Source organism: Anolis sagrei, chromosome 7 (assembly GCF_037176765.1).
Source record: "Anolis sagrei isolate rAnoSag1 chromosome 7, rAnoSag1.mat, whole genome shotgun sequence".
NCBI lineage: Eukaryota > Metazoa > Chordata > Lepidosauria > Squamata > Dactyloidae > Anolis > Anolis sagrei.
In genome coordinates this window covers 27,065,753-27,137,841 of record NC_090027.1, presented here as the reverse complement: position 1 = coordinate 27,137,841, position 72,089 = coordinate 27,065,753, and the positions used below count along the sequence as shown (strand labels likewise).

At 41.1% G+C, this 72,089-nt stretch overlaps 1 pseudogene; it reads right to left on the bottom strand.

The window, feature by feature from the left end:
* Positions 1-24,976: 24,976 nt before the first annotated feature.
* On the bottom strand, positions 24,977-53,027 carry LOC132782307 (ubiquitin-conjugating enzyme E2 L3 pseudogene; annotated as a pseudogene).
* Between the last annotated feature and the right edge of the window lie 19,062 nt (positions 53,028-72,089).

The window sequence follows — 72,089 nt, the reverse complement described above, 5'->3', positions numbered from 1 at the left end:
CGTTTTTTGGGGGGTTTTGCGTTTTGATATTTAAAAGAATTCCGAATTTTTTCTTTTAAAAAGTTTGATATTTACGAAATTTCGTAAATGTTAAAAAAATTATGAAACATTAACGAAACAAATACGAAACAATAACGAATCGATTCGTTAATGGCGGACGCGACCGCGCAATACGCTAAAAAACCTCCAAATGGGACCGGGGAACTTCTGAAGCTTCCCTCTCCCTCTGTTGTTGACTGTTGGTGTGATATTATAATTTTTTTTCACTAATTAAACAAAAAACAACTATAAAACTTGCCCCAGACATGCGGAAATAATAACGAAACGACCTCAAACCGATAACGAAACGAATACATAACAAATCCGAAGCATTTACGAAATGAATTTAAAAATTCATTTCGTTTTTAAGTTGCTCCAGAATGGTTTGTTATCGCTTCGTTATAAAAAAAATTAACGAATTTTTAACGAATTACGAATTAACGAAACGAAACCGCCCAGCCCTAATATATATATATATATATATATATATATATATATATATAGTAAGCCACTCTGAGTCCCCTTCAGGGTGAGAAGGGCAGCATATAAATGTCACAAATAAATAAATAAATAAATAGTAGGGGCATCGTGTGGTCCCTCTAGTTAGCTCCAGTTAGTAGCCTGCAGGCTCTGAGTGTAGACTCTGAGCATCACCTTCAGTCCAACTAATGGCCAATCCAACATGTTCCTTGTTCCTTTGCTATGGAAATATTTATATTTTGTCATATATCCAAGATCTCAAGATGGTATTACAATTTTAAAAAACCCAAATTTAGCCATTTGATTTTTGTTGAATTGGTAAAAGTAATGTAAATAGACTAAAAGCATATTAAGTTCTCTAACAAGTTGAAACGAGACAGTTTAAAGCAAATTAAAATAATTTAAGACACCAATTTACATACAGATTTGGATTAAATCAATTAGCTCCAAAGGTTTTAGCAAGGCAAAGCAAACAAACAAAGGTTTTCCTTGGCAATAGAATGACAACAGATGTTAATTGGGCTTTTAATGGCTACCGTTCTGTTGGTTACTCCCAACTAGAATAAATCCATTATATTCATTTTTGAATGGTGACTCAACATTGCTTCAACTGTCTACTTTAAGCAGGACTAACTGCAAAAACTAGTCCAATGGAAAAAATATCCCACCGAAGGGGTTTTCTCTCAAATATTTACACAGCACATTGTCTTCTCAGCCCATAGAACAGACCTCAGTTCTCAAGGAGACATATGACAGAAAACACACTCTTTCAATTATTGAGGTCCAGAGTTGTTTAGTAAATTCTTGACATTCTGAAAATTCTGCATAGATATGAAGTGGATTGTTGCCTCTTTAGAGTTCAGACTAGAATTTTAGAGATGCTCATCTCTTGCATTTCATCGTCTTCAGTGTGCTGTCTCTTTAGCTGAAGAATGTAAGGGCTGGACCTCAAGTATAAAAAAATATATTGAATGCATTCAAATCCAAGCATGAGCCAATCAGACAATGCAGGGGCTGTTGTCTTCATAAGACAGAAGAAGGAAACAGAAAAATCACTTTTCATTGGTACCTGTCATAGAAAATAAGCCAGAAAAACTCAGAAGAGGCTACATAAGTAGGTTTCATCTGCTATTCAAAGATAATCAACACAAAATATACTGATTTGCATCTTTTAAAAGATAGACCTGCTTTTCTTGATCTCTTTTGTGCTAAGAATTTTTCCTTCGCAAATTTCCTTTTTCGTTGTTCCCCTTCCACTAATTAATTGAAGAATCAATAGTGTATAAGCACTAATCTCCGAGCTCTCTCCTCTGGAAATGCCCACACAGCGTGTGTGCAAAGCAGGGTTGTTGGGTGGAGAGGGTATGCTTGGCTGGCAAGCTCCATCTCTCCCTCCAAATTTAGTTGTGATCTATATTCAAATGACAGTTTAATGAGCCCTTTCCTATTTCCAGAAACCTTATCACATCATTAAAGCGTAGAAATGAATAATACATCTAGCAGTTGGATTAAGCTGAACTCCAGACCTGATGCATCTTCAAAAGGATTGGAGAGGAAGGGAAAATTGAAGGAGGGACAGGAGGAATGAAACAGCAGAGAGGCTAAAGAATCTGCTTAATCAAACTGCATGAATGTCTGTGGAGGGTTTGGGATTCTTATGCTGTATATTTGGGACTGGTGGAGAATGGGGAGGACCTTAGCACATCTCCCTTCTGGGAAAGGCAATGAGCCAGGACTTGTACTTCACCGCAAAAGATGGATGATACAACCTGACACCTCCTCAATTACCTGGCCAAGGGGGAGCAAAAGCTTTTATATTCTCCTTCACAATTCTTGTCCTCGTCCTTCTCCTTTGACTCTTCCTCAACTACTTAGAGGAAACAATATTGCTGTCTTCTTTCTTACAATTTTGTGGGAAGGAGGACAGTTATGTGTTGAGACTAAAATGTTTTCAAAGGTAAACAAGTCTATACAGTAGGCATGAAAAACCAAGCCTTTTTTTCAAGGAGGGGTGGTTAATGCTCATTGGGGATGGAGGTTTTGTTGTTTATTCGTTCAGTCGCATCCGACTCTTTGAGATGTCATGGACCAGCCCATGGCAGAGCTCCCTGTCAGCCGTGGCAACCCCCAGCTCCTTCAAAGTCAAGTCAATCACTTCAAGGATACCATCCATTTATCTTGCCCTTGGTCGGCCCCTCTTCCTTTTTCCTTCCTTTTTCCTCAGCATCATTGTCTTCTCCAAGCTTTCCTGTCTTCTCATTATGTGGTCAATGTTCTTCATCTTTGCCACTAATATTTTTCCCTCCAGTGAGCAGTCGAGCTTTATTTCCTGAAATATGAACTGGTTGGATCTCCTCGCGGTCCAAGGCATTCTCAGAATTTTCCTCTAATACCATAGTTCAAATGCGACTATCTTCCTTTGCTCAGCCTTCCTTATGCTCCAGTTCTCACATCGATAGGTGACTATGGGGAATACCATTGCTTTAACTATGTGGATCTTTGTTGCCAGTGTGATGTCTCTACTCTTCACTACTTTATTGAGATTGGTCATTGCTCTCCTCCCAAGAAGTAAACATCTTCTGATTTCCTGGCTGCAATCTGCATCTGCAGTCATATTTGCACCTAGAAATGCAAAGTCTGTCACTTCCTCCATGTTAGATATCATAGATAAGTATCAGCAGTCAACAGAGGTGGGGGTGAACTATTTGCTGCTTCATAGCCTTGCTTACAGATGGGCTTTGGTGCTTTTAGAGTATGTATGTCAGTATGGTATGAAACCCATGCACATATACATGCTTGTATGTTGTTGTTTCCTCTTGGAATCACGTTTCATCCATCATTCTGTTCTTCTTGTTCTGAAATTCCTAGGTACAAGTGGAATCAGCTTCCATACAAATTTTGAAAATGGAAAGCAAAGTGCATGAAGAGAAAGTGTCAAAGCTGCCTGCCCCATGCTAGCTTGTACTACACAGAATAAGAAAATATTTTAAAATACAATGAGCCACCTCTCATTGGTCTCAGCAGATTACCAGAAGAGGGGTGGAGCCCCCGGTGGCAGAATGGGTTAAACCCCTGTGCCGGCAGGACTGAAGACCAACAGGTTGCAGGTTCGAATCCGGGGAGAGGTGGATGAGCTCCGTCTATCAGCTCCAGCTTCTCATGCGGGGACATGAGAGAAGCCTCCCACAAGGATAATAAAAACATCAAATCATCCGGGCATCCCCTGGGCAACGTCCTTGTAGATGGCCAATTCTCTCATACCAGAAGCGACTTGCAGTTTCTCAAGTCGCTCCTGACACGATAAAAAAAAAAACAGAAGAGAGGCACAGAAAGGGACACAAATGTTGGATTTAATTAATTTGCATGGGAATTTATTTACACACACACTAATTTAAAAAGTGGAAAGAAAAAATATATCCACGGAAGGTGAATCATGGGAAATCTCAGGTTCTTCATCAATTTCAGCGAAACCAAGCCTTGAATATCCCCCAAACTTCTTTGATTCTTGCTTGCTCTTCAACGTAACCCAGGGAGTCAAACACCTTGATTTTAAATGTCACTTTTATTTTGTGATGAAGAAGTGATACCTTTGGCAGCTGACCAGATTAAATTAACCGCCTTGTAGACTGGCAGTGAAGTACAAGGGCCAACATTCCCATAGGGCCACCCTGAATGCCGCAGCAAGTGGAATGCCTGCCTATAAGATCAGTTTCATTTCACTTTATTTGCTACTAAATTGAAGTCCTGAAAACAAATATCAATGCTAGGTTAGTGGGAAATACAGCATTGTTTACAGATTTGACTATGGCAAATTCTACACAGATACATAATGGGGGTTGGAACCAACATGAAAATGCCTTTTCTGGCCCACATTGTGGCTCTTTGTTACAGCTCAGTTTTTTACTCCAAGGAGACAGTATACCCTCTCAATTCATCCTATCAGTCTGCAAACTCCTGCTTGTGTAGCCTTTTTACTTAGACTAGATGTATATTGTGTTGTTGTTCATTCGTTCAGTCATCTCCGACTCTTCGTGACCTCATGGACTAGCCCACGCCAGAGCTTCCTGTCAGCCGTCACCACCCCCAGCTCCTTCAAGGTCAGTCCAGTCACTTCAAGGATGCCATCCATCCATCTTGCCCTTGGTCGGCCCCTCTTCCTTTTGCCTTCCACTTTCCCCAGCATCATTGTCTTCTCTAGGCTTTGCTGTCTCCTCATGATGTGGCCAAAGTACTTCAACTTTGTCTCTACTATCCTTCCCTCCAATGAGCAGTCAGGCTTTATTTCCTGGAGGATGGACTGGTTGGATCTTCTCGCAGTCCAAGGCACTCTCAGAACTTTTCTCCAACACCACAGCTCAAAAGCATCTATCTTCCTTTGCTCAGCCTTCCCTAAGGTCCAGCTCTCACATCCGTAGGTTACTACAGGGAATACCATGGCGTTGACTAGGCGGATCTTTGTTGCCAGTGTGATGTCTCTACTCTTTACTATTTTATCGAGACTGGACATTGCTCTCCTCCCAAGAAGTAAGTGTCTTCTGATTTCCTGGCCACAGTCTGCATCTGCAGTAATCTTTGCACCTAGAAATATAAAGTCTGTCATGGCCTCCACATTTTCTCCCTCTATTTTCCAGTTGTCAATCGTTCTTGTTGCCATAATCTTGGTTTTTTTTTTATGTTTAGCTGCAATGTATATTGTACATTGTGTTTATAAAGCGTGTTTTGATAAGACCAATTGGCTGATCAATAAAAATCATTTTGTGTTTTTCATTCTTGTGCACCCCTCAGCAGGGAGTCCACTACTATCACGACATGTTTTCTTGAAGGTTAGGCAGGGGCCCTTCCATGTGCTGACTCTTCCAGGGCCCCTGAAGACAAGCCCTGTTGCACTTTTTGTTGTTCTGCATCAACACCGATGCTGGAGAGAGCTTGGAATCCATTCTGCAGCTCCAAACTCACAGAATGATTCCTGCTCCTTCTCTTTCTATGTGTCACTTTCCTCCAAGTGTCTACCTTATTTGTTTGGGAAGTAACATCCTACTCAGAGGCATCCCCAGTGTGATTCTCCAAGACTGTGCCGTCGCGCCTGGGGGCTATTATTCTTAATGAAGGAGGGATGGACGTGTCATCTTTCTTGCCCTCCTATAGGAAACTGGAACTCTCAAAAACCCAAAACGCTGTAAATAACTCAAAATAAGTTTTATTGATCACAAAGAGTTATTTCTTTAAAGCAGTGAGCTGGAAACTTCAGAGGGGTAAAGGAAAATATATGTTACAGTCTCATTTAGTCCTGGGTCCAAGGTGTTTGAAGCTGAGTAGCTTTTCCAAGTTTCCTCTTTCCTCAATGGCTGCGAATGCTGGAGCAAACCACAACCCCAGTTCAGATGGCCTTTGCTTGAAGACTCAGGATCTTCCTTTGGTGCCAAAAGAACCGATTTGAAGGCGCTTGAGACTTCCAACGTCGTTCAGGTTGGTCTGAACATGAAGCATAAGTCTCAAGGGTAAAAACCTCAGAACTGGTGCTGAGAGGTAATTTAAATCAGGGTCTTTTAGAGTCAAGTCTCTTACTCACATCCATCTGGTAGAAAACTCTGATGGCAGAATGAAAAGAAAGGAAGCACTTCCCTCCTGCAGGAAGAGGTGGAGCCAAACAGTACTGATTGACAGCTAAAAGTAACCAATCCATACAACTATACATAAGCAGGGTAAAAGGGCAGGATTAAGCATGATACAACAGTTTAAATCTTGCAACTAATAGTTCTACACATACGTGGCCCCCCTTGCACCGTCACAAAGACAGTATTTTGTTCTGTGTCCAAGACAACCTCTTGTTTCTTAATATGTTGGAGTGTAGATTCAAGTGCCTCATGGTGTTGAACCTTCACTTCCAAGAGTGACACCTGCTTGCACTTGCTGATAATATCATCCTCATTAGATCTTATTATCCTACTCATTAACTCTTATTACTTTGTTATATATGTTTTGTTACTGGTATTTGTAACACTTTTTCAAAATAAATTTTTAACTATGTTGATCGGGCTCATCCCCATGTAAGCAGCCCCAAGTCCCTCCGGGGAAATGGAGGCAAGGTACAAGAATAAAGTTATTATTATTTGATACACAACAAGATTAGTACACAGCAAACAAGATCACTATGTTGGCTTTTGTATTTCATCACACATCAGACACTTCCCAAGTGTCTAGGACTGTGTGATGTATCAATGAATAATGCATGCAGATATAAGTAGGGTGGCCTTTTGTGTTTGACAGATGGTAATTTTGTCAGCGCCAATTGTTTAAGTGCAGGCCAAGGTCTTTAGGCACTGCACCCAGTGTGCTAATCACCGCTTTGAGTCCCCCTGTCCCCCCCCCCCCCGTAAATAAATAAATAATACTGGGACTACCTTTACTGGCCTGTGTCAAAGTCTTTGCAGCTCGATCTTTAAATCCTCATATCATGTCAGTTTTTCTAGTTGTTTCTCTTCAATCCTGCTGTTGACTGTTGTTGTTGTTGTTGTTGTTATCCTCCTGGATAGCATTCTCCAACTATACCTGAGGGCAACAAACTGGTTTAATGATTTCTAAGCCTTGTCTGAACGTATCTTCTGCTTTGAACCATCACAAAGCTTAAGATTGTCAGGAGAGGCCCTGCTCTTGATCCCACCACCCTCACAAAGGTGGTTAGTGGGAATGAGAGACAGGGCCTTCTCAGCAGTGGCCCTCCATCTGTGGAACTCCCTCCCTAAGAACATCAGGTTGGCCACCTCCCTCCTGTCCTTTAGAAGACAACTGAAGACCTGGCTCTGGGGCCAGGTGTTTGATTAGATGATAGTGACAATAGGACAAGGAATTTGGGTTTGCGACATTGGATTTCCCAACTTGATTCTTGGTTTTACTACCATTCTAATATTATTGTTAAATGAACTTATTGGCTGATTTGTATGATGTTTTAAGATGCTTTAATTGTATTGTTATGATGTATATGTTGCAAGCATCATGGATGCCTATGTGAGGCCGCCCTGGGTCCCCCTTGTGAGGAGAAGGGCGGGATAGAAGTGTACGAAGAAATAATAATAATAATAATAATAATAATAATAATAAGCCAGCCTATCTTCACTGTGCACTGTGTTCCCCAACATTTCTCCACTACTCTGTACCTTCCATTGTCTTCTGTCTAAGGTGGCAGATTCATTTTGCCTAATGGCAGGGTTGGCTCTGCAGATGACATAAGGCCTCCGTGTGTCTTTAGTTGAACAAATGGATGAGGAAAGCTTCCTGCAATTAAAATACTCCTCAGATGAGCAAGAAGAACAGTAACCATTGTTATATTGGATTCTGCTCCCACTCTGTATGCTGTTATATTACTAGTAGTTTAAATACCAAAATAATACATTACCGTCATGAATGCAATTAATGAATCCATGAATTATGTATTTAAAATTGTGAGGTCATGATGTAGCAACCTGTGAATGATAAATTAAGTGAATTATTTGAATCAGTCAAAGTTCACTGAAACTCTCGAAAAGGGGGCTGATTTAAATCCAAACAGGAGTCATGCATGAGAACCGGGAAGAATATTCAAATTCAGTTCATCAATTTGGGAAAAAAAATGCTTTTGTTTTAGCAGCTGTGGCAATAAAAATCTAATTGAACAGTCAGACCAAGATGCTACAAAATGAGTTAACCTTAAGTTCTCAAAGATTACTTTCATACTTTTTAAATTGGATATGCATTCAAGGGAATCTTTAATCTCTCTCACACCCACAACTCTTGACTCCCACAAAATTGCCTGCTGCTCAGCTTTGAGTCCAGGAATTTTGAAGGATGTAGTGTTCGTATAACTCAGGTAAAGTGATGGCAATTAATTAAACATGGGAAGGTGAAAAAAATCCCACTCTTGACTTCATTCTTTCTCTGAATCCTTCCTCCATTTTCTACTCCATCTTAACTTGACATTTGTTTGTGAGACTTTGAACCAATTTTCCAAATGTCTTTTCCATAACATGTGCATTTATTCCTGTGTTTTTTTAACACATGCATTTCTATACAATTGCTGACTGGAAGGTTGGTGGTTCAAATCCATGGGATGGAGTGAGCTCTTACTGTTAGACCCAGCTTCTGCCAACCTAGCAGTTCAAAAGCATGCAAAGGGGAGTAAATCAATAGGTACTGCCTCAGCAGGAACGTAAATGGCACTCCATGCAGTCAGGCTGGCCACATGACTGCATGGAGTCCTCAGAGGCTGGCAGGACTGAAGACAGGTCACAGCTTTGAATCTGGGGAGAGGGTGAATGAGCTCCCTCTGTCAGCTCCAGCTCCCTATGCGGGAGAAGCCTCCCATAAGGATGGTAAAACATCAAAACATGAGGGCATCCTCTGGGCAACATCCTTGCAGATGGCCAATTCGCTCACACCAGAAGCAACTTGCAGTTTCTCAAGTCGCTCCTGACACGATCAAAAAATGCTGACCACATGACCTAGTAGGTGTCTACGCAGGTTCTCTCTGGCTTAGAAATGGAAATGAGCACCATCCTCAGAGCTTGCAATAAGCATCACACCTCAGAACTAGAAGGGTGAAGTGTATACCTTTATCTGTGTTTTGTTGATTCTAGACATGGAATGTTTGCCTTTGTGTTTGTGTAGGCTGGAATCTGCCATTAGTTCTCTCAGGGAGCTAGGGTGGAATACAAATGAATTATTATTATTATTATTATTATTATTATTATTATTATTATTATTTGAAACAAAACAAGATGAGTCCACAGCAGACACTCTGCTGGCTGTTGTATTGGATCACACATCGGACACTTCCCAAGTGACTAGGACTGTGTGATGTATGGGCAAATAATGTGTGCAGATCCCAGTAAGGTGGTCTTTTGCAGCTGGCAGATGGTAATCTTGTCAGCGCCGATTGTGTTTATGTGCAGGCCAAGGCCTTTAGAAACTGCACCCAGTGTGCCGATCACCACTGGGACCACCTTTACTGGTTTGTGCCAGAGTCTTTGCAGTTCCATCTTTAAATCCTCATATCGTGTCATCTTTTCCAGCTGTTTCTCTTCAATCCTGCTGTCACCTGGGATTGCAACATCGACAATCCATACTTTGTTTTTTAACACGATCGTGAGGTCAGGAGTATTGTGTTCCAAAACTCTGTCTGTCTGAATTTAGAAGTCCCAGAGGTGTTTGACATTTTCATTTTCTGTAACTTTTTTTCAGCTTGTGATCCCACCAGTTCTTTGTCGCAGGCAGATGGTATTTGTGGCACAAGTTCCAATGGATCATCTGAGCAATGGTGTTGTGCCTCTGCTTGTAGTCTGTCTGTGCAATCTTCTTGCAGCAGCTGGGGATTTGATCTATTGTTTCACCTGCTTCCTTGTATAGTCTACATTTGGGATCTGTCATTGACTTTTCAATTCTGGCTTTGATGGCATTGATTCAAATGGCTTGTTCTTATGCTGCCAGAATCAGGCCCTACTTTGTCTCCTTTTTCAAAGTTCCATTGTTTTTTCTTTGTCAATTTGGCTCTCAATTTTTCTCAGGAACTGTCCTTGGAGAGCCTTCTTTCACCAGTTTTCTCTTCTGCTCTGGATTGTATTATTATTATTATTATTATTATTATTATTATTATTATTATTATCCTTTTCTCTTACCCTTTGACTTGTCATGAGGTTTGGGTTCCATCTATACGTTCTCAATGTTCATTGAATCATAGAGTTGGAAAAGACCTCAAGACAATTCAGTCCAACCCTCTCCCACGTAGGAACATACAGTCAAAGCATCCTGACAGATGGCTATCCAGCCTCTGCTTAAAAACCTCCAGAGATGGAGACTCCACCACCCTCTGAAGAAGCATATGTTACTAACAGCTCTTACTGTCATTACATTCTTCCTAATGTTTAGGTAGGATCTCTTTTCCTCAAAATTTAATCTACCACTGTTTCCTAGCCTCCCACAGTGTTCAAAACTTAACATACAGCACAAAGATTCCCGCCAATATGAGCCTCCCTAAAGAACAAATATCTGAGACAAGGTGAAATGTATCCTGCAATAGGGCTCCAAAACTGCAAAATTGATAATTGGAGTGAGAATCCCAAAATGCTTTTCCTTCCTTAACAACATAGAATCATAGAATCGTAGAATCATGGAGTTGGAAGAGACCTCATGGGCCATCCAGTCCAACCCCCTGCCAAGAAGAAGGAAAATTGCATCCAAAGCATCCCCGACAGATGGCCATCCAGCCTCTGTTTAAAACCTTCCAAAGAAGGAGCCTCCACCACACTCTGGGGCAGAGAGTTCCACTGCTGAACGGCTCTCACAGTCAGGAAGTTCTTCCTAATGTTCAGATGGAATCTCCTTTCTTGTAGTTGGAAGCCATTGTTCTGAGTCTTAGTCTCCAGGGCAGCAGAAAACAAATTTTCTCCCTCCTCCCAATGACTTCCTCTCACGTATTATACATGGCTATCATGTCTCTTCTCAGCCTTCTCTCCTGCAGACTAAACATGCTCAGCTCTTTAAGCCACTCCTCATAGGGTTTGTTCTCCACATGGGTTGAGTCTTACAAAACCACTGAGTTATCATTTGTTTTATTGATTAATGTTGTGACATAGTTCTAGGATAAGTAAAGGACTTTCATTTCCCCTGACATTAAGTACAGTCGTGTCCGACTCTGGGACTCCGGTGCTCATCTCCATTTCTAAGCCAAAGAGCGAACATTGTCCATAGACATCTCCAAGGTCATGTGGCCAGTATGACTGCATGGAGCACCGTTAGCTTCCCACTGGAGCAGTACTTATTGATGTACTCACATTTGCATATTTTCAAACTGCTAGGTTGGCAGAAGCTGGGGCTAATAGCAAGAGCTGGAGTCAAATCTGCAACCTTTTGGTCAGCAAGTTCAGCAGCTCAGCAGTTTAACCCACTGCACCACCAGGGTTATTCTAGGATATTCACTGTTTATTACCAGGTGCCATTTTAAACACTATGTTGAAAAATCAGAAAACAGACCACAGTAACTCAGAGCAGGTTAAGAATTCAGATGGCATTCTTGAGATTCAACCTAGAGCAACATTTCCTAAGAACAAGAAGCATATCTGGTCAAATTATTGTGCAATTCATAGTCTGTAGCCGAGATTCATGGACATTGTACATCTGCTTAATGCAATGGAATTAGTTTTGATGGGATTAATGTATTTCTCCTCTAATTGCCTTGGCTGGGCACTACCTTGTGGACTGGATTTGAGCATTTGTTTGGGTAAAGCAGGATCCTATTCCAGATGTCCTATTTTTTATTCTGTGATTAGGTTGTGGAATGTTTGAGCAATGTGTTGAAAAGACAGAAAAATTCTGATTTAAATTAATTAAAAGCAATCAAACAAATAACCCAACAGAATGCTAACTCGTTTTCATCTGAAGCCTTTTGACAGTCAGAACAGTGTGTCTTTCCTCCACCACCCTCTCACTAACTTGCCAAATGGTTTGGTTGTGTCAGAATCCATACATTTCCTAAGAAATCTGTTTTCACAGGCAATGCTATAAAATCTGTCAGATAAAAAAGACACTGAATGTGCCATTGGATTTATTTATTTTTAAATGAGGCATTTCAATTTTGAAATGATATGTTCTTAATACATGTTGATGTCTGCACTCCCATTCCTTGTGAATCAGATGAAATGCATAATGTCACCTTTTAATGTCGTGCATATTAATACATTAGCTGATTCCATTTCTCGCAGCATTAAAAAATATTCTTGCTTTTACTACTTTTTTGCATTAAGCAGCTGCAATATAGCATGAAACAAAAAAGGCTGACTTGCAAGTGCCATTTTACAGGCAGAAACACTGAGATTCAATAGTTGTGCTAAATCTACTGAAAATGAGCTAATATTCTTTCCTGCACCCAGTGTGCCGATCACCACTGGGACCACCTTTACTAGCTTGTGCCAGAGCCTTTGCAGTTCCATCTTTAAATCCTCATATTGTGTCAGCTTTTCCAATTGTTTCTCTTCAATCTTGCTGACACCTGGGATTGCAACATCGACAATCCATGCTTTGTTTTTTAACACGATCGTGATGTCAGGAGTATTGTGCACCAAAACTCTGTCTGTCTGAATTCGGAAGTCCCAGAGGAGTTTGACATGTTCATTTTCTGTAACTTTTTCCGACTTGTGATCCCACCAGTTCTTTGTCGCAGTCAGATGGCATTTGTGGCACAAGTTCCATTAAATCATCTGAGCAATGGTGTTGTGCCTCTGCTTGTAGTCTGTCTGCGCAATCTTCTTGCAGCAGCTGAGGATCTATTGTTTCATCTGCTTCCTTGCATAGTCTACATTTGGGATCTGTTATTGACTTTTCAATTCTGGCTTTGGTGGCATTGGTTCTAATGACTTGTTTTTGGGCTGCCAGAATCTGTGTTTTTACAGTATTCACTCTTTGTCTTTTGCACTTTAAGCAGTTTTCCACTATTGACATTATTATTATTTGAAACACAACAAGATGAGTCCGCAGCAGACACTCTGCTGGCTGTTGTATTGGATCACACATCGGTCACTTCCCAAGTGTCTAGGACTGTGTGATGTATCGGCAAATTATTATTATTATCTATATATATAAAAATGCTCTGTGCATAATGAGTACCTTAAAAACAAAAGAACCAATGAACGAAATCACACCAAATTTGGCAACAAAATGTCTCACAACACAAGGAATGACCATCACTCAAAAATTATGATTTTGTCATTTGGGAGTTGTAGTTGCTGGGATTTATAGTTCACCTATAATCAAAAGAACCAATGAACGAAATCACACCAAATTTGGCAACAAAATGTCTCACAACACAAGGAGTGACCATCACTCAAAAATTATGATTTTGTCATTTGGGAGTTGTAGTTGCTGGGATTTATAGTTCACCTATAATCAAAGAGCATTTTGAACTCCATCAATGATGGAATTGAACCAAGACTGGCACACAGGACTCCCATGACCAACAGAAAATACTGGAAGGGTTTGGTGGGCATTGACCTTGAGTTTGGGAGTTCACCTATATCCAGAGAGCACTATGGACTCAAACAATGATGGATGTGGACCAAACTTGACACAAGCACTCAATATGCCCTAATATGAACACAGATGGGGGAAATAGACCTTGACATTTGGGAGTTGTAGTTACTGGGATTCAGTTCACCTACAATCAAAGAGCTTTCTGAACACCATGAACAACAGAATCAGGGCAAACTTCCCACAAAGAACCCCCATGACCATCAGAAAATACTTAAGGCCATCCAGTCACTCTCCACATCAACATTGACAAAGAAACAGCAAGAAATGCTGTTTACCCACAAGCATAAAGAAATTGCATATATTAGAACAACATTTTCTCATTACTTTATTTTCCAGATCAACAGACTGGGCCACAGCAACGCATGGCAGGGGACAGCTAATTATTATTATTATTATTATTATTATTATTGTTGTTATTATTATTATTATTATATCTATCCCAATTCTTTCTATAGCCATCTCAAGTAAGATGCTGCATTTCCCCCTTTCACAAGAACATGCCATATTGAACGTTTGTATCACATCTAAGTACAAAAGAGGACGTTTGCACTTTCCAGTTTCTCTTCTTTTCTTGAGTCTTCAGCCTGGATCCTGTTGTTTAAGTCCCACCAAATTAAACCTATTGAACCTGCTATTTCATGGTGTGTCAACATATAGGAAAATCTCACCAATTCAATTAGATCTGCACTAGCTGGAGCTATCAACAGGATCCGGGCCAATGTTTTTACCATCTCTCCCTCAAAGATACTGCAACTGCAAGTGACTTAAGAGAGAATCATGTTGCTTCTGCCAGCCTAATCCAGGATATAGCCCTGGCAATGGCTTCAGGCACAACTAATCTCCCTGCTTGCTCAGCCAGAGGCAGGATGACAGGCACAGCTGCTAGAGGTAGGATGCCATGAAGAAGAGGAATGAAAGATAAGCAGCAAGGCAAAAGGGATGACCAGCTTGGAATACTGTGAGATGCAAGGAAGACAAGCATGGATACCACTATTCTGACTCCCCCGTTCTTTCAAAGCTAAGACAAGCTAAATATATGTCCGAAAAATGAGACAGAGCCCTGGGAAGGGAGGAAAGAAGAAAAGATCGTTTGCTCCTTCTATTTATCTCCTGGAAGCTGAATGCATTTTAAGTACTCTTCTTCTTGATCTTTACCATGTTGATTCAAAATGGAAGGCCTCAGGAGTTCATCAGAACTCCCTTCAACACCCCCATCCTGCAATTCTGTACTTTTAGGAAAGATTTACAGCCTCAAAAGTCATTGGAATGTGAATGGTAAGCCCGAAGATCCATAATAATCAGAGCTGTCATCCAATTAAAGGAGTTTTAGTTTCTTAATGGCATGAGTTTCAGCTGATTAATTAACTGATTAAATTTGCATGCATTTGCATATAAAAACAATACGTCTGCAGAAAACAACAGACTACTTTTCCTTATTAGAGAGTGTCACATCTGACACAGCACATACCAGCCCAAGAGAGAGAGGAACGTTTTATTTGAACTTTTGATAAATAATTATGTTTAAATCTATTTCTTTCGTTCGTTCTTTTATACAAAAAAAAAATCCCTCAATCTGTTTAGTCATAAATGGGGAGCATCTTATTAATGAATTTGAAAGGTGCTATCCATGGTGCTGATCCTTATCCCCAAATAGATTCTACATGTCATAGAATCATAGAATTGGAAGAGAAATCTAATTCTCTTTCAAGAATCATAGAGTTGGAAGAGACTCATGGGCCATCCAGTCCAACCCCCTGCCAAGAAGCAGGAAAATTGCATTCAAAGCACCCCTGACAGATGGTCATCCAGCCTCTGTTTTAAAGCCTCCAAAGAAGGAGCCTCCACCACACTCCAGAGCAGAGAGTTCCTCTGCTAAACAGCTCTCATAGTCAGGAAGTACTGCCTAATGTTCAGGTGGAATCTCCTTTCCTGTAGTTTGAAGCCATTGTTCCGTTTCCTAGTTTCCATGGCAGCAGAAAACAAGTTCTCTCCCTCCTCCCTATGACTTCCTCTCAAATAATTATAAATGGCCATCACGTTTCCTCTTAGCCTTCTCTTCTGAAGATTAAACATGGCCAGCTCTTTAAGCCACCCTTCATATGGCTTATTCTTCAAACCGTTGACCATTTTAGTCGCCCTCCCCTGGACACATTCCAGCTTGTCAACATCTCCCTTCAATTGTGGTGCCCAGAATTGGATACAATATTCCAAGTGTGGTCTAAACAAGGCAGAATAGAGGGGTAGCATGACTTCCCTGGATTTAGACACTACACTCCTATTGATGCATGCCAAAATCCCCCTGGCTTTTTTTTTTTTTTTTTGGCACTGCATGACATTGCTAGTTCATGTTTAACTTCTTGTCCCTGAGGTCTCTTTTTCACACAAACAGCTGTCGAGCCAGGCATCCCCCATTCTGTATCTTTGCATTTCATTTTTTCTGCCTAAGTGGAGTATCTTGCATTTGTCACTGTTGAACTTCATTTTGTAAGTTTTGGCCAATCATCTCTCTAATCTGTTAAGATCGTTTTGAATTCTGCTCCTGTCCTCTGGAGTATTGGCTATCCACCCCAATTTGGTGTCGTCTGCAAACTTGATGATCCTGCCTTCTAACCCTTCATCTAAGTCATTAATAAAGATGTTGAACAGGATCGGGCCTGGGACAGAACATTGCCGCACTCCACTTGTCATTTCTTTCCAGGATGAAGAGGAAGCATTGGTGAGCACCCTCTGGGTTTGTCAAATATCTCCTTAAAAGTTCAGTCAAAAGCCCAGAGTAGATTCACCAGTCCATGATATGGAAGTAATGGCTATCACTTTTTCTTAGTGTTGATTAGGTCATAATCCAATGATTTAATCAACTTAAAGCTGCAGCTCTGTTCTGAAGGATATTATATTCTGTTCCAATAATCACATCTTTGCAGGCACAGGCTACAACACACATATTAAATAGGCATGATGTGGCAAGCCTGTTATTTTACCTCTTATTTTTTTCCTGTGTAAAGAAGGTAATTTGGTCTCCATGGAGGATGAGCAAAGCTCTAAAGGATTTGGGCGTTATATGATCAGAGTGAATAAATGTCCTAAGGCTCCTTTGCTTTACTTAATACTTATCCTAACTACCCCCCTGCTGCTGCTTTGGGGAAACAATTTGACTACCATTGCATATCTTACCAAGACAGACCTTCACTCTCAAGACATTTTTGACAAGTTTCAGGTTATCATCACACTGGTAATGACGTTATAGTGTAGGTGCTCCTATGGATGTGTGAATGAGATCAGAATGGAGGTGATACAGGTATATGAAATCTTAAAAGTGTGCATGATAAAGTATAATAATGTATGGCATTTTGGAAATATAATCCTAGGGATATTTTGAAGTGCAATACTATTGCCAAAATACTGTTGAGTACTTACTCTTGCTGTTGCACCAGTCTTTGCTCTTCTAGCAGAAGAGCAATATTCAGCGCACATTTTGCAAGTGATTTCACTGTGCCATCCACCCAGATGCTATAAAAAATAAAACTGTGATGTGCTTCTCTCTATGTCTGAGTGAACTGTGGGTGACTTTCTTGAGAAGCTTGAGATACTCAGCAATTGAGGCTATTACTGGTTTTAAACATCAAAAAAGGATATTTATTTATACAAAGTCCTTGCAGACTTGGCACAGTTCATCAAAGTTACAAACAGTCAATTGGTAAAGCATAGAGATAACAGCACTTCGTGCAGTCATGCCAGCCACATGACCTTGGAGGTGTCTACGGACAACGCTGGCTCTTCGGCTTAGAAATGGAGATGAGCACCACACCCCAGAGTCAGACATGACTGGACATAATGTCAGGGGACTACCTTTACCTTTACCTAGAGATGAGTTTTCCCTTCCTCCAAAAAGTAAACGCAATTCTGGAATCCCTTACCCTAACCCTGAGCTCCAATGATAAGAAAAAAGCAGGTTTTTTCTCTATCTATTGTTCAAAGTTAGCTTTGGAGGCAAATGCTCAATACTATCTACCTAACTCAATAGTTCAATAAACTCAAGACGCAATACTTTCTCAATAGCATTTCTATTAATCTATCTATAATTTCTCTATATAGCTCAATACACAATATACTATCTATATTAACTTAATATAGCTTAATATACAATACACAATATAAAATGTATAGCTTAATACTCAATAATGTATAGTTTTTGCAATGGTTTTCCCAGAGCTACCTGCCTAACCATCAGTCTGAAGTCTTTCCTCTAAACTGAAAAGGCAGGGGAGACTCCAAAATGGAGAGAAAGGCGGTCCCTAGACCCAAAGAGATACCTTTCTGAACCAATAGCTGCAAAGGAGGCCTGCAAACTGGCTTTGCAGACTCTGATACTGTTAACTTTTAGGGTTATTGCAAAGCTGCAGCAGCCCTGGGAGAAAATGCAAGAGGGAGCAACCTCAAGCAACTTTAAAGTAAGGCAAATCAGGCTCCTGGGAGATGGAACATTCGCCATTTATGCAAGGGTTAATGACCATGTGATTTTTTCTTCTTCAGTGCACCTACATGTGACTCCTAAGTAGAATTGTAAGTGGTTATGCAATGGGAATAACCAGATTGAGATTTTATTATGCGTTTGTTTATGTAACCCAAAGAAAAAGCACGACAATATCTTTATACTGGGAAAAATATTGAAAAGGATCATCACTTAAGTCACTAACCATTTTCTATACACAAATACATCCTCAACCCACCACATATGAGCCATAGTGGCATAATGGGTTAAGCCCTTGTGCCAGATCAACTGCTGACCTGAAGTCGGTGGTTCGAGTTCGCAAGACAGAGTGCGCTCCCATCTGTCAGCTCCGGCTTTCCATGTGGAAACATGAGAGAAGCCTCCCACAGGATGGTAAAACATCAGGGCATCCCCTGGGCATTGTCCCTGCATACAGCTAATTCTCTCACACTAGAAGTGACTTGTAGTTTCTCAAGTTGCTCCTGTCATGAAAAAAAAACTCACAACATGTTTCCCCTTCCTTCTGAGTTAGTCTGGATATAAATTGGGCTTCTCCACACAGAAGTGGGTGAATCTAATTCATTTTAGTTCATTTTAGTACTCAATTTTGTAATTTCTAATTCATTTTAGTACAATTTACCAAACTTGAAAAAATGTCTTCTTGTTCAAGACAGAAAGCTATGAATGTACATGTGGGAGAATTTGAAAATGCATGACAGAGTCATCTAAGCATGTCCAACACTTTAGGTACTTCGACCAGCATCCTGTTGGGGACTTACATCTCTGTAAGTGGACTTAAATCAGGGAGAATTAGAATTGGATACTTCTGTAATATCTGTATCTAGCAAAGGGCTGCTGCTATGTTATGCTTGAAAGTGATTGATGTACATTGGAGCTGATGGAAATTGGGACCATTGTACATTGCTCCTGTTGTGTGTTGTGACATTAGCTAGATGATAATAGTATCTTAGTATCTTAGAGTTGGAAGGGACCATATGTACTGTTTTTCCAGTGTACTGTTATGCTTCTTTGCAATTTACTAACTTTTTTATGTCAGGAGCGACTTGACAAACTGCAAGTAACTTCTGGTGTGAGAGAATTGACGGTCTGCAAGGATGTTTCCCAGGGGATGCCCAGATGTTTTTTGATGCTTTTTCATACTAGTGGGTGGCTTCTCTTATGCCCCAACATGGGGAGCTTGAGCTGACAAAGGGAACTCAACCCGTTCTCTCTGGATTCAAACCTCTGACCTGTCAGTCAGCAGTCCTGCTGGCACAAGGATTTAGCCCATTACACCACCAGGGGCTTAAATCAAGAAATAGTTTTCTAAGATCCACAGAGACACTCGCTGGAACACCTCGGCAAGCGAGAGTCCAAAAGTGGCAGGCTCAAACCCAGAGCCTCAATCAATGGCTGATACCCAATGAGAGACTCCCCCCTGGGTACACAGAGGACTGGGCGACTTGGAAGGCGCTGAACAGGCTGTGCTCTGGCACCACGAGATGCAGAGCCAACCTTCAGAAATGGGGCTACAAAGTGGAATCCACAACATGCGAGTGCGGAGAAGAGCAAACTACAGACCACCTGCTGCAATGCAACCTGAGCCCTGCCACATGCACAATGGAGGACCTTCTTGTGGCACTCCAAGTGGCCAGATACTGGTCAAAGGACATTTAATCAACTACCAAGCTTGCAAACTCTGTGTCTTTTGTATGTTTGTTTGTTTATTCTGTCAAAAAATGTAATACAACTGTTCGGTTGCCTGACACAATAAATAAATAAACCACCCGGGGCGTCTGCTAACAATATTTCTTAGTGCCTATGAGATATAGCTAAGTATATCTAACGTTGTATATTGTACACTGTGCAGATGATTCTGCCCTTAATTTCTAAGTATGAATGTGAGTCCTTATACATCATACCCTGTTATTGATTATTAGAGTTTTCATACTTTGCTTTAGTAGTAGCAGCAGTAGTGCCAGTACTACTAGCAGAAGTGTTTCATCATAGAAATTCCCTCAGTGCTAACACCAAAAGACAGGAAGGTAAAATATGATCATCTATATACTGAGGATCAGAAGGAATTTTCTTTTATAGAAACATAGTATAGAGTTGGAAGGGACCATATGACCACTCCAACCTCTGCCATACAAAAATATACAAAAGAGCTCTCCTGGAAAGTGTGCATACAACCTCTGTTTAAAAACTCCAAATATTGAAAGTCCACCAATCTCTCAGTACATTCCACTGCTGAACCGCTCTTGCATACAGAGGCGGCCCTAGGTAATTTTCAGTATTTTGCCCCCCCCCCCCCCCCCCAACCAATCACTGATATATATTTTCTGTTTGTTGTGGGAGTTCTGTGTGCCATATTTGGTTCAATTCCATCATTGGTGGAGTTCAGAATGCTCTTTGATTGTAGGTGAACTATACATCCCAGTAACTACAACTCGCATATGTCAAGGTCTATTTCCCCCCAAGAGCGCCTCAAGAGCGCCCCTGGGCAAAATCAACTATACTGCGAATCCTTACTTTGCGTAATGGGTTGAGCCGCCCCTGCTTGCATATTAAAGTTCTTGAGTAGTATCTCTCTATCTCTCTCTTTTTTGTAATTTGAATCCATTTTTCATGTTCTGGTCTCTTGAACAGTAGAAAACAAGTTTGCTGCATCTTCTACAAGGCATCTGTTTAGATATTTTAAGATACTCCTTTACAACCTCTCAATGTTCCCTTTTCCAAGCCAACTTACAGTTTCAGTTGCTCTTAGAAGAACTGATACCAATTAGTCAATTTCTTCATGTTAAGGATATCAAGAAATGTGAGGTTTTTAAGCAAGGCAAGGATTTTAATTGGTTTGCTTACGTGAAACTTAAGGAAAGATTCAATCGAGTTAGCAGAAATGCAGCCATGGAGGTTAAAGAAAATGAGTTCTATTTAGAGTTGTGCAAATCTGACAACAATGTAATTTAAAAAGTGTATAAATGGCTTTTGAAACAAGAGACTGAAGAAAAACCTGTAGTGCATGTATCAGGAAAATGTGTGAGAAAAATATGGTCCAAAGATCTAAAATGTGTGGAGCTATTTAAAATTAAAAAAAAAATGTATAAGATGATGTAAATATGCTATCTAAGCCTAAATAAGTTGTTGAAAATGTCCCAGAAAGTTTTAAAACAATTTGGGGGATTTCAAAATAGAGGGGGCATTTTTTCCTTATTTCTGGTAGATTTATAAGAATCATAGAATCATAGAGTTGGAAGAAACCTCATGGGCCGTCTAGTCCAACCCCCTGCCAAGAAGCAGGAATATTGCATTCAAATCACCCCTGACAGATGGCCATCCAGCCTCTGTTTAAAAGCTTTCAAAGAAGAAGCCTCCACCACACTCTGGGGCAGAGAGTTCCACTGCTGAACAGCTCTCACAGTCAGGAAGTTCTTCTTAATGTTCAGATGGAATCTCCTTTCTTGTAGTTTGAAGCCATTGTTTCGCATCCTAGTCTCCAGGGAAGCAGAAAACAAGCTTGCTCCCCCCTCCCTGTGACTTCCTCTCACATATTTATACATGGATATCATATCTCCACTCAGCCTTCTCTTCTTCAGGATAAACATGCCTAGCTCATTAAGCCGCTCCTCATAGGGCTTGTTCTCCAGACCCTTGATCATTTTAGTTGCCCTCCTCTGGACACATTTCAGCTTGTCAATATCTCTCTTCTCTTGTGGTGTCCAGAATTGGACACAATATTCCAGGTGTGGTCTAACCAAAGCAGAATAGAGGGGTAGCATGACTTCCCAAGATCTAGACACTATACTCCTATTGATGCATGCCAAAATCCCATTGGCTTTTTTTGCTGCCACATCACATTGTTGGCTCTACTGATCCAAACACTACTGGTCCAAAACACAAATGTTAATTAAATCTTTTTTTAAAGATAGTTTGTACAATTTTATCAGAAATAGTTTTATTGGATAGTATAAATAAAGAACAGGAAATAAAGAAATATGGATTACTTCTTTGATATATGATTATAGCATCAAGAATATTGTTTGTTTTTAAACTTGGAAATGGACTGAAGTGCTGATGATGGGAAAATGTATTGATAAATTTGGCCGAAATTGGTTCTTAAAGATTAGCCAACAGAAGAAAGAATAGAAACTGTTTATGGATTTATTTATTTTTTAGGAGTAAGAAATCATAATAATCTGCTATTATGATTATTGGTTTGTAATGAAATCTGTAACTGTAGAATAATACAAGCCCTCAGCAGATCCTTATTGGCAGTGTCACTTCCAGTGATTACATGGCTGGGTGGCCTGTTTTGACCTCACCAGAAGCAAGATTTGCAGCAAGGTTTTGCTGTGGAGTAAAATAGCAGCACCAGTGGTGGACACTAGGAAGATAGGGCCCTGGTGTTGATGTCAGCCCAACTGTCCATCTAGATTCCAATATCAATTTCAGACAATCTAGGGTAGAGCACTGTAGAATTTTTCAGTTAATGTAATCATTAATGTGGTGTAGCTTCTTTGTTTGTGGTTGATCATGGACAGGGTAGGGGATCTTGAAAGGGAGAAATCACCAAAGAAGAATAGCCAATTCCTGAAGGGAAAAGGTTCGCAAGGCTAAAGCACAAAAGGAGCTCAGGCTTGCCAGGGACATTAAAAACAATAAAAAGGGCTTATTTTCTTACATCAGTAGAAAAAGGAAAAACAAGGAGGCGATAGGAGCTCTTCGAGGAGAAGATGGGACAATGCTGATAGGAGATAGGGAAAAGGCAGAACTACTTAATGCCTTCTTTGCCTCAGTCTTCTCACAGAAAGAAAGTCATTTTCAACTTCAGCAAGATGGAGTGGATGAAGGATTAGAGGACATCCAACCCCAAATTGGGAAACAAGTTGTCCAGGAATACCTGGTCGCTCTAAACAAGTTCAAGTCCCCAAGGCCAGATCAACTACACCCAAGAATATTGAAGGAACTAGCAGAAGTCATCTCCGAACCATTGGCAATCATATTTGAGAGTTTGTATTGTCGAAGGCTTTGAGAGTTCTTGGAGACCGGGAGAAGTTCCAGCAGATTGGAGGAGGGCCAATATGGTCCCAATCTTCAAGAAGGAAAAAAGGGATGACCCAAACAATTACCGTCCGGTCAGCCTCATGTCGATACCAGGCAAGATTCTGGAAGAGATTGTTAAGGAAGTGGTCTGCAAACACTTAGAAACAAATGTGGTCATCGCTAATAGTCAACACGGATTTATCAAAAACAAGTCATGCCAGACTAATCTGATCTCTTTTTTCGATAGAGTTACAAGCTGGGTAGATGCGGGGAATGCCGTGGATGTAGCGTACCTGGATTTCAGTAAGGCCTTCAACAAGGTCCCCCATGACCTTCTGCCAAACAAACTAGTCCAATGTGGGCTAGGCAAAACTACAGTTAGGTGGATCTGTAATTGGTTAAGTGGACAAACCCAGAGGGTTTTCATCCTGGAAAGAAGTGACGAGTGGAGTGCCATCAGCAGGGCTCCATCCTGGGATTGGTCCTGTTCAACAGCTTTATAAATGACTTAGATGAAGGCTTAGAAGGTATGATCATCAAGTTTGCAGACGACACCAGATTGGGAGGGATAGCTAATGCTCCAGAAGACAGGAGCAGAATTCAAAATAATCTTAACATGGCTCAAGAGCAGTACGTATGAAAAAGATCTTGGGTTCTTTGTGGACAACGAGTTAAACATGAGCCAACAATGTGATGGGGTGGCAAAAAAGCCAATGGGATTTTGGCCTGCATAAATAGGAGTATAGTGTCGAGATCCAGGGAAGTCATGCTACCCCTCTATTCTGCCTTGGTTAGACCACACCTGGAATACTGTGTCCAATTCTGGGCATCACAATTGAAAGGAGATGTTGACAAGCTGGAAAGTGTCCAGAGGAGAGCGACTAAAATGATCAAGGGTCTTGAGAACAAGCCCTATGAGGAGTTGCTTTAAGAGCTGGGCATGTTTAGGTTGAAGAAGAGGGAGGGCTGAGAGGAGATATGATAGCTATGTATAAATATGTGAGAGGAAGCCACAGGGAGGAGGGAGCAAGCTTGTTTTCTGCTTCCCTGGAGACTAGGACGCAGAACAATGGCTTCAAACTACAAGAAAGGAGATTCCATCTGAACATTAGGAAGAACTTCCTGACTGTGAGAGCCATTCACCTGTGGAACACTCTCTGCCCCAGAGTGTGGTGGAGGTTCCTTCTTTGGATGTGCTTTGAATGCAATTTTCCTGCTTCTTGGCAAGGGGTTGGACTGGAAGGCCCATGAAGTCTCTTCCAACTCTATGATTCTATGGTTTTCACAAAAAAAAAAAAAAAACCATAGTGGGGCACCATCTTTCCACAGAGGCATGGGCAGAAACAATCCCATAACACAATAACACTGCTGCCTGCTATATGTCTTGTCATAAAAAAAACCCCAATAAAATAATTTAAAATATGTCCTTGTAATTGGAAAATTAGAACGGAAGGTTCTCTCTCCTCCCTTTCTGCAGGGTAAATTGATTTTTATCAGCTCAATGAAATTTCGAGACTATTCTCTTTTTCCCCACTCTTTCATCTTCCAAAGGTTCACAGTACTGCTGGTTGATTTACTCATGAACTGTTCTGCGTAATACTAACCAATATATTATATAATGCGATGAGCCAGTATGGTATTTGAGTCTGGAATAATGACTTGAAAGCTTGAATCCAAGTTACCTAGACTACTTTTGATTAAGAAATTGTAGAACGTTTTGCACAAGTGGACACCAAAAAGTGCCATTTATTAATTTTCCAGAGAGTCCTGTTTTTTGTGGTGTGTCTGAAATGCACTGTTCCAGGTCTTCTCAACACACATTGCTGACATCAACTCTGTCAGATTTTTTTATTTTGATGTTTTGTTTTGTTTTTAGTCCACTGGTCACTTCTCACCACATTTCTTTGCAGTCTCTTCCACGTTCTTAAAGAATTTTTTATGATCCTTAGGGTATTCTTCAGCTAGGTCGGCCCGAAGTGAGTGCGTAGAGTGGGGGTCGTTCACCAGTGCTGTGAGGGACTGGATTACTTGATCAGTTTTGGAGGATGACTTCCAGTTTTCAGCACTTATTATCTGCAGACAAACCTGGCTCTTTTCATTGAAAGGGTGATAGATCTTTGTTTTAAATGTAATCTTAGGAGGTTTCAATGGGAAGTTGATTTCAATTCTGAAGTTCCCCTTGTCATATGGAGAGTTGTCTAGGATGATAAGCTCTTGCCAAGTCAATAGTTAGCTTCATCAACTTGGATATTATGGAAATTGCCATATTGGATTTGCTTCCGCTGCCCCACAATGCATCATGGTTTTACTGTGTGTATGGGCAAATGTGTATGTTTTGTATGTTTTGCATGTTTTGATATGGTCAAAATTGACTAATCAATAAAGGTGTTGTTGGTGGCAACTGCTGAAGACCACGTGGTTCCCGAGGCTGGACATATTGCCTTACCACTCAATCTACAGAGGAAGGCTGGCATTTTTGTTCTAAGTTCTGGCAACTTCTTTTCTCCTAATATCCTCAATTGGACCCCACAAAAACCTAAGCTCTAGGAGTACTTGACATATTTCCAGCATACAAGGAAGAGGAATTTGAGAAAGCCTTTTTTTCTAACAACAGAAACTCATTTACTACTTTGAAAAGAAACCCAAACAACCTCTCTCTCATATTCAAGATAGGAGATGCAATCTCTCCAAGAAGAGAATGAGCAATTAATATGAGAAAGATTGCATAGCCATAGTCTTCTTGTTAAATGAAGATTTTGCAAAAGGCACAATTGTGACCTCCAAAGAGTGATGCAACTGTGTTCCCAAGAATGCACCAGGCTTCCCATGGCCCACTCTTTGCAAGCAGAACACAGATGAGACCATCCTCTGCTCTATCTATTCAGCAAGCTCCATTTTCATTGCTATCTAAAATTAATTAGGATAACAATCACACCGAATTCATTAACAGGCCTTCTTTTTTTTTAAAAAAAATGACAGAACAAAAAATGCAAGTGAAGTGACACACTCAGAAAGAAATAATGTAAAGCCTAACAAATAGTGATTTCCTCTGGTTGTGTATTGGCCTACTACTAGTATGTGCAATGAATGCCAGAGAAAGAAAGTGCCTGTTGTAAGCGGGAATGTTTATGAATACATTGGACTTGCCAATGTTGCTTGGTTGTGGACATTGATGCATTTTTCTTGGATTCCTTGTGATTGTTGTGTTTTATTTTGTTGGATGGTGCCTACTGATGTGAAAAAACCCATTCAGTATTGCTGATAAATCAGGAGATAACCACAGAGGTTAAGAAACAAGTCATAAAAAGGGACAGGAAAGTGAAAGATAAAATATTTGCAAGGTTGTCTTCTTATGTGTAGCCTTCATGAAAATATGGGCACCACCAAATGATTGCCCTCTGGACATGAAGACATGTTTTAGTTTCTGATTACAGCAATTGTCATTCATCTTTTTGTATGCATCTCTTTCTTAGTTTACATAGTCAAGTGTGCCTAGAAAAACTATTTATTCCTAGTAAGATGTAACAAATGAACACAACACACATTCCTAATCACTTTCCATATTTTTTTCTAAAACTGTAACCAAGAAAAGTACTGCTATTATATGAGTTTGGTGGATCATAATAAGACTCCAGCAATACACGGAGAGAGAGTTGCCAGATGTACACGCTGGGTTTAGAAAAGGCAGAGGACCGAGAGACCAAATTGCCAATATACGCTGGATAATGGAGAAAGGCAGGGAGTTTCAGAAAAAACATATATTTCTGTTTTATTGACAATTTTAAAGCCTTTGACTGTGTGGATCATAATAAATTGTGGCAAGTTCTTGGTGGTATGGGCATACCAAATCACCATGTCTCTCTCCTGAGGAATCTGTATAAGGACCAAGTCGTAACAGTAAGCACTGACCATGGAACAACAGACTGGTTCAAGACTGGGAAAGGTGTACGGCAGCGTTGTCTACTCTCACCCAACCTATTTAACTTGTATACAGAACACATTATGTGATGTGCAGGGCTTGACAAATGCAAGGCTGGGGTAAAAATTGCTGGAAGAAACATTAACAACCTTAGATATACAGATGATACCACTTTGATGGCCAAAAGCGAGGAGGAGCTGAGGAGCCTTTTAATCAAGGTGGAAGAAGAAAGTGCAAAAGCTGGGTTACAGATAAACATCAAAGAAACAAGATTATGGCAACAAGAATGATTGATAACTGGGAAATAGAGGGAGAAAGCATGGGGGCAGTGACAGGCTTTGTATTTCTAGGTGCAAAGATTACTGCAGACGCAGACTACAGCCAGGAAATCAGGAGACACTTACTTCTTGAGAGGAGAGCAATGTCCAATCTTGATAAAATAGTGAAGACTAGAGACATCACACTGGCAGCCAAGATCCGCATAGTAAAAGCAATGGTATTCCCCATAGTCACCTATGGATGTGAGAGCTGGACCATAAGGAAGGCTGAGTGAAGGAAGATAGATGCTTTTGAACTGTGGTGCTGGAGGAAAGTTCTGAGAGTGCCTTGGACCGCCAGAAGATCCAACCAGTCCATACTTCAAGAAATAAAGCCTGACTGCTCATTGGAGGGAAGCATAGTAGAGGCAAAGATGAAGTACTTTGGCCACATCATGAGAAGAAAGGAAAGCTTAGAGAAGACAATTATGGTGGAGAAAATGGAAGGAAAAAGAAAGAGAGGCCAGCCAAGGGAAAGATGGATGGATGGCATCCTTGAAGTGACTGGATTGACCTTGAAGGAGCTGGGGGTGGTGATGGCCGACAGGAAGCTCTGGCATGGGCTGGTCCATGAGATCACAAAGAGTCGGAAATGACTGAATGAATGAACAACAATAAAAATATTACATGAACATAGATTTTGAGGTTTTTTTCCTGTGCAATTTTTGTTTTGTCATACTTGTTAGCAATGAAAACATCACTTTTGCCCCAAAATTGCCTTCAAATAATTGCCTCATTGGAAATAAAGAGAGTTGTTTAGCATTCATGATATTTTAATCAGAATGGTGACTAAGGTGTGAAAATAGGAGGCTGGATCTTTATTTGCTTTCCATATGGGAAAGGACCTCTGCCTTCAATGTGTTTTTACACCTTGTTTACAAAACTGCAAATTGCACTCAAAAGTGTCAGATAACACCTAATAATGATAACCAAGATGTAATGATGCATTTATTTATCCATCCTTTTGCTATAAGAGTGAATGCATTTGAAATCCTCTGGTGATACAGGGTGGCACACAGAGATGTATCATGGAATACAACATGTGTGAAAAGTAAATGTAAATCTTTGCTTCTCTTTTGGCTCCAGCCAATAATAGACCACTTTAACAGGCACTGTTAAATGCCTAAATTAATTTTTCATATAAATAGAAAGTGATGACAAAGAACACCAGGAGCACTTCCATACAAAACCTTAGTTGCGAGCACATCACTGCTGCCTCAACAAAAGCACAGCTAGACCATCAGCCACTTCCATTCTCAGTTCTGACTGAAGTTGTGATGTCTTCCTTCAATTTCATACATCTTTGGTAAGAAAGACCCTATTCCTCCCTGCAGTAGCCTTGCAACGGCAACCATCAGCTCCCATGGACCTTATGCATGACTGACCATTGCTCCTATACACTGCAACCACACCAGGTTAGATCTAATTTAGATTTTTTATTTGTCATTTCAGGGGCAACAAGACCATTGTATTACATTTCTAATGGAACAAAACAAACAAAGAGATAAAAAAACACAAAGTTTGCAAGCTTGGTAGTTGATTAAATGTCCTTTGACCAGTATCTGGCCACTTGGAGTGCCTCTGGTGTTGCCACAAGAAGGTCCTCCATTGTGCATGTGGCAGGGCTCAGGTTGCATTGCAGCAGGCGGTCAGTGGTTTGCTCTTCTCCACACTTGCATGTCGTGGATTCCACTTTGTAGCCCCATTTCTTAAGGTTGGCTCTGCATCTCGTGGTGTCAGAGCGCAGTCTGTTCAGCACCTTCCAAGTTGCCCACTCTTCTGTGTGCCCAGGGGGGAGTCTCTCATTTGGTATCAGCCATTGGTTGAGGTTCTGGGTTTGAGCCTGCCACTTTGGGACTCTCACTTGCTGAGGTGTTCCAGCGAGTGTCTCTGTAGATCTTAGAAAACTATTTCTTGATTTAAGTCATTGACATGCTGGCTGATACCCAAACAAGGGATGAGCTGGAGATGTCACTGCCTTGGTCCTTTCACCATTGGCTGCTACTTTCCGGCGGATATCAGGTGGTGCAATACCAGCTGAACAGTGTAATTTCTCCAGTGGTGTAGGGTGCAGACATCCCATAATAATGCGACATGTCTCATTAAGAGCCACATCTAATTTAGATGCACTGAGGGAATAGTAATCTCAACCCGTAAAGCAGATTAATCCCAAGTACCTTTAAGCCTTATTGATTCCCATAGATCTAGGTTAAATGGACTAGGGCCTCATCTATACTAGCTGTTTAATTTAGGGTCTGTCTGGAGCATTCTACTCTAGATTGGTTCTGGATCGACTGTGATGGTGGCCACATACATTAAGCCAAATCATCCATGACTTTATGTCAGTATCCAGCTGGTTTTGCCATGCTGAGACCACATCAGCTCCACTGGCCTGTCCCATTGTCCTTCCTGCAAGTGTGTGGCTGTCATGGTCAGAGTGACATTGAAGGGGTGGAGTGGCCATCTCACTTTTATCTCAGTAGAAGTGATTGAAATGGGACCTCTATAGCCAGAAAGGAGCAACAGTAATGGCACAAGGATAGCCTATCCTCTTTCCTGTACATAGGGGAAGGATGATAGGGGTGGCAGTATATGTGTGGACAATGGATGAGGCTATAATGGACCCAACACAGTTTTCTGATTGCTATGAACTCCAAGAAACTCCAGATATTCCTGTAGAGGAAAGCTTACTGTAATATAAAGATGGATTAAGGGCAAATAGTTATGAAAATTGATCTGAAGTTGACATGAATCATGTAGCCTGCCAGTGCCAGTTTTGAAATGAGTTGTTATTGTTGTTGTTGTTTATGTAGATACAGCCTAGGTCTCGACACCCCTTATAGTTGATTCATATATCATCATAAAAGAGTGCTCTTTTCCTGTATAGACTACAATTTTTGTTGTTGCTGCTGCCGCTGTTGTTATTTTACATTATCTCTCTTTAAAAAGAGATCCAAAGCAGCTAACGGCACTAAAACAATACAATATTGTTGTAATAGCTGTAATAGGAGAAATAGCTGATCGCACTATTGCTGTTATCTAGATGGAAACGGTTCTAGTTAGGAATACTTTGCATGGATTTTCCTTTGAAAATGTCTTAAACTCGAGTGAATGGTAAAGTATGTTATACTTATTTTGTACAAGTTGCCATCTGCATACAGATCTAGACATGTTTCATTATTTCTGAATGTATATTTTCTGATTATATATGAGATTGTGTCAAATAATTAATAAAAAATAAAGGAAAAAATAATTCTCATAAGACAATTCTGAGAAAACATATATTATGCAACCCTAACCGAATAACTCTTATATGCACTGACTGTTATCCTATGGAGAAGCACATTTTGCCAATAATTTGCCAGAAAAATTCTAGGTGCAGTTCTAGGTTTTACATCTTTCCCTGTGTCACCTATTGTGTGCATATTTTGTTCATTGGTCAGCAGTGTGAAGATACATTCATTTAGCCTTGATCTTCACTATAGCATCATAACAATGACATCCAAAGTGAAGACCATAATGAGATATAAACCCTGGTTTGGGCTAAGGAAATCCATTCTTAAATTGGGTGTCCTAGTTTTGGGGAATAATAATCAGCTATTTCATCTCTTCCACTGATTTTTATATGTTTGGGTATATTTGCAGGAGCTAGAGGGGTTGGAGAGAAATATGATACCTTCCTTGGACAATATGTCTCCTGAAAGTAGTAAAGAAGCATTTTGCAGAAGTGAATATACAAGCCCACAGATTTCTTTGAAGAGAACATATGTTTCCCATATGGGGTGTGAGAGTAGGCTTCATAGTCTAATTAGAGGGGTTAAAATGGTTAATTGTTTGTATATTGAAAATTAACTTTTTAAACTCAGCTTATTGAAATGTGTTCCATATTGATCATCCTTTCTAGCCACGGTGATCATTATGCTCGGGAAGGACAGGATTTCATATTTTCTCTTAGCTAATGAGATGAGATATTGGAATATATGTCCTAAATATCTTTGATCCAGCTGAAGTTCCATTAATTTCAGATGAATTTTTTACTTCTGTACCAAAAATGTGGGGACACATATGGGGACTTACTTAGGCGATCCCTCGTAGTCCGAGGATGATGGTCCTCCAAGGTCAGTGTTCTGGCGGTGGGTCTGTAGGTGACTGTGGAGCCCTATTCTTGATCTACATCTTCTCCCACAGTGAGGGAATTGGTTTCCAGATGCACCTTCCTCTTGGCACGTTTCTCTCTTTCACCCTCCATTCATACCTCTTCAAATTCTACAGCACTACTGGTCATAGCTGACCTCCAACAGGAGCGCTCAAGGGCCAGGGCTTCCCAGTTCTCAGTGTTTATGCCAGAGTTTTTAAGGTTGGCCTTGAGCCCATCTTTAAATCTTTTTTCCTGTCTTCCAACATTCCGCTTTCTGTTCTTGAGTTCGGAATAGAGCAACTGCTTTGGGAGACGGTGGTCGGGCATCCGGACAACATGGCTGGTCCAGTGGAGTTGATGGCGGAGGACCATCGCTTCAATGTTGGTGGTCTTTGCTTCTTCCAGCACGCTATCATTTGTCTGCTTGTCTTCCCAAGAGATTTGCAGGATTTCTTTTGGAGGCAGCACTGATGGAATCGTTCCAGGAGTTGCATGTGACATCTGTAGACAGTCCACGTCTCACAGGCATATAGAAGGGTTGGGAGGACAATAGCTTTATAAACAAGCACCTTGGTATCCCTATGGATGTCTGGTCCTCAATCACTCTCTGCTTCATTCAGGGACATATGGGGTCACTGCAAATTGAACAGCAAAGACTGGATCTGCACTACCATATAATGCAGTTTGGAATACAGTTAAACTGCATTATATGGGCCTAGACTGAGCATATAATGCAGTTCCAAATGGCATTATATGGCAATATAAATCCAACCAAAGACACTGTCATGTCAGCAAGAATTAGAGCTACAAAGAAATGGCTGTTTTTTTTGTGTTTGGGCTAGAGAAACAAGGAAAAAGTTGCTTTGTTTCATTTGTCCATGGACTTTAGCAAGTTACATTTTGGGGGGCCTGGAACCAAACCCCTGTGGACACCAAAAAGATATTGTAGATTAGAATCATCCACTCATTGGGAAATAGAATGAGAATGAACACAGTTTAATGAGGATCATAAAAGTGTATGGAGGAGGGGGGATTGCAAGACGAAGTGAAACTAAAGGGGGGGGGGAGTAGGGAAAATCATATTTGCAAATATTTTTAAAATGTCAAAGAACCTTTAGAACAAAGACTGATGGAAATGTGCACAGTTTGGGATGTCTTCTATGAAAATGTGCATGTAGTGGTTTTGTGCAGTAAACAAAAAAAAAGCATATGGGCCATTTCTGCAAAAGAAAATGCTGTTAATTTCTTTTTTAAAAAATACAATCACATGCATTTTTTGCAGAATAAGATGAAAATGCATTAGCAGTTATGGGGAGGTGAAATTGAAACTGACTGTATTGTAATAAAAGTCTCATTAGTTTAGAATCTCAATGAAATGAACGGGGTTTTGAGACATTCTGTTTGATGATCCTCTGAATGGGCTCATTTATTAAATATATCCTGTTAAGAACACACACACACACACGTGTGTGTATGTTCACTGTTTCCCATTTATAATTCTGAAAAATTGTTTGCATGTTTTAAAAGCAAAAACGGTTACAAAAGTAGAAGAGAAACGTCAAGTGAGGTTTGCAACTCTGTGCTTCAACAAAGAACGTGGTGCCTGTGCAGAGATGGCAATTTGAACACCATGCACAAAATTATAATTTGTTACTCTGATGAAATCATTACTATAATATTTATTCTTTATACATGTATTCTTCAAATAATCACCATAGCGAGATTAGATCAGCCTCCTCCCTCCTGTCCTTCAGAAAAGTGGTAAAAACTTGGCTGTGGGATCAAGCCTTTGGGACAGTGCAATAAGGCAAGGATAGGAAACTCTATCTAGCTGACCGGATCTGGTATGACTCTGATCTGAGATGATTTAAAACAATTGATTTTAGAGATTAAATGTGGTGATTGGGCTTGGCCCCTGAAAGATTCCCTGAGTCCTTTCGGGGAGATGGAAATGGTGTATAAAAATAAAGTTATTATTATTATTATTATTATTATTATTATTATTATTCTGACACAAAAACACAGTATATCACAGCAAACAAGAGATATATGCTGGATTTCATATCACAAAATCACATGCCGGATCATCATCATCATCATCATCATCATCATCATCATCATAATTATTTGAAACACAACAAGATGAGTCCACAGCAGACACTCTGCTGGCTGTTGAATTGGATCACACGTCAGACACTTCCCAAGGGTCTAGGACTGTGTATCGGCAAATAATGCGTGCAGATCCCAGTAGGGTGGCCTTTTGCAGCTGGCAGATGGTAATTTTGTCAGCGCCAATTGTGTTTAAGTGCATGTAGTGATTTTAATAATATTTATTATTATTATTATTATTATTATTATTATTATTATTATTTAGTGTTCGTGTATATTTATAGTTTATTTTATGTCCCGGAATTGAACGTTTGCCACATATATGTTGTGCTCCACTCTAAGTCCCCCTCAGGGTGAGAAGGGTGGAATATAGATTCTTTTTTTGAGAAACTGCAAGTCACTTCTGGTGTGAGAGAATTGGCTGTCTGCAAGGACGTTGCCCAGGGGACGCCTGGATAATTTGATGTTTTTATCATCCTTGTGGGAGGCTTCTCTCATGTCCTTGCTTGGAGAGCTGGAGCTGACAGAGGGAGCTCATCCGCCTCTCCCTGGATTCGAACCTGTGGCCTGTAGGTCTTCTGTCCTGCCGGCACAAGGGTTGAGATGCTTTAAATACTCTTAGTGTTAAAGAATGTACACATTTTTGGAAGAGGGAGTTCTTCATTTCAGGAAATCACCTGTAATAAGCTCTCTTCTATACATAGGGATGCAGCTTTACTTATTAAAATATGTGCCACTGAAATTAATTGAACTTATGGATCCACTTTGACTAATTCTGGCTCCAAACTACAGTGATCCCCCCCCCCCCCCTTACCATGGACTTGATGTTCACTGATGTTCAGCTCATTAATTTGCTATGTAAGAATATCAACCTGCCACCATTTATACATATGTAAGTCCCAGTGATATCAGTAGGATTTATGAGTTATTAAATTGTACATGACTGAAGCCTAAATCTTACAGGATTTTTAAAAATCATAACAGTAATGGCTGCAAAATATTTGCCGAGAGCTTGCGCGTTGGGGAATGGTTCAACTGCTGGCCTTCATTGAATCAAAACACCTTAAAATCCTTTCTAAAACTCCAGTTTATAAAATGTCCTTGAATAAAATCCCTCTGTAAATTCACATTATTTTAAACTTCGCCTAAAGTAAGGGGTGAAGCTGTTAGTCATGTAAGCTTCCAAATATTCTTGGACTGCAAATCCCATCTCCCCTGTCTAGCATAGCCAATAGTGAGAAATGTAAAACACTGCAATATGAAGGCCGCATAATGCCCATCCTTCAACGTCCAGGCGTTTGTATTAGTTCATATCATGATACTGCAACTATTTAGGTGTTCCAGCAAAACAGGCAATATACTGATATCTAGAAAACTGATTGAATGTGCTTCTCATTCATTGACGGCACATTAAAGTGGTGATTTGCATGTTGTAGATTATGGGTAGAAGGTTCTTGTCACAGTGGGTCAAAAATTTCTTTGGTACATGGAAGTGTTCTTTGTATTTCTGGCAGGAAGTTGGACCATCTGGGAAGTAGGGCATTTATCTCACCTCTTCTCATACATTAGCAGACTTTTATCCCATCCCAATTAATTCTGGACAGTTCCAAAACATTTTACAACAGATCAGGAGTAACATTCAAGACACTCAATGGCGAGAGGAGGGCCAAGAAGACCCAAGAATGCTTTCTCTAGGACTAGAAGTCTAGAACATTGGAACTGTTTTCAGTGCAGCTGTTCTCTCAGATCTTGAACCTGATAAGAGGGTACCATCAATATATTTTAACAATAATGTAAAAAATCTGTCAAGAAACATTCAACGGATTAGGTTCTTGTGGGTTTTTTCGGGCTACAACGGATTGTCAAGTCTAGCCCTAAACTATTCATTTTGCTCCAGCTTGAAAGTATTAACTGAAGGGTAACTTTGAAAAATTTAAAGCAAAATTATACTGTTGTTTCTTTTTTTAAAAAAAAACACATTGTGGTTGTTTAGATTTAAAGGCTTTCCTGTGCTCTGATGGTGAATAGACATGGTGTCAATAAGAACGATAAGCCTCTTGTTTCTGAAGCCAACTCAACCATCCAGATACCAGCCGGCTGCTTGCCTGGCTGTGTCATTTGGACTTTGCTGAACTGATCATCAGACAAGGCTGCAATGCTGCAAGCCAAGACAGATGGAGCATTAGATATAATCCAGAATGTAGTTGCAAACAAGTACAGGATATGTCTTATATACACAAGGTGGTCATCAAGAACGGCTACTAACAAGCTGGATGGTCATTTGAGAATCCATGTGCTCTTTCCAACTTTCATACATACAAGGATGAGAAAAAATGGAACTAATAATCAGGAAGACAGTTTGAGATGAGTTATTGAGAAAGTCTTTAGAATTAAATGTAATCCAATAAAAGAAATTTCCACATTTGTGCATCTAGTACAGGACTGTCAGAAAGAAGTCTTTTTTTCTCCCTATTAAGGTCTAGCTGGTCTTTTAAACTAGCATTATCAGGAGGCACATGTGAGCAGTAAACAACTACTGCTCCCCCACGAAGTCCAACTAAAAAACTAATTTACAGAAGTTAAAGTTTACCTGAATGAACGCATCTCCCTCTATGAAACACTGTGGAGATAAAAATCTTCCGAGGAGGCCCTGCATTCGATCCCACCACCATCACAGGTGCGATTGGCAGGGACGAGAGAGAGGGCCTTCTCAGTGATTGCCCCTTGGCTATGGAACTCCCTCCTTGGTGGGATTAGATCAGCCTCTTTCCTCCTGTCTTTCAGAAAGATAGTAAAAACTTGTCTGTTGGACCAAGCCTTTGGGACAGTGCAATAAGGCAACAATAGGAAACTTTACCCTGCTGAGTGGATTCGGTATGGCTGATCCGAGATGGTTTACACAATTGATTTTAAAGTGGAGATAATTGATTTTAGTGTTTATGCATATTTCTAGTTTGTTTTATGTTCTGTGTAATGAATCCCTTACCTTAGTAGGCTAGCTTAGACCTAAGGAAGTGGGTCTGGTGAAGCCATGGCATCCATTTTAGGAAAGGGAGACAGGGAGAAGCCATCTTAAGTTAGGTTTGCCTTAAGGGGGCGTGTTCAAGTCTTGGAGTGAAAATCAGAAGGCTAGGATTGGTTAGAAAGATGGGGGCAGAGCCTAAATGATCTAAAGGAAAAATGTACCTTTTAAACTGAGGTTTGAGGTCCCAGTTTGCCAGTTGGTTTTTGGCACGTGTAGAGAGAAAACGTGTGGGTGTTAGCGAGAGCAGTTTGGGTGTTGAAGAAAAAGTTTGGGTCAGTCTTTTGGGTAGTATTCAGAATAGCTAATGAGAAGATAGTTAGAATACTGTTTTGTGGAGCAGCACCCCGTTAGTGGTCTGTTCATTTCCTAAGGAAGTCTAGTTCAGGGTTTTTGGCTAGATTCCCAAGGGGGATTTTTGGGAGTTACTTTCAGAGATTAATTTCCTGAAGTAATTTTCTGTGTTGAAACTTTTAAGACTTGTAACCCAGAAGTTTTAAAGACATTTACTCAAACACAACCAGTATTTTACTGAAACCACTATGCATTTGTACCTGAATAATTCAAGTCTGTTCAATAAACGTTCTTGTTATTTTTATCAACTTATACCAGCCTCAGTGTGAATACCTCTGTGGTCAAAGCGTTATTCAAGTCAGCTTTTAACATCCTCTAAGAAAACTATAGTGACACAGGGTGTGTTACTGAACAACCTCTCAATAATACCTCAACCAGTTTATTATTAATATGGTGGCAGAAGATATCTTTTGAAGAATCATTTTAAGTTTCTCAGTTCCAGTGGTTCCCAGTTCTTAATTTTTCAAAATACAGTTGGTTCAGCAACCATACTCCCTCTATATTTTGGTGAGCTAGTCTGTGGTGTTGTTATCATTATAATTTGGCTGAGCAGCGTTGGGATTATTTATCTATATTTCCCCGTCTGATAAATCAATTTAAAATCTTACTACTACTTGGCTGCTTGTTATATTCTGGCACTGAATGTTTGCTGTATATATGCTGTGCCCTCCCTGAGTACCCTTCCCTGTGAGAAGGACAGAATATAAATGTTTAAAAGAAATAATAACTAAATAAAGAGAATTAAATATCATTGATTAAAGGCAGCTAAAATTGTTAATAAAAGGTTACAAAATATCGCAGAGTCCTAAGTGACCAAACCCTATTGATAAGAATGTAAACAAACAAACCCTAACAATGCCTCCTGTTCCCCTTCATCTGATCATTTCTGTTCATCTGTATTGGAAAAGAGTGAGGAAGGGGTTACATTTTAATTTAGAAAACACTATGAGGCTTCCTCTTAGACAGCTGTGGGATAAATGAGGTGGTTTACAATGTGCTAACAAAGTAGAACATTGTTCTGTGCATTGAGATAAAGCTAAGTTTAAAGCCAGAAATGAATGCAGCAACTGCTTCATGGCCATTGTTGGAGGCATCACAACCACACCTACGTATTCAATGAAATGAATTTTTTTCCTGAATGCATCTTAGTTTGCTATTATATCATGTAAAATGTTTTCTTCTCTGTTTGATTTGTACCAGATTTTAAAAGTATGTTCTCTGACTTAAAATATACATTATGTTGAATATATGGATTTCAACAGAAGGTTGCATGTTTAGTTTTTCATTTATGCAGAATAGAATAGAACAGAATGGGACCTGGTTTTTATTATTATCATTATTTTAAAAATGCAACCAGAAATGTAAGCCCTATTATGAAGCTAAATAAGTAAATAGGGTCTCCCGGCCAAGCATTCCCCAGCTCGCTACTCCAATTGTGACTCACAAGGCAGCAAATACTGTGAGCATCAGGGGCCTGTTCCCCTGACAATCAAGAAGCAGTCGACTAACATTCACACACACAAACACACCGACACAATCTCTGTTGTGAAATGACATTGGAATTGGGACCCTACTTCTGGCCATCGATCCAAGGATCGCTCAAGGGATCCATGGAAAATCAGCTGCTTTTTGATCAAGAGGAAAACAGATCCATGTTGCTGACATTGGCTGCTGCCCAGTAAGTGAGGACAGTGGTCTTTATGATTCCTTATATATTTCCTAAACTAGTGACCACATAGGGATCAAAAACGAGTTATTAACTGTAGGTTATCCATTTGTAACTGCCTTGGTCCAGCGTACCTGTCCAAACGTATCTCCTTCTATGTCCCACTTCGGAGTTTAAGATCTTTGGGGGAGGCCCTGGTCTCGGCCCCACCTCTATCACAAGTGAGGCTGGTGGGGACGAGGGACAGGGCCTTCTCGGTGGTGGCCCCTCGCCTGTGAAATTCACTCCCCGGGGAAATTAGGTCATCAACATCCCTCCTCTCCTTCAGAAGGAAGCTGAAAACAGGGATATGGGACCAGGCCTTTGGGTAATCTGGCAGACTGACAAGGTAATGACGACCAGAAATTGGAATGGACTATGGTAATGCTGAATGGTCTTATGGATATCAGAACTCGGTGAACATTGGCCACTAGGTTGGCTTTTAATGGTTATTGTTTTAATTTATTGTTTTTAACTATTGTGGTTATTGCTGTTATGTAATTTATCTGTTTAATTGTTGGCATCGAATTGTGCCGGTTGTAAGCCGCCCTGAGTCCCCCCTTGGGGGTTGAGAAGGGCGGGGTAGAAGTGCCCAAAATAAATAAATAAATAGGTCAATTATAATCTACCATTTTAAAAAATCTTGTAACTACATCAGTAAAATTAAACTTCTATCTCTTTGTTACTGCACCATATGTAAACACGTGGGGAGATTTTCACCAATGCTTGGGATAGCCACACTTAGTATGCTATGAAACAAAATTAACATGGTGGAGGGAAAACACTGTTATTTTTTTTCTCATTGACACAGTGTAGTGTGTCTAGTGATCAGTCAGGAGAACCATACCCTCTCAAGGGCATCTGAGACTGATATATAACAAAGAGGAATGCCTGACCACACAAAGAGATAAGAATTCATCCTCCAGTGCAGTTGATATGGAACAGTTATTAACAATGGTAAAAGATGGTTTCAGACAACACTGGTCCTGCAGTTAATGTTAGTTGAAGGTGAACGTGTTGTTCAACTTCATTGGTTGCTACCTGCAGGGGATGAGTCTTGCAAAAAGTGGCAACATCAGAAATGTATTGTTGAAGGCTTTCATGGCTGGAATCACTGGGTTGTTGCAAGTTTTTTTGTGGGCTATATGGCCATGTTCTAGAGGCATTTTCTCCTGACAACTCAGGTCACAACCTCACAACCTCTGAGGATGCTTGCCATAGATGCAGGCGAAACGTCAGGAGAGAATGCCTCTAGAACATGGCCATATAGCCCGAAAAAACCTACAACAACCCAACATCAGAAATGTTGCCTTACTTAGCATTAATGGAGAGAGGGGGAAAAAGATGTGAGGACACTATCTTTAGTAATTCCATTCTAAGTAAATCTAAGAAAGAGGTTTTCTGGCCACAGATGTAAAGTATGACTCTTTGATTCCATTGCATAACTGAATTCCATGCCATGAATATTCTTGTATATACCACAAATGCTTCCCAGTATATTTTAATTGTGTCTTCTGTCAAGGTACTGCTGCCAGTATGTGTCATTTTAAGCTTCTGCCATCTGTTCTGGCCCCCAATTACAGATTCATGGTGAACATATGACAGCTGAGATTACTAAAACGTAAAAATGTACAGCAATGAGCCAAGCGTGCAGTTTAAATGAAGGCGGTCATGTTTTATTTTTGTTTGGTTTTGTGCGAGTGTGTGTTTTAAAATCCCATCAAATATAGATCCAAGAAGGCTATTCTATTTGCAACAACAGAAAGCAGAAGAAAAGAGAAAAGGAACGTTTACCTTTGCATTGCATTTTGCTTTTCTCCTTTCCCTTGATAATATTTTCCATAGGAAAAGTTTTAGCCCTAGAGGAGATTCGGAAAAGCAACAGCACTTTAATAACAGATTAGTGAAATGTGTTGAATGAATACATCTATGCAACAGAAAGATTAGGAGTGCTTTCATACATTCCTCAAGTAGCCCATATGAATGTAATATGCTTCTTTTACTCAAGTCTGTCTTTGAGTCTTCAGCTCGCCCTGCCCCTTTTCCAAGCTCAGGTTAATCACCCACTGCTTTGGTGGCCAGACATTATTATATTTAGCTATTTATTTTATTTTGAATGACACACAGATCTGAGGAGCTGTGTCTCAAGAAGCATGAAATTGTCACTTAAGATTATGAATGGTTTGCAAAAACCCAGCCTGCTCATGCCTTCTAGCCTTTTTCTAATGCAAGACAATAGCTGAGAACCTGGATAGCACTGCTGGAGTGTAACTCTCTTTCTATCCTCTTTTCAGCGTGGCAAGTGCAACTCTAGTTCAAGAAACAACAGAAGAACGAAACCGGCCCAGAGTCACATGCAGAGAGAGGGCTCATAATAGCCAACATGGGTTCAAAGCACTCCAAGGTCTAAACACAAAAGCATGGTCAAAGGACAGAAGATTCCGAAGAGAGAACCAAAGTTCAGGAAACCAGGGGGACTAGGGAATGTCACAGCATCAAAAATATTTACTGGAGCCATTGTTTTGCAGCACTCGAATGATGTTATCTGAGCTAATTTACATGATGCAGCAGATCTGGAATAAGTATCTCAGGCTGGATCTACATTGCCATACACCTGTATTTACTCAAGTCTAATGCGCCATCAAATCTATTGTGCACCTCAGTTTTCAAAACCCTGAAACTCAAAAAAAGTATTTACCAAATTATGCAAAACTAATGCACACCCTAATTTTGGAAAGGTAATCTAGCCAACAAAAGGTGAGCATTAGAGTAAAAATGGTAATCCAGTTTCAGAATGCAAATAAATTACATTGAACTGGCTACTGCCATATAATCCAGTTCAATGGGAACATACAGGGAGCATACCACCCCCCTACTACGCCAGCTCCACTGGCTGCCGGTCCATCTCGAAGCCCAATTCAAAACGTGGGTTTTGACCTATAAAGCTCTATATGGTTCTGGCCCAGCTTACTTGTAAAAATGCATCCACCCCTATGTCCCACCTCGTAATCTAAGATTATCCGGAGAGGACCTGCTCTCGCTCCCGTCAATAGCATAAATGTGTCTGGTGGGGACGAGAGACAGGGCCTTCTCGGCTGTGGCTCCCCACCTATGGAACACACTCCCAAATAAGGTAATGAAATGGCAGGGAGAAGGTTTCAGGAAAAGAGACAAAGAGAGGTTCGGAGGTCTCAAAAGCACAGATTTTATTTCCAGCTGGGGCCCTGGAGTGGACTTGCGTCCAAACGCAAACCAGAGCAATGATAGAGGCATTTGACTGTGCCTTTATACCTTTCAGATTCAAGCAAACAAAACATGCTTCTACATACATTAATGTCACCCACTGAGTCATCTTAGCATCAAATTCTACCTTCTAACATGCAAAAAGCATGTCTCTTTATATTCCTAGGAGCAACCTGCATCCATCAAAGGCCTGCTTTTGACCTATCAGGAGGCTCCTTTTGGAGCCTAGTTGTACCAGCCTGTGTGGCTTATCTCTCTCTTGGAATGGATAGATAACATGCCTCCCTCTTCAGTCCCTCTCTTGCTGTGCCTGGATACAGCTTGCTTGTTTGTTAGCATTCTTTTTATACAGAGAGAGCCTGATTTTTCTATACATTTCAGTGCTTATAAAGTACATACAATTTAAACATAAATCAATATCTATTTTTCCAGTATCTCCTCAACAGTACAATCTGCTCCCTCCCTCTTGGCTTTTAGAAAAAAAATTAAAATCATGGTTTTGGGACCAGGCCTTTGGGCAGTAGAAGTAAATGTATGCAGCATTTCAGAAAGAGAATTAATGGAATGGTGATTCGACGGACAAGACTGTTTTATTGTTTTAATTATTGTTTTATTGTTTGTAGATGCACTGTTTTTAACTTGATTTATATCCAATTGTAGTGCATAATTGTAATTGTTTGTACTGGCATTGAATTTTGCCATTACTTATGTGTAAACCGCTTTGAGTCCCCCTCGGGGTGAGAAAAGTGGTACACAAATACTGGAAATAAATAATAATAATAATAATAATAATAATAATAATAATATTAATAATGCGTTAATCTGAATTCTGAAATTGAATTATATAGTAGTGTAGATTCAGCCTCAGAATGTCCATTTTAAGGTAGACCATGCCTTTGCTCAGGCTTTTATTGTTACCATTTCTAAGTTTAATGCTTTGAAAAATGAAGTACTCCTTCTTCAAGACATATGTGATACGGACTCTGCCAGACTTATATGGCTCCAAGGCATGGTTGCAGCCTCCTTGGCTCTGATTGGAATCTGTTATCTGGGCTCGAATTTTCCTTTTCCTCATCTGAAAAAGCCTACTTCCCTGGCTCTGAATGAAGCATTTTATTTGGATTCATAATTTCCCCTTATTTGTGATCTTAAGATACTAATTGGTGACTGCTCTGACATCCCAAAATCCCCAATAAACCAACTTCTGACATCCCAAAATCCTCAGTAAAGCAACTTCTGACATCCCAAAATCCCCAATAAAGCAACTTCTGACATCCCAAAATCCCCAGTAAAGCAACCCTATAGCCAAACCATAGCATTCCCTTGAACTGGCTGCAATGTGCAACCATTCCCCTTCATTCAGTGGCCACATCTGGTTCAATCTGATGGAGGATTGTATTGCCATCCACAAGCAGGAAGTTTAATTATTTAGAAGCCAAGCAGGTTCAGAAAATTCTACATAGACTTGTTAAATTATGTCCATGTATCTCCTTTTCTTTATTCTTATAATCCATTTTCCCTTATCCTTCTTCTCTAACTGTAGTAAAGCAGGTTGAAAACATCGCCCCAACTTGAAACTATTAGCTATGGCTGTCTCCAGTTTGAACCAAGATAAACCTGTTGCAGACCTCACAATGGTGCAGATTGGGGCCCAACAGTTGGGGTCTAAACATAGGTGCCATGGACATTTTGAATAACTGCAAGTTGTTTTTCCCCCATTCCAAAGCCAAAGCTCGGCTGAGATTCTGAGTCTTCTTGATAACTACTGATGGGGAGATATTGGAAAAAAATAGACATTTATTTATGCATATATTGTATGTACATTACAAGCATTGAAATGTAAGAAAAAATCAAATTCTCTCTGACAGGACAAGCCAAGGTGCTGTCCAGACACAGCAAGAGGGAGGTGAACATTCCAGGAAGGGAGACCTGTTATCTATACAGAGACTGGTACAATATAGCATCTAACTTCTAAGTAAGGAGCCTATCTCTCTCCCTCCTGACAAGTCAAAGTAGGCCCCTTGATTGATGAATGTAAGCTGTAAGCTGTATGTTGCTCTTTAGAAAGAAATACAGATACATGCCTTTTGTATGTTGGAAGATAGAATTTGATATTTCTATGATGCTAAAGTGACACAGAGAATGATGTCAGTGTATGTAGAAGCATGTTTCTTTGTTTGCCTGCATTTGTAGAGGTATAAAAGACACAGTCAATGCCTTTATCGGGCACTCTGGTTTGCTTTTGGACACAACTCCTCACCAGAGTCCCAGCTGGAAATAAAGCCGTACTTTTCTTTCTCTCTACAAAAAGGATCTCTCTTGATATTATCTCTCCTGTCATGCTGCCCCTGGTGGCACAGTGGGTTAAAACACTGAGCTGCTGAGCTTGTTGATGGAAAGGTCGCAGGTTCAATTCCAGGGAGCGGCGTGAGCTTCCTCTGTCAGCCCTAGCTTCTGCCAACCTAGCAGTTCGAAAACATGCAAATGTGAGTAGATCAATAGGTACCGCTCCGGCAGGAAGGTAACGGCGCTCCATGCAGTCATGCCAGCCACATGACCTTGGAGGTGTCTATGGACAACGCTGGCTCTTTGGCTTAGAAACAGAGATGAGCACCACACCCGAGTCAGACATGACTGGACTTAATGTCAGGGGACAACCTTTACCTTTTTATCATGCTGCTACACTACAGTGATGGAACTCTGTCATTATAGCTCCAACTGACAATGAACCCCAAACCTATTGTTGCAGCCTGGTAGCAGCTCAGCCAAAGTGTTTCTGAGGCACTGGAAACTGGAGCACTAGGAAATGAAATCCACAGTGTGCTCCTGTTTGATGGGGTTCCCTGAAGCCAGACTGGTAGAAAGACCCCTTGGGGTCTTGTCACAATTGCTATCCCCAAGATACCCTGTGACTTAGGCTACACTGCATGACTGGACAATTTCTCAGAACCTCAGTTTTCAGTGCCTCATAAATACCTTAGTTGATGGGATCCTGTCAGTCTACAAATTTACATTTGACAGGGTCACATTAGGTCGTTCATGAATGTAAATGCATATATCCCCACGGACTATGGTATCATCATTACAGTATCTATGAAATTTAGTAATTTATTGCATTTTCATGTTCATTTGTTTCTTAATTTATCTTCCCCACCTCGAGCCATCAGGATAGGTGGGTAATAAATAAATAAATTATTGTTGTTGTTGTTTTTTGTTGTTGTAACTTTATTGCATTCAATGCTCAGATCAATCACTACTTGACTTTCTAGAATGTTCTAGAAAATGTTAGTGTCACTTTCAGGTTTAAAACTTTTCTTAGGCTAATAATGTGAATTCTTTTGACCCTTTCTTTTATTATTCCTAGGATTTTTTTTAACCACCATTAAATTAAAAGCAGGATTGTGGCAGTTAATTCTGACCAGAGGGAGGCTAGAGCTGTGCTCCCTACAGAGCAGAGCAGAGGCTTTTGATACCTGCTGTGCTTAGCTGGTGCCTTGAAGCCCCTTCACTATTGCTTTAGGAAGGGTTACCTGTTCATATGAATGTTATTTTAAAAAAGAAGTGTCAGAGACACAACTCATGCAACGTCAAGTGAAACAGAGGAAAAAACATCTATAGTTGCCATGGAAAACAGACAGCATGTAATGAAGAACACTGCAAATGGATTAATGGGGACCCTGATTGGACTGGGATAGAATAAGATGGACTTTGTTATGTATCTCCTGGACTCATTGCTGTTTCCTTCTTCCCCTTCCCACACCTCTAGTGCTGTGAAGAAATCCCATACATGACTTTTATTATTATATTATAACTTTATTTGTACCCTGCTAGCATCTCCCAAGGGATTCGATGCGGCTTACACAGGCCGCAGCCACAAAACACAATACAACAATACAATACCTAAAGCAAATTAAAAACAGTTAAGCAGGAAAACAATAACAGTAACAATACAACAAGACACTATTAGAACTGGGCCGGCCGGAGTAGGGGTACAGGATTAAAAGTGCTGATGTGGCGGGAGGAATGTAGGATTATAATGTAAGTGCGGTGTGCAGTGTGCAGTGATCTTGGTTCTACTAAGGTGCTTCTAGGATTTGGTGCTGGAGGTTCCTAATCTGAAAAGGCACATTGGAACAGCCAGGTTTTCAATTTCTTTCTGAAGACTGCCAATGTAGGGGCTTGTCTGAGATCTTTCGGGAGGGCGTTCCAGAGTTGGGGGCCACCACAGAAAAGGCCCTGTCTCGCGTCCCCACCAAGCGCACTTGCGACGCGGGCGGGATCACGAGCAGGGCCTCTCCAGATGACCGGAGTGAGCGTGTGGGTTCGTAGACAGCGATACGGTCATGCAGGTAGGGTGGTCCCAAACCGTTCAGGGCTTTGTAGGTAAGCACCTGCACCTTAAATTGGGCTCGGAAAATAAACGGCAGCCAGTGGAGCTCCTTAAACAGGAGGGTTGACCTCTCTCTGTAATGAGCCCCAGTTAACATCCTGGCTGCTGCCCGTTGGACCAGCTGGAATTTCTGAGCCGTTTTCAAGGGCAGCCCCACGTAGAGCGCGTTGCAGTAATCCAGTCTAGAGGTGACCAAGGCATGGACCACCCCGGCCAGATCAGCCTTCGCGAGGTACGGACGCAGCTGGCGCACAAGTCTCAATTGTGCAAAAGCCCTCCCGGACACCGCCAACGCCTGAACCTCAAGTGTGAGCGATGAGTCCAAGAGGACACCCAAGCTACGGACCTGTGGCTTCAGGGGGAGTGTAACCCCGTCCAACACAGGTAGCCACCCTATACCCCGGTCTGGTTTGCGACTTGCAATATTACAGTGGTCTAATGGTTGAAATGCTACCAGGCACAATTCAAAGTGCCTATAAAGCTCTAAACGGTTCTGGCCCAACATATGTCCGAATGCATCTCCCTTTATGAACCATTATAAGACCTTAAGATCATCTGAGAAGGCCCTGCTCTCATTACCGCCTTTGTCACAAGTACGTTTGGCGGAGATGAGAGACAGAGCCTTCTCGGAGGTGGCCCCTTGGCTGTGGAACACCCTCCCTATAGATATTAGATCGGCCACCTCCCTTCTAACATTCTGGAAAAAAATCAAGACGTTGCTTTTTGAATAAGCATTTCTAAATGCAGAGTAACTGACATAGGAAAATGGAACAACAACAATGAGACCGGACAACATTTTTAACAAGGCGACACTATGAATTTATATTTTATTGACATGTTTATTTTTTATTCTATGTTATGTTTCTAATTGTATTTATGATATTGTAAGCATTGAATTTTACCTGTTAACCGCCTTGAGTCACCTAAGGGCTGAGAAAGGTGGTATACAAATACAGTAAATAAATAAAGACTCCTCCACCATGTTTCCCTACAATAGTGAAGCAACAAAATGGCATAAAACTCTACTTTCATCTGGCCTTGCTTCCTTTTAGGACCTGAAATGTTAACCCCTGCCCATTGTTGTGCAAGTGTTGTACAACACACAGGACTATTGATGAGGACGAAAGACTGGGTCTTCTCTGTGGTCTCCCTCCTCCTCTGGAACTCCCTTCTGAAAGAAATAAAAATGGCTCCTCCATCCTCTTCTTTAAAAAGCTTTTAAAAACTCATGTATGCACCTTAGCGTATGGAGAGGAGGACACACAACACACATTCTTTCCTTGATATGGGACACCTACTTCATCCCGTGGAAATTGTGAGAGGGGTTATATTATGTTTATTTAACTTCAATTATGTATTATTTTTAATTAGTTTTATAAGTTTATTTTGAGATTGTTTTACCCACTGTTTTGATTTGATTTATCATTTCTGTTTTCGGCATTTTGTTACTTTTGCTGGAAACCACCCTGGGGAGATGGGGGGAGGGAGTACAAACAAAGTATTGTCGTTGTTGTTATTGTTTATCATGCAAAAAGCCAAAACAAACTAAACAAAAACATTGCAAAGGAGACATTTCTACAGCAAAACAAAAAACTTTAATATTGTTTATTAGTCCCAACTAAGATAGACCCATTAAACAAGTGCTTCACTGTGTAGGTAAATCCTCTTAGTTCATTTGGCCTTAGTTCATTAGGAAACCTGCTATAAAACAGGAGCATTTTTGTTGAGTTCCAGGGCCAAAGAAGCAGATGGCGAAAACAGAAGAACAGCCTGCCTCAGGGGAGCATGCTTGCTCCATCCATGTTCAACATTTACACAAATGACCAGACATTGCCAGAGGGACAGAGAGTTTCATCTATGCTGATGATTGTGCCATTACCGCTCAAGCAAGGAGCTTTGAGATGGTTGAACAGAAGCTCTCCGAAGCTCTAGGTGCTCTTACTGCCTATTACAGGGGAAACCAGCTGATCCCAATCCATCTAAAACACAGACATGTGCTTTCCACCTTAAGAACAGACAAGCATCCTGAGCTCTGAGGATTACCTGGGAAAGAACCCCACTGGAGCATTGCAGCACACCCAAATACCTGGGAGTTACTCTGGACCATGCTCTGACCTACAAGAAGCACTGCCTGAATATCAAGCAAAAAATGGGCACTAGAAACAATATCATACGAAAGCTGACTGGCACAACCTGGGGATCACAACCAGATACAGTGAAGACATCTGCCCTTACGCTATGCTACTCTGCTGCTGAGTATGCATGCCCAGTGTGGAACACATCTCACCACACTAAAACAGTAGACGTGGCTCTTAATGAGACATGCTGCATTATCATGGGACGTCTGCGCCCTATACCACTAGAGAAATTACACTGTTTAGCTGGTATTGCACCACCTGACATCCGCCGGGAAGTAGCAACCAATAGTGAAAGGACCAAGACAATAACATCTCCAGCTCATCCCCTGTTTGGATATCAGCCATCATGCCAATGACTTAAATCAAGAAATAGTTTTCTAAGATCTACAGAGACACTCGCTGGAACACCTCCACAAGCAAGAGTCCAAAAGTGGCAGGCTCAAACCCAGAACCTCAATCAATGGCTGATTCCAAATGAGAGACTCTCTCCTGGCCACACAGAAAACTGGGTGACATGGAAGGAGCTAAACAGACTGCGCTCTGGCACCACGAGATGCAGAGCCAACCTTAAGAAATGGGGCCACATCATGCGAGTGTGGAGAAGAGCAAACCACAGACCACCTACTGCAATGTAATCTGAGCCCTGCCGCATGCACAATGGAGGACCTTCTTGCAGCAACACGAGAGGCACTCCGACTGTCCAGCTACTGGTCAAAGGACATTTAATAGAATACCAAGCCTGCAGACTTTGTGTTTTGTTTGTTTGTTTGGTTTTAATGCAATACAACTATTTGGTTTGCTCCTGACACGATAAATACATAAAATTTGGTATATGACAAATTCTTTCAGCCCCATCTACAGTGCCATATAATCCAATTTGGCCAGTGTAGTGCATTATATGAGTGGTTCTCAACCTTCCCAATGCTGCGACCCCTTAATACAGTTCCTCATGTTGTGGTGACCCCCAACCATAATATTATTTTCCTTGCTACTTCATAACTGTAATTTTTCTACTGTTATGAATTGTAATGTATGATATGCAAGCTGTATTTACATTCACTGAACCAATTTTGGCACAAATACCCAATGGGCCCAAATTTGAATACTGGTGGGGATTGGGGGGAGATTGATTTTGTCATTCGGGAGTTGTAGTTGCTGGGATTTATAGTTCACCTACAATCAAAGATCATTCTGAATTCCACCAATGATTGAATTGAACCAAACTTGGCACACAGAACTCCAATGACAAACAGAAAATACTGGAAGGGTTTTGTGGGCATTGACCTTGAGTTTTGGAGTTGTAGTTCACCTAAATCCAGACAGCACTGTGGACTCAAACAATGATGGATCTGGACCAAACTTGGCAAGAATACTCAATATGCTCAAATGTGAACACTGGTGGTGTTTGGGGAAAATAGACCTTGACATTTGGGAGTTGTAGTCCTAGGATTTATAGTTCACCTACAATCAAAGAGCATTCTGAACCCCACCGATGATAAAATTGGGCCAAACTTCCCACCCAGAACCCCCATGACCAACGGAAAATACTGTGTTTTCTGATGGTCTTTGGTGACCCCTCTGACAACCCCCTGGTGACCCCCTCAGGGGTCCCGACCCCCAGGTTGAGAAACACTGGTCTACACTAACCATATAATGCAGTTTCAATCTGCATTACAAGACAGTCTAGATAGGACCTTTACCAAAAATTTTGCTCACTATTTTATGCCCTCCTCCAAGGTCCTCAATGTTTTTGTATGTCATGAAGTTGTCCCTTTGCTCAATTCCCCAATGCGTGATTGAACCAAGGATTTGTGGATATTCTTTACAATCTAGTCAAGAAAAGTATGTTGAGTACCGAGGACTTTTTACAACTTCTGTGTAGATAAGAAATGAAAGAAGATCAGTTATGCAGGAGAATAGGTCAATAACTCTATTTCCAGTCCATGCCAATTTTGTATGAGTTCATTCTTGAATCCATTCCACCTTGCTCCTATATGAATCTGTGGGTTGTTTTCATTCCAGCTGAAAATTAATGTTTAACTGCATAGGGACTGATTGATTGGGTTTAATGCATTTCTTAGCTACATCTCAGGGCTGCAGTCTTCCCACAAACACTTGGGAGAGAAGCATACAATTCAATATCAATATCATAAGCTCAAAAATTCATAAATCAAGTTTGCTGTATTTTTAAAAAATATATATAGCAAAATAGAACTACTCAAAAGAAGTCAGACTCAAAACTTAAACATCAGAGGAACCATCTAGATTAGAAAGTATATATAACTTTAAATTAAAAGTCAAACAAAACCAATCAGTTTTAACAGCCTTTTGTAAACAACAACATACGGTATCAGATGTATATCTCCTGGAAAGAAAGTCTGTAGGGGATCCCATGTAAATAAGTAATTGTGAACACTTTTTTCCACAAAACATCCACAAACATTTTTCATTTTAAAATATGCATTTCAAAATGTACTTTATTCCAAAATACACATTTCAAAACATGTGACTTGGTGCTTTTTTCCAATAAATGTTTCATAAAATCTTTGGTAAATGAAAAACCTGAAGTACAATTACATTTTGATCTTATATTGGTCTGGGAAGCACGGTAAGGTTGCTTCATATCAAAATTCACAGAGTCCAAACTCCTTCTAGTTTAATTATACTGCAGGATGCTTTGACTCCCATAAGAAGGGGAAAACATGAAGAATCCCAAAGTTACTGCTTTGCCAAATTTGTGTATTGTTTTTATATCCCAACTTTTCTCCTAGGGGTCAAGACAGTATGCATTGTTCCCACTCTATGTTTGCGCATAAACGCTTTAAGGTATGCTATGCCGTGAATGTCCAGCCAATTAGTTTTATTTCAGAATTTGCACAATGGGATTGCCAGATCTTAATCTGATAGTTTAACCTAGGGATGGGCAATCTGTTTTGGCACCAGGTTTGCCAGATACAGAATCATGAAATCATGTATTGGGACTTTATTGGAGCCTTGGGGGTCCCAGGTGATGATGTCATTCACGCTCTTGTTACATCTTGAATAGATTACTGCAATGCGCTCTACATGGGGCTATCTTTGAAGACTATTTAGAAGCTTCAAGTAGTCCTACACGCAGCAGCCAGGCTGCTCATTAGAGCAGTGTACATGGAACAGACATCGTTCCTGCTACATCAGCTCCACTGGCTGCCAGTTTGCTACCAAGCACAATTCAAAGTGTTGACTTTAGCCTATAAAGCCCTAAACGGTTCTGCCCAACTTTCCTGTCCGAACGTATATTTCCCTATGAACCAGTTAGAGTGTTAAGATCTGTAAGGGAGGCCTTACTCTCGGCCCCACCCCCTTCACAAGTGCGACTGGTGAGGTCAAGAGACAGGACCTTCTCAGTGGAGGCCCCTTGGCTGTGCTGTCGCACCTGGGGGCTATTAATCTCAATAAAGGAGGGATGGACGTGACATCTTTCCCCCAGGGGATTGCTTCTTGCCCTCCTATAGGAAACTGGAACTCCCAAAGACCAAAACACAACAGATAACTCAAAATCGTATTTATTGTTCACAATGAGTTATCTTTCTCAGGCATAAACTTGATGTTTCAAAAACCCAAAATGCTGTAAATAGCTCAAAATAAGTTTTATTTATCACAAAGTCATTTCTTCAAAGCAATGAGCTGGAAAACTTTAGAGGGGTGAAGGAAAACATACATCACAGTCTCAATTAGTCCTGGTTCCAAGGGGTAAAAAACCTCAGAACTGGTGCTAAGAGGTAACTTAAATCAGGGTCCTTTAGAATCAAGTCTCTTACTCACGTCCATCTGGCAGGACCTCTAAAGGCAGAATGAAGAGAAAAAGGAAGTTCTCCCCTCTTGCAGGAAGAGTTGGAGCCAAACAGTACTGATTGACAGCTACAAGCAACCAATCCATACAACTATACATAAGCAGTGTAAAAAGGGGCAGGATTAAGCATGATATAACAGTCCAAGTCCCACAACCAACAGTTCTATACATAGGTGGCGCCACTCGCGCCGTCATATTGGCTATAGCCCTCCCCAATGATATTAGATCCCCCCCTACCTGGTTTTTAACAGTTTTAATTGTATTTATGGAGAAACTGTAACTTGCTGAGTCCCCTTCAAAATGAGATAGAGCAGGGTAGAAATATAGTAACTAAATAAATAGAGATGTCATATATGGGTGTCAGCTTGTGAGTGATCCTGGATTCATCACTGAGCCTGGAACCACAGGATTCGGCAGAGGCCAGGGGAGCTTTTGCACAGTTAAAGCTGTGCGCCAGCTGTGCCCATACCTTGAGAAGTCTAATCTGGTAACAGTGGTCCACGTTCTTGTTATATCCTGAATAGATTACTGCAATGTACTCTACATAGGGCTGCCTTTGAAGACTGTTCGGAAACTTCAACTTGTCCAACGGGCTGCAGCCAGATTACTAACTGGAGCGACATATAGGTAGCACACCACCCCCTTGTTGTGTCATCTCCACTGGCTGCCGATCCACTTCCGAACTCAATTCTAAGTGCTGGTTTTGACCTATAAAGGTCTATATGGTTCTGGTCCAACTTACTTGTCCAAACGCATTTCCTACTATGTCCCGCCTTGCAGTTTAAGATCATCCAGGGAGACTCTGCTCTCTCTCCTGCCAGCGTCGCAAATATATCTGGCAGGGACAAGAGACAGGGCCTTCCCCACCTGTGGAACTCGCTTCCCAAAGAGGTAAGACCTGCTTCATCCCTCCTGTCTTTTAATAAGAAATTTAAGTCATGGTTCTGGGACCAGGCTTTTGGACAACAGGCATAAATAGCGCTTTGGATATGGAATTTAACTGGAATGGTGATATGGTGGTTAATACTGTTTTTATTGTTTTAATTAATGTTCTATTTATTGATTTAATTGTTGTTATATTGCTTTGTTATATTTAATGGCATCAAATTGTGCCAAATGTAAGCTGTCCTGAGTCCCCCTTCAGGGGTTGAGAAGGACAGGGTAGAAATGCTGGAAATAAATAAATAAATAAATATGTATTATTAAGCATATCATACTATACCATACTATATCATATTATAATGTATTATACATTTGTAAAGGTTATCATGTAGGAATATTAGACCCTTCTCTGGTATATTCCACCATCACTAAATGCTGGAGAAATATTGTTCTGGTGAAATATTGGGTACTGTATAAGGTCAGTTGAGAATTATGGTGTCTACCTCAAGAGGAGGAGGGAAATACCTTACAATAGTGTAAGCCCACCCTACACCGTTGTCAGTTATGAACACAATGCCAATGATTGTGTCTTTTTTCTTCTTCCTTATACACAGGTGTACTTGTGCACACAGTCATGGAATGGAGTCCAGATCCTTCTGAATACCCTCCCCAAGTAATCCTAATACAAACTACTTTGTCCACATTGCTGGTGAGGTATTTGATACTTGAAGCAGCTGCCTCCCCCGGCTCTAATTTGTCAGTTTTTTGACTATGAAGCAGAGGTCAGGAATAAGAAAATGGATATCTCGAAAAGAAGACAAAAGTAGATTTGAAGATTGCCATAAAGGGGATTCAGTGAAAGAAAACATGTGGGTAGTTGTAGATTAATTATGTGATCCACACGGAGTGGTGTCAGAGATCATGGGGGTTGGGTTCACGGGTTGTGGGGTTAGAAAACGTAGCTGTTTCAGTGTGCCTTCCCAGAATAAGGAAACTCCCAGCAATATGTCCTCATACGCACTTTAATAATGATTTTAGATTGTCTGCACATTTCTTCTCTCTCCAAAACCTTTATCCCAATTATATGTTACCTGTTCATGCCCAGCATTATTTTTTTTTAAAAAAAATAATTATTACATTTGGCCCAGCCATTGGTTTTTAAATGTGTCGTGTTATTGTTATTGTTTTTTGCTTATTTTTCTATGAGTATTTGTATTATTTTTTGTATTATTGCTGTTATTGTTATTGTTGTATTGTGGGCTCGGCCTCATTTAAGCCGCACCGAGTCCCTCGGGAGATGGTAGCGGGGTACAAATAAAGTCTTATTATTATTATTATTATTATTATTATTATTATTATTATTGGAACAATAAATGTTAATGTATTATAACTGTACAGTCAACGTTGATTTTTCATATGTTTTAATGTGCACTGACTGTATACCATTCTGTAAACTTGCATACTCTTTTGTATATCTTTTTTTCTTCTTTTCTTTTTTCCTGTTTTTTTTGTTTTTTATTTATTTCTGTTTTCATCTGGTGTCAGTTTTGTTTTCTGTATGCATCATAAACCAATAAAAGTTAATTTTAAAAAAGGAATAAGAAATGTTAGCCAGTAGCTTCCATATCTTTAGGGTAGCTATGTGCTCCGGGTTTTAGCCCACTTTTTAAGGGAGATATCCCAAAGGAGGCCACGGTGGCACAGTGGCTTAAACCACTGAGCTGTTGAGCTTGTTGACTGAAACGTTGCAGGTTTGAATCCGGGGAGTGGCGTGAGCTTCCGCTGTTAGCCTCAGCTTCTGCCAACCTAGCAGTTTGAAAACATGCAAATGTGAGTAGATCAATAGGTACTACTCCGGCAGGAAGGTAACAGCGCTCCATGCAGTCATGCCGGCCACATGACCTTGGAGGTGTCTACGGACAACGCCGGCTCTTCGGCTTAGAAATGGAGATGAACACCACACCCCAGAGTCGGACACGACTGGACTGGACTTAATGTCAGGGGAAAAACCTTTACCTTTACCTTTTAATCCCGATGTGTTGAATGTGTTTCAGGGGCAGGGTTCGGCCTCTGGATATCACCTTTCAAGTTTACAGTGTCTCTGAATATACTTTTGGTGCCTTGAATAAGCAGGTCATATCAGACAGTAGATAAGAGAAATGTCAAAAAGGTTTGACAGGAAGCCACATGAGGAAAGTTACGCCTGCTTTATTTTCTGATTTAGCAGTGAATTCAGAAGATAATAATGACATCTCAAGCAACTGCACCTGCTGAAAGTCCCTCTTATTCAGTTAACATTGCTGAGGACAATGCTGACGTTCCTCTGCTCAATACTTAAGAGAGGCCAAATGGATAGCTTTTGAGGTTTCGCACTCGAGCTCATTCAATTGAACAATGCCCTTCAACTTGGCATTTGTTGTTGCTGATGCTTTTCCTGTCGTTGTGGCATAAAGGCCTCAATACACCCACATCTTGCTTTCCCTGCAGGCCTTCTTCTCTCCTGTACATGTCTGTCTCCATCACACAGGAGGTATAATTCTTTTTGGCTGCACAAATAGAGGGACACAAGAACCATCCATCAAGCATATGTGCCCAGCATAGGGAGCAGGTCTCCATCCTGGAGAGACCGTGCAAAGATTCTTTAACTACAATTCACCTGGCTCTAGTTATTGTTGTTTTTAAAAAGGACAAAAGTCACCTGGCTAAAGTAGCCAGAAGGATTGGAACAAGTAGCTTCTAAAAGTTCATCTATGTGGTCATTATATCCAGATCCATCCTAAGTTCACTAGTGGCTAACACCAAAATATTTATTGAAGGCTTTCATGGCAGAATCACTCGGTTGTTGTGTGTTTTCTGGGCTGTATGGCCATGTTCCCAAAGCATTCTCTCCTGATGTTTCACTCACATCTATGGCAGGCATCCTCAGAGGTTTTGAAGTATTTTGGAAACTAGGCAAATGGGGTTTATATATCTGTGGAATGTCCAAGGTGAGAGCTCTTGTCTGCTTGAGGCAAGTGTGAATGTTGCAATTGACTAGCTTGATTCTCATCTACCTCAAACAGATAAGAGTTCTTTCTCCTACCCTAGACATTCCACAGATATATAAATCCCATTTTCCTAGTTTCCAACAGACCTCACATCCTCTGAGGATGCCTGCCATAGATGCAGGCAAAATGTCAGGAGAGAATGCTTCTGGAACATGGCCATACAGCCCAGAAAACACACAAAAACCGCAATATTTCTCCACTTACTGTAAGTATTGAAGGGTAAACAGAATTATTGCATTATGAAATGTTTGCGGCTGCTCCTGAGTTTGCCTGCAGCTTTGGGGGAGTGGGATAATGCAGACCAGGGGTCCACAAACTTTTTAAACAGAGGGCCAGGTCCCTCAAACTGTTGGAGGGCCGGATTATAATTTAAAAAAACACATAAATGAATTCCTATGCACACTGCACATGTCTTATTTGTAATGCAAAATGCTTAAAACAATACAATAAATAAAATGAAGAACAATTTTAACAAATATAAACTTATTAGTATTTTAATAGGAAGTGTGAGCCTGCTTTTGGTTGATGAGATAGGATTGTTGTTGTTGTTGTTGTTGTTGTTGTGTGCTTTCAGACTTAGGTTGAACCTGAGCGAGGGCCGAGTAAATTACCTTGGAGGGCCGTATCCGGCCCCGGGCCTTAGTTTGAGGACCCCTGATGTAGACAGTAGTTTGCTCTGATTCAGACCAACCTGTTGCACCACAGGGTAAAATCACCTTGCTTAAGACACCAAAGAACATACCAGCAGTAGTCTTTATGGTTTATTAAAACAAAAGGATAAAAGGTTCAAAAGGCAAAAGTATATTTCAAAAGATCAATCCAAGGTAACATAGGCAAACAAGATCCATGAAGACACAGGCAAGGCAAAGTCCCAGGAGAACATGACAAAGTCCTGAAACATGAACATGAAAGCTGCAAGATAAATCCAAAGTCTCTTGGTTGAAGCGGAAAGTTGCTCTGACACTGAGGCATAATCAAACAGCCTATTTAATACTCTTTGGACAACATGAAGCTGTTTCTATGGACCCGAGCCTCCTTCTCTCGCTTGCTAGCGATCCTGACACTCCTTCGAATCTTAAATTCCAACCAATCAGCTCGATCGAAGCCTCCGGCTCCATCAAGGTCAATTTCCTTGTTAGTGTTTTTCCTCTCATTATCAGGCTGAGAACTATCTGGCTGAGAACCGTCCTCCCTTCCTGAATCCACCTGGCTCTCAGTAGTTTCACTTCCCCCAGTGTCATCCCTTGCTGTGGGAAACAACTGAACAAAGGTCTGGAGAACAAGCCCTATGAGGAGCGGCTTAAGGAGCTGGGCATGTTTAGCCTGAAGAAGAGAAGGATGAGAGGAGATATGATAGCCATGTATAAATATGTGAGAGGAAGCCACAGGGAGGAGGGAGCAAGCTTGTTTTCTGCTTCCCTGGAGACAAGGAACAATGGCTTCAAACTACAAGAAAGGAGATTCCATCTGAACATGAGGAAGAACTTCCTGACTATGAGAGCCGTTCAGCAGTGAAACTCTCTGTCCCAGAGTGTGGTGGAGGCTCCTTCTTTGGAAGCTTTTAGACAGAGGTTGGATGGCCATCTGTCAGGGGTGATTTGAATGCAATATTCCTGCTTCTTGGCAGGGGGTTGGATTGGATGGCCCATGAGGTCTCTTCCAACTCTTTGATTCTATGATTCTATGATTCTGCCTCCTTTTCCTGGTCTTCTTCATCTAACACAGTGACATCATAACTTTGCACCTGACTGTGAATCTGAAACCCATCATCCCAATCAGAATCATTGACACTATCACTCTGAGATTCCAGCTGAGTCACAACACAACCCATCACCTACACATAGCATTGCCACCATCCCCTTCTTCTGCATTCATTGGCCAGACAACAAACTTCCACTAAAATGTGCCAAATAAAGACTTCAATGCTCATCAAATCTCTGTGTTTTATGTAATCACTTTCCAGGCCTCAAGCTGGTTCAAGATTTCCTCTGTAATCATCTGCACAGCAAAACATTTTTTGTCAATACCAGTTAGAAATTGCATTAAACACTCAGTGTTATTGGTACCAAAGACACAGCATGAATGTGAATGCATCATATATAAGAAATCTGGGTATAGGTAATTTTCAGTGCCTCCCACTCTGTAACTTTAGAAAGAGGGGATTCTGCTTAGGATGAGCCATGCCCTTATTCCATAACCCATCCCTTCAAAGCAACTCGCTGGAAACACTTTAGGAGAGCAGCAGATGTTTAGCTTTGACTCAAGAGTGTTGGCAAAACCATTGAAAGTAATGTCATTGTAAGTGAGTCATCATTGAGTTAGCACCAAAATATATTTTCTAAGACTTTTCGGAGGAACCAAATGGATATTTTTGTCCATAATTGTGAATCATACAACTTTAGTTCTCAATCCAACACATGACAACTCGACCTCATGCTCTTTGTTGGATTCTATTTTTTTTATTATTATTCTAGGATCATGTAGTTTACACTGGCATGAAAATTACTGGAACCTCTTCTTGAACTACTTCATGAGAAAGGCTTGCTTCACAGAGCCATTTGTCATGCTCGAACACTTCAAGTAGATACTTATATGGCTGGATGCATATGCCAATCACACCTTTGAGAGGCCATTGTGGTGATTGTTCCAGCTCCACAAAAGACAGAGGCTCCTTTCAGATGGCATATGAATGCTCTGGGGAGTTGGGAGCAACATCAAGCATGCCCAAGCACCATGCATTCACAATATGGTCTGCAAATTGCTCAGCTGCCATATTTATTCATGTATGTTAAAATATTTATCTATGCCTTCTCAGGTAGGTTAAAATGGTTTAATTATACAGTAAACATCAAAAACGTTTATGCAATAGAGAAAATGCATACTATTGTTTGTCCTGAAACACACCAGCTGTTTTTGACTCTTCTCCTTTTCTCATATTTTACATGTTTCTCCAAAAGCCATTGTGGTGACAGGGAGATGAGGAAGAGGTTACCATGTGTGTGTGAAGCTGCACAGTTGGCTAGTTAAGAGGAAAGGGATCTCTTTCCTAGATCCTTGGCCAATCATGATAGGAACTGGGATATGAATCAGGAAGGATTATTACTGACTTCCACACTTTTTTTTTCCTTGTGAGATTCAAGGTGGTCCACAAGTACAATAGAGTCTTGCTTATCTGACATAAATGCACCAGCAACACATTGGATTAATAAAAATGTTGGATAATATGGAGTCTTCTGGGAGTTGAAGTCCATATCTCTATCCTGGTAGAGATCAGTGGTGAATGAGTTCTCCTTCTGTTTGGTTTTCCAGACACAAGAAGAGAACTCACTCACCACTGATGGAAAAAGAGCATTAAACAAGGAATTGTAGTGAAAAGGTAGATAGTGCACCCACCAAATTGGGAGGGATAGCCAATACTCCAGAGGACAGGAGCAGGATTCAAAACGATCTTGTCAGATTAGAAAGATGAATGGCCAAAACTAATAAAATGAAGTTCAACAGTGACAAATGCAAGATACTCCACTTTGGCAGGAAAAACAAAAAGCAAAGATACAAAATGGGGGACAATGCCTGGCTCAAGAGCAGTACGTGTGAAAAAGATCTTGGAGTCCTTGTGGACAACAAGTTAAACATGAGCCAACAATGTGATGTGGCGGCAAAAAAAGCCAATGGGATTTTGGCCTGCATCAATAGGAGCATAGTGTCTAGATCTAGCGAAGTCATGCTACCCCTCTATTCTGCTTTGGTTAGACCACACCTGGAATATTGTGTCCAATTCTGGGCGCCACAATTCAAGAGAGATATTGACGAGCTGGAATGTGTCCAGAGGAGGGTGACTAAAATCATCAAAGGTCTGGAGAACAAGCCCTATGAGGAGCGGCTTAAGGAGCTGGGCATGTTTAGCCTGAAGAAGTGATGGCTGAGAGGAGATATGATAGCCATGTATAAATATGTAAGAGGAAACCACAGGGAGGAGGGAGCAAGCTTGTTTTCTGCTTCCCTGGAGACTAGGACACAAAACAATGGCTTCAAACTACAAGAAAGGAGATTCCATCTGAACATGAGGAATAACTTCCTGACTGTGAGAGCTGTTCAGCAGTGGAACACTCTGCTCCGGAGTGTGGTGGAGGCTCCTTCTCTGGAAGCTTTTAAACAGAGGCTGGATGGCCATCTGTCAGGGGTGATTTGAATGCAATATTCCTGCTTCTTTGCAGGGAGTTGGACTGGATGGCCCATGAGGTCTCTTCCAACTCTTTGATTCTATGATTCTAAAGGTATTCCTATCTTAAGTCTCCTCCTTTGTGGATCCTACAAAAGTATATTTGTATATATATTTCTTGGAGATCAGGAAGGACAGTGTGTTCTTCCACTCACTTTGCTGTCCTCATCAGATTTAGTAATTAGCTATGGACAACAGCAAGACTAGGAACACAAAGGCCCTTCCCTTAGGTTTCAGCTTCTATTGTGCTACCCATAACCCGAGCCAGCAGTGTTTCCAGAAATAGCCCATTGTGTTTCATCAGATTGCCATTTCATTAGTATCAATAGGCTTCTGTTATCATAATAATTTGGGAGTGCAGTGTCCGCATGTCATATTCTTTCAAACGGCTTGATTAAGGAAACATCTAATACCATTTTATACTTTTCTGATTAATTTCCATTTATGCCAATCCTCTGCCAATGCAAGGGGGGGGGGGTGATACATTTTCTGCTTATAAGTGCTCAAGCATGGGATGCTTCCGCCAAAGTATGGAAACTACTGCAGGCATCTGAAAATAATTCAGGCACTATTTTAAAATTAATTTTATGAGAATGCATTCATTTCTTAGGCTCCTGATGCTCCAAGCATAACAGCTTTAATAATAATAATAATAATAATAATAATAATAATAATAATAACAACAATAACAATAACAACAACAACAACAACAACAACAACAACAACTTTATTTATACCCCACCACCATCTCTCCAAGGGGGCTTGGGGCACCTTACATGAGCTTTGCTAAGGTTATCAAGGTAACGGAAATGATCAACATTTTCTAATGTTACACGATTAAGCTGTATCACTGGCATTGGAGAGGGGTTGGCTGGTGTCTGATGGAACAGCACCTTGGTTTTTTCAATGTTCAATGACAGGCTGAGCTTCTCGTATGCTTCTGCAAAGGTGTTTAAAGTGGCTTGTAGATCTTCTTCTGAATGCGCACAGATGACATTGTCATCAGCATACTGGAATCAGCATACTGTTGTTGTAACCTTGATTTGGCTTTCAGTCTGCTGAGGTTGAATAGCTTGCCATCTGTCTGATAGATGATTTCCACTCTGGTGAGAAGCTTCCCATCAACAAGGTGAAGTATCATAGCGATGAAGATGGAGAATAGGCCACCTCTCCACCAAAGTCAACATCGACACCGAAATACAACACCGCCTGAGCTCTGCGAGTGCAGCATTTTCCCGAATGAAGCAGAGAGTGTTTGAGGACTGGGACATCCGTAGGGATACCAAGGTGCTTGTTTATAGAGCTATTGTCCTCCCAACCCTGCTATATGCCTGTGAGTCGTGGACTGTCTACAGACGTCACATGCAACTCCTGGAACGATTCCATCAGCGCTGCCTCCAGAAAGTCCTGCAAATCTCTTGGGAAGACAGGCAGACAAATGTCAGCGTGCTGGAAGAAGCAAAGACCACCAGCATTGAAGCGATGGTCCTCCGCCACCAACTCCACTGGACCGGCCATGTTGTCCGGATGCCCGACCACCGTCTCCCAAAGCAGTTGCTCTACTCTGAACTCAAGAATGGAAAACAGAATGTTGGTGGGCAGGAAAAGAGATTTAAAGATGGGCTCAAAGCCAACCTTAAAAACTCTGGAGAACTGGGAAGCCCTGGCCCTTGACCAGCTGGAGGTCAGCTGTGACTAGCAGTGCTGCAGAATTTGAAGAGGCACGAATGGAGGGTGAAAGGGAGAAGTGCGCCAAGAGGAAGGCGCGTCAAGCCAATCCTGACCGAGACCGCCTTCCACCTGGAAACCAATGCCCTCACTGTGGAAGAAAATGCAGGTCAAGAATAGGGCTCCACAGCCACATATGGACCTATAAGAATATTGGAAGGCAATCCTTGGAAAACAAGGGATCGCCTAAGTAAGTAAGTAATGTTATATTGATATCAAAAGAATGTGAGAGAAAATTCACTCACATCATGACAGAGATGCAAAAGACTATCAAGCTTCATACACAGATATGATGAAGAGAGAGAAAAACAACTGCCCCAGGTAAAATGGACTGCAGGATCTTTGGCCACATCTACACTGCCATACAATCTGAATCCAGATTATCTGTAGCAGTGTAGATCCAGCCTGAGTGAGCCCATGCATTAAGAACTGCGACTTCCCAAGAATACTTCTCTTTCTCAAATCCACACATTTAACTCAGCCTTTGTGCAAAGCCTCCTTTTTTTCTGGAGAAACTACTTATTGTATAGAAAACAGTACTTTTGTGCAAAAAGCCTAAGTGTTTCTATACATAGAGAAATCCCTCTTCAACACTTTGGAATGTTTGAATACAGGGGAAATGCTGCAAAATAATATTTGTTTTCTCAGGCATCGGGGAGAAAACAAAGGTAATTATTTTTCCTCTCTAGTGAGGACAGAATACTCAAAAACGTAGGTCCCTTGTGAGCTATATCATACTTCTTCCAAGTTGAAGGAGACGTTCCTAAATTTACTTCTATTGTGGTGGTAGGTATTGGTTTGCCTTCAATTTTTGACTTACAGTGATCATAAGACAACTTTACAGTTGTATTTATTCAGAAGAGGTTTGCAATTTCCTTTCTTTTGTATGGAGAGAGCACAAAAACATTCTTTGGATTTCCAAAGCTGAGCTGAAATGTGAACCATAGTGTCACCCAGTACCACATTCCAACTGCTATACTATGAAGAAATTATTCCTCCTTTGCCATCCTCTTTGTTGCCATCCTCCTGACATTTTGCCTACATCTATGGCAGTTATCCTCAGAAGTTGTGAGGTCTGATGGAAACTAGGAAAATTGGGTTTATAGATCTGTGGAATGTCCAAGGTGGGAGAAAGAACTCTTGTCTGTTGGAGGTAGGTGTGAATGTTTCAACTAGTCACCTTGATTAGCATTTAATGGCCTAGCAGGTTCAAGGTCTGGCTTCTTACTGCTCTAAAATCATAACAGTAAATAAAGAACAACATTCAAAAACAGGGGAATTCCAGACAAGAAACCATCAGGACCAGCTAATCAACTCCCAACAAAGGATTCCCCCAGGCAATAAGAAGTCAGGCCTTGAAACTGCTAGGCTATTAATTGCTAATCAAGGTGGCCAATTGAAACATTCACACCTACCTCAAACAGACACCTTGGACCTTCCACAGATATATAAACCCAATTTTCATAGTTTCCAACAGACCTCACAACCTCTGAGGATGCCTGTCATAGATGCAGGTGAAATGTCAGGAGAGAATGCTTCTGGAATATGGCCATACATCCCAGAAAACACACAAAAACACAGTGATTCTGATATCAAGCAAAAATTTAGGGGTCTTTGCCAGAAGGCAGAGACCAATCAGACTCATGGAAGAGTTCGTTGCCCTGGCGAGACAGAAAGAAGCACCCAATATTTTTCCCTGATTTTTCCCAATAAAAGGTCTCACCAAGTTGAAGAAAAGCCACCGAGTTGTTTATTGCGATCCAACTGGAAATGATGTCATACCGCGATCATTCATCAAGCAGACATACATTGAATACAAACTAAAGCCTATTTATACATATACAGAGTTGTCATATTTGAATTTCCCACTCCCCACACCTCAGCCGGCTTGGTGCTGATTGGTCGGCGTTCTACAGCTGGGAGGAGGCTCGGCCAAATCCTGAATGCCTTAGCCATAGCCAATGGGTGAGCTCACGTCGCTTCGGCCTCCTAGCCAATCAGGAGAGAGGGAGGCGGGATGAGAGGGAAACAATGAAAACTTGAGTGGATTATGGAAATATGGGAAGTCCATGTGGCCAGCGAGTCCTCAGGGGCCTTCCAGCTGACCGGCGAGATGGCCAGAATCCGGAGTTTTCTTGAGCTGGGATATGGGGACAACAGAGCAATCTGGTTTGCAGTTTCGGTTGAGAGAAGCTTAAATGAGTAAACAGATCAGGACAAATTGTGGCTTTCCACGTGTGTCTCAGATGGAAAAAGTCAAATACTTTTGTGTCATGGTTTCTGTAATAAACCTTCTGCTATAAATATATGAAGAAACATTAACAACCTCAGGTATGCAGATGACACCACTCTGATGGCCGAAAGCGAGGAGGAGCTGAGGAGCCTTCTAATCAAGGTGAAAGAAGAAAGCGCAAAAGCTGGGTTGCAGCTAAACATAAAAAAAAACCAAGATTATGGCAACAAGAATGACTGACAATTGGAAAATGGAGAAAACATGGAGGCAGGGACAGACTTTGTATTTCTAGGTGCAAAGATTACTGCAGATGCAGACTGTGGCCAGGAAATCAAAAGACGCTTACTTCTTGGGAGGAGAGCAATGTCCAGTCTCGATAAAATAGTAAAGAGCACAGACATCACACTGGCAACAAAGATCAGCCTAGTCAAAGCCATGGTATTCCCTGTAGTAACCTACGGATGTGAGAGCTGGACCTTAGGGAAGGCTGAGCGAAGGAAGATAGATGCTTTTGAGCTGTGGTGCTGGAGGAAAGTTCTGAGAGTGCCTTGGACTGGGAGAAGATCCAACCAGTCCATCCTCCAGGAAATAAAGCCCGACTGCTCACTGGAGGGAAGGATACTAGAGACAAAGTTGAAGTACTTTGGCCACATCATGAGGAGACAGCAAAGCCTAGAGAAGACAATTATGCTGGGGAAAGTAGAAGGCAAAAGGAAGAGGGGCCGACCAAGGGCAAGATGGATGGATGGCATCCTTGAAGTGACTGGACTGACCTTGAAGGAACTGGGGGTGGTGACGGCCGACAGAGAGCTCTGGCGTGGGCTGGTCCATGAGGTCACAAAGAATCGGAAACGACTGAACGAATGAACAACAACAACAGGGCATAAAAACCTTGATTAAATAATACACACTATTATTATTTATTAACTTTATTTGTACCCTGCTAGCATCTCCCGAAGGACTTGATGCGGCTTACACAGGCCAAGGCCTCAAAACACAACACAACAATACAATACCTAAAGCAAAATTAAAAACAGTTAAAGCAATATTAACGACATGCAATAAACAATACATCAAGACACTATATAAACTGGGCCAGGCCAGAGTAACGGGTACAGGATTAAAAGTGCTGATGTGATAGGTGGTGTGTGAGGATTGTAGGGCAAGTGCAGTGTGCAGTGTGCAGCAATCTTAGTTCTACTAAAGTGCTTCTGGGACTTGTAATTGGAGATTCCTATTCTGGAAAGGCGCATCGGAACAGCCAGGTCTTCAAGTTCTTTCTAATGACTGCCAATGTAAGGGCCTGTCTGAGATCTTTTGGGAGGGCATTCCAGAGTTGGGGGGCCACCACAGAGAAGGCCCTGTCTCGTGTCCCCACCAAGGGCACCTGTGACGCAGGCGGAATCACGAGCAGGACCTCTCCGGATGAACATGGGAAGGGTCCTTGTTGTTGTTGTTGTTGTTGTTGTTGTTGTTGTTGTTGTTGTTAGTGTCTTGACAAACTGACCAAGACTTAAACCTTATTATCCAGTCTGATATCTTTGTCCTTAGCAAAACTATAAGTTATTATCTTTTATGGGGGGGGGGGGGGGTCATGTTCGACCTCAATTCTGGCCATGAAAGCCTTCAGTGATACATTTTCTTTCTTTTTTTTAGTTGATGCTAGTAACCACTTAACACTGTTTCTATTTTAAACACTCTTCTTCTTCCTCTTCCTCTCTCTTTCCCTCCTTTCCCGATATCATAGAATAAGTTGTTAGGCAGTATCACATGAGTGTTGTTATGGAGAATTTCTGAGTCTTTAACAGAGATTTCTTTAAGGCTGTGTAATTAATAGAGAAAGAGGCCTAAGCTTCAACTAGAGATGTTTTTCAGATGATGAGAGTGGAAAGGCTGTTTAACATATCAGAGGAATTTGCTGCTTTTTATATAGAATCTTTGAAAAGGAATGCATTTATTAATAGAGAGTTCAGAAAGCTCTAGCCTTCAAAAAACAGGGGATGATTTTATTTCCTGAAAGTAAAAAAAATAAATCACAGGGTATTTTTTTCCAAGGGAGAAAAAAAAAACCTTCAAAAGTTGGGGAGGCGGGGAAGAAGAATCTAATTTAATGAGGGTGAAAAGTTTATGAAAATAATAGAGAGAGCCCTAAAAAGAAAGGAGTTCCCAAGGTGTGAAGGCACCCCAGTAATGGAGTAAGAATGCATACCTAATCCATGGGAAATATATAGAAACGGTAGTTACCGAAATAGATGCCTTATTAGGATCTGCTAATCCCCCTTAGGGATTCTTAATTACACGCTGCAGTTCAAAGCTGGTGCATATCTACAAAGACAAAATGAATGAAAAAGAAAGCTGCAAATATAAAAGATAATTTGTTTTGCCTTTGGAGTTTGTTAGTCTCCCAGGAGGAAACATGTAGGATTCATTTTCAGCCATCAAGCTGTAATTTATCACTATCTCATTTATGCAAGAGTAATTCCATTGGGTTCAGTAGCACAACTCAGGGCTGGATTTTGCCTTTAAACACATTGGTATATGTCTAGAAATAAAATCGGACCATGTCTAAGTATATTTATTGTGTGTGTGCATGAATATATGTATACTCAAACATACATCATAGACTCTCTCTTTCTCTGTCAATCTCTCTTTCTCTCTCTTTTCGCAGTGATGCATTTTTTTTGTCGTGTCAGGAGCGACTTGAGAAACTGCAAGTCGCTTCTGGTGTGAGTGAATTGGCCATCTGCAAGGATGTTGCCCAGGGGGCGCCTGTATGTTTTTGACGTTTTACCATCCATGAGTGATACCAGATGAAAGACTCCCCCCTGGGCACACAGAAGACTAGGCGACTTGGAAGGTGCTGAACAGACTGCGCTCTGGCACCACGAGATGCAGAGCCGATCTTAAGAAATGGGGCTACAGGGTGGAATCCACGGCATGCGAATGCGGAGAAGAACAAACCACTGACCACCTGCTGCAATGCACCCTGAGCCCTGCCACATGCACAATGGAGGACCTTCTTGCGGCAACACCAGAAGCACTCCAAGTGGCCAGATACTGGTCAAAGGACATTTAACCAACTACCAAGTTTGCAAAATCTGTGGGTTTTTTAAATCTCTGTGTTTTTTTGTTCTGTTAGAAATGTAATACAATGGCATGGTTGCTGATGACACGATAAATAAATAACCATCCTTGTGGGAGGCTTCTCTCATGTCCCCGCGTAGAGAGCCAAAACTGACAGAGGGAGCTCATCCGCACTCTCCCCGGATTCGAACCTGTGATCTGTCGGTCTTGCTGGCACAGGGGTTTAACCCACTATGCCACTGGGGACTCCAGTGGTGCAATGGGTTAAACCCTTGTGCCACTGAACAACAGACCTGAAAGTTGGCAGTTCAAATCGGTGAGACAGGGTGAGCTCCCGTCTGTCAGCCCTAGCTCCCAATTAAAACACCTAATAAAAATTCTAATGCCACCCTGCGACTAGAGACGGGTTTTATTAGAGTGGAGGCCAGGGTGTGGGTGGCCATACTTAACCTCTGGCTCAGACTGTCCCGTGCACCCCTTGGCCTTGCCCCACTAACCATGGAGGATGACTTCCAATCCACATGGAAGCAGGCGGTAGCATCCAAAATCTCCTCGTTGGGATTTTCTCCAGGTCTACTATTAGCTATGGATTACAATCAAGCCAAAGCACTTATTAAACAACGTATCACAGACACAGAGCGCCAACTAGATCTGGCCTCGGCTCCAACCTTTCTTGTCAGTGAAGACAGCAGATACCTTGCCTCCCCTATGGCATATTTAACATACTTAGAGGTTCCTATTCATTGGAGGGCTTTCACCCTGGCTCGATGCCACGCTCTCCCATCAGCTGTACTTGAAGGCCGCTACCGGAAGATCCCTTTCCCAGAGAGACTCTGCCCCTGTGACTCGGGTCATGTGGAAACAATAGAACATGTGCTCCTTCAGTGTCCGTTCTACAGGGATACCCGTGCCAGGCTTATCTTACCCTTGATAGACAAGCACCCAGGCCATTCAGGACAATTTTATACCTCCCTGCTACTTGCGGATACTAATTCAGCTACAACCTACAATGTTGCAAAGTTTTGTGCAGCAGCATACAAAATCCGCCAGGGAATGACTAGTTCCAAAAGTCAACTGTGTGTCCAGTAATCGCCTTCCCTGAATCTACAATTTGGTGATGGATCTGGGCATTGTATGTTTTTACCCTGTTTCCCCTTCTGCTCCCTCACCCATATTGTGTTTTTAGTAGTTGTATTTATATTTTTAATGTACCAAACATGCCAGGTTTGCATGGAAACGTGACACTATTTCCTGTGCTGGTCAATGACCGAAATAAATGTTTTGATTTGATTTGACCTAATAAAAACATTAAAATCACATGATCCAAATGTCAATTGCACACATTCCATATTTGCTTCTTGTACTGTACTCAAAAACCTTGGTTCCATAAGCATGTCTTTTCTCTCTCTCCAAAGGCCAGGGGGGAGGGCACTGATCTAATCTCACTGGGGAAAGAGTTCCAGAGCTGAGGAGCCACCACTGAGAAGGCCCTGTCTCTCATCCCCACCAGTCGCACCTGCAAAGCAATTGGGACCAAGAGCAGGGCCTCCCCAGAAGATCTTAACCTCATTGATGGTTCATAAAGGGAGATACATTCAGACAGGTGAGCTGGGCCGGAACCATTTATGGCTTTATAGGCTAAAGCCAGCACTTTGAATTATGCTCGGCAGCAAACAGGCAGCCAGTGGAGCTGACATAACAGAGGAGTTATATGCTCCCTGTATGCTGCTCCGGTTAGATATTAGGCTGAATCTACACTGCCCTATATTTCAGGTTCTGATCCCAAATTATCTTCTTATCCCAGATTATTTGGCAGTGTAGATTCATATAAACAGATAATCTGGGATCGGATCCTGGGATATAGGGTAGGGTAGAAGGGGTCTTAGTCATGCTTTCAGTAAAACACATTATTCAACTTTTTGTTCCTGGCATCTACATGCAGGTAGTTTGCTGAGTCAGAAGTGTTTCCAAGTATGCAGATGTGCATCCCACAAACAGAAATGCTAGATCAACAGCCTCTCATTCCCAAGGATCACAGGCCCAAAGGTCCTAACCTCCATCTTCATGCTTTGACCTTATTTACAATCTGTTATCATATATAAATTCTTATGAATACAATAAAATAAAATATTACAGCAGGGTTGGCACCTACAGTGACCTAGAGGCCAAATTTCTGCTCCTGGGATCCTCTGGGAGCATGGATTGACAACCAAAGCAACTCTCAGTAGGGGCTAGAAGTCCATGCTGGTTATGAAAAAAGTGGAGGATAAAGGGAAGGATAAATAATGCATGGCATTATATTTCAATCTACAAGACCATAGAATCATAGAGTTGGAAGAGACCTCATGGGCCATCCAGTCCAACCCCCTGCCAAGAAGCAGGAATATTACATTCAAATCACTCCTGACAGATGACCATCCAGCCTCTGTTTAAAAGCTTCCAAAGAAGGAGCCTCCACCACACTCCGGGGCAGAGAGTTCCACTGCTGAATGGCTCTCACATTCAGGAAGTTCTTCCTCATGTTCAGATGGAATCTCCTTTCTTGTAGTTTGAAGCCATTGTTTTGTGTCCTAGTCTCCAGGGAAGCAGAAAACAAGCTTGCTCCCTCCTCCCTGTGGTTTCCTCTTACATATTTATACATGGCTATCATATCTCCTCTCAGCCATCACTTCTTCAGGCTAAACATGCCCAGCTCCTTAAGCCGCTCCTCATAGGGCTTGTTCTCCAGACCTTCTTGTAGTTTGAAGCCATTGTTTTGCATCCTAGTCTCCAGGGAAGCAGAAAACAAGCTTGCTCCCTCCTCCCTGTGGCTTCCTCTCACATATTTATACATGGCTACCATATTGCCTAGAGAAGACAATTATGCTGGGGAAAGTGGAAGGCAAAAGGAAGAGGGGCTGACCAAGGGCAAGATGGATGGATGGCATCCTTGAAGTGAGTGGACTGACCTTGAAGGAGCTGGGGGTGGTGACGGCCGACAGGGAGCTTTGGCGTGGGCTGGTCCATGAGGTCACGAAGAGTCGGAGACGACTGAACGAATGAACAACAACAATCATATCTCCTCTCAGCCTTCTCTTCTTCAGGCTAAACATGCCCATCTCCTTAAGCTGCTCCTCATAGGGCTTGTTCTCCAGACTCTTGCAAATTTTGATGGAGAAGGGTCACAGCTACTACTGCTTTTCCCATATGCAAATTAGTGCAAAATGTGCTTTCCAGTTCGGCCTCTGAAAATGAGATCATGCATATGGGTTATTATGTATATTTCATATTTGTATATAGGCATATTTTTTTCACTCAAAATAGCTAATTCTAAAAGGCATTTTCTATATATGCACATGTAATTGTCATTTGAACATTTTCTTGACTTGAGAAATTTGTCAGTACATTTGGAAAGTGTAAATTCTGGTGTATAATTAAGTCCTGTGATAATTAGGTTTTTTTTCAGCATGATAGAAAGGGAAGATTGTACCAGGAAAAAATAGCAAACACACCTATTTCTAAGGAACCTTTTCCTGAACAAGAATCTTGCTCCTTGCCATTTCTTTAAAAACCTATCATATATCTTCTATTCGAAATAGTACACTGTCTAGATTTTGTCATTGATTGAAGTGAATGGGACATGGGTTAGTCAAGGTTAATACAACATGATGTAACAAAATTTGAAAATAATTCTGTTCCTAGTTTAGAAGCATTAATTCTTGTTTAATTGTGCAGTACTTGCTTTTAAAGTGGTTGTTATACTCACAAAACTTCATGTTTGTGACTGCCACAAAGTATGTTGAATTGGTTGCGACTCTATGAAATATTTATTGAAAAACTATAGCAAAATGTCTCAAAAAACAAAGTTTTTGCAGTTTATTAGACTTATTCCATGTTTAATAATATAATGATAAAACTTTATTTATACCCCGCTACCATCTCCCCATGGGACTCGGTGCGGCTTACATGAGGCCGAGCCCAAATACAACAATACAAGCAATAATAACAATACAAGCTTCTCTGTGTAGTCTGATATGATAATTGTTAGAGTGGTCCAACTACTAGTTGGAAACATTCACACCTACCTCAAACAGACAAGAGTTCTTTCTCCCACCCTGGACATTCCGCCAATATATAAACCCCACTTGTGTTGTTTCCAACAGACCTCACAACCTCTGAGGATGCCTGTCATAGATGTGGGTGAAATGTCAGGAGAGAATGCTACTAGAACACGACCATACAGCCCGAAAAATTCACAGTAACCCCAAGACCTTCTGATGTGCTGAAAATGGAGAGAGGTCACAGCTACTACAGATATATAAACCCCATTTTCTGAGTTCCCAACAGACCTCACAACTTCTGAGGATGCCTGCCATAGATGTGGGTGAAACGTCAGGAGAGAATGCTTCTGGAACATGGCCATACAGCCCAGAAAACACAAAAACCACAATATTTCTCCACTTACTATAAATATTGAATGGTAAACAGAATTATTGCATTATAAAATGTTTGGGGCAACTGCAGCAAGATCTCTACTTGCCCAGAAGTGGCATCTAAAGGAGACCCCATCAATCAAAACTGGTTTAGCAAAGTAAGAGACTATATGGATCTGGACTATTTAACATTCCTGGGTGAAACATCAGGAG